The sequence below is a fragment of the Eumetopias jubatus genome, unplaced genomic scaffold (genome assembly GCF_037043125.1).
Source record: "Eumetopias jubatus isolate StellerSeaLion01/CBP00866 unplaced genomic scaffold, mEumJub1_p1.0 scaffold_4, whole genome shotgun sequence".
Lineage (NCBI taxonomy): Eukaryota > Metazoa > Chordata > Mammalia > Carnivora > Otariidae > Eumetopias > Eumetopias jubatus.
The window spans coordinates 126,531,748-126,603,836 of NW_028274810.1; positions in this window are offsets into that span (position 1 = coordinate 126,531,748).

Below are 72,089 nucleotides of genomic sequence, written 5' to 3' on the forward strand. Positions count from 1 at the left end.
ACAGACGTTCTGTGACCTTGCAACAGCCACTTAATCTCTTTGAGTCTGGTTTCTCATATTTTAGAAATGGGGCAAAAACAGTATGAATAGTGTTTTATAAACTCTACAAAGCTATAAAATTGTGTTATTACTATGCAGTACATTCATAAAGACTGATCATATTGTTAAATCACATTCTATCCATTCACCAAAGTAATTTTTTATTTAATGATCATTTCTTCTTATCCCAGCTCACACTTATGTGTAGCAAAAGAATGGGCAGGTGGTATCTACCCTATACTCACAAATATGGACATGATGTCAACTTATATCAGGTAGGAAGTCCAACTTGGTCAACTAAGCATGGGTAATAACTATTGGAAATGAACAGTTTGGCAGTGTAGGGTGTAGGTGTAGTATTGGTGATGGGAAGGAGTTAAGGTAGTAGAAGGAAAAGCAACTTGTCATTATTCTGAATCTCTGTACTAGGAGGCAAAGAAAAGAAAATATACCAGAGCTCCTAATAAGTTCATTTTTATTTTAAAGGGGAGCAGTTAACTCCCCTGTCCTTAACCTGTTTATGCTGCTATTATTAAATATCATAAAATAGGTGGTTTATAATCAACAAACATTCATTTCTCATAGTTCTGGAGGCTGGAAAGTTCCAGATGAAGGCAGGCAGGAAGAGGCAGTGAGAGCCTGCTTCCTGGTTCATAAATGGCCGTCTCCTCTCTGTGTCCTCACATGGTGGAAGGGGCCAAGGGAGCTCTCTGGGGTCTCTTCTATAAGGGCATTAATCCTCACATGACCCGATCACCTCCCAAAGGCCTTACTCCAAATACCAGCACATTGGAGGTTAGGTTTCAACAAATGAATTTGGGGGGGGATGCAAACATTCAGTCTATAGCATCCCCTCAAGCCACTTTGTATTCATTTACAGTACGACCAGTTTGAAGGGTGATTCAATCAGTTTGCCCCTCCAAGCCTACACCCCATTTTCTCCTCCCTATTCTGAGCCTTTATATAGATTACATCAATGGGTATCTTTGCCATCTGGCTCCAAATGGGAACACTGGCAGAAATTAGAGGAAGGGAAGTGAGATTAGGGTATTCCCTTCTGATTGAACCATTTTCTTGAATGGTTGTTGAGAGGTTGACTATATCCCTCAACTGAAACTCACAGCTCTGGTCAAGTTACCCCTCTCCACATGACTCATTCCAGCTTTCCATTACTACTGGCTTAAGGTGATAACAGCACTTTGATGTTACTATCCCAGGGACATTTTGCTATCAACTTGTGGTTTTCCTACATTTTGTTAAACCCTCTTCAAATAATCCATTTTGAGAACACCATTTGTTTCCCACCAGCCCCTAAAGCATTCAAGTACTCTGCATCAGTCCTAATATACTTGTTTAGATATATGTTCTGTTTATTTTTAAAAATAAAAATATTTTTAAAAAATCTGTAACAATCATTTTAATTTATTTATGATAACACTTTGTATTGATTATTATTTCATTGAAAGAGAGTATTTTTCTTGACTCTGTCTTTTTTATTTAGGATAAAAAATAAATTAGACTTACAAGAACTAGTTGCTCTACAGAACAGACTCTTGACCAACCTCTCTGGACATTGGTTTTAATGAAGGCTACCGAAAAGCTCAGAAACAGAGTCTCCTTCCTTGTGCTTTTCTGCAAGATAAGTGAAGCTGATTGCTGGATAGTTTCCAAAGTGCTGTTTTTAAAGGCCTGGCTTCTCTCTCCTCTTAGACCATTTCCAACGAACACATGTGAACAATCTGAGCCTTGCCAGTGTATTTCCTGGCAGACACAGCGTGTGTCAGTTTTATTGCTCATTCAGACTTGGGAATTGAATTGAATGCAACAAATGCTTATTGAACCACAATTTTGTGCAAAAGCACTTCGTCAGGTGCTGTTGAGAATATAGAACTAAATTATTATTATCAGAAATGAAAAACTCGGAATTTAGGAAACATTTTTAAATTGAAACAGTAACTATTGTTATACAACTATAATGTTCCAAATTTTCCTAGCTACTTATTCATCATTTTACTCCATTTAAATTTCAGAAAAATGTTGGAAGGGAGCAATGACTTGTGTTTTTATGAATGGAAAACACAAAGACTCAGAGATGCTAAGTATGTTACTCATAATCATACAGCTAATAAGTGGAGAAATTAGGATTTGGATGAACCAGGATTTAGATCCACTGATCCAGGCGTTCCTGGTGCCAAAGCACATGTTGATCACTGTAACCCTTAAAAATGGCACTAACCTTATTCTGTATTCAAAACAGCCAAAGGAAATCATCTTCCAAAATGTCAGCTGTCCATTTAATGCTAATGCTTCTCCCTTTGAGCAGCTCCCAGAACACAGACAAAATCAGACCATGAAATGTACATTGCCTCCTGCAAGGGGAGTCAGGATGAAGAGGTGCAGATGGGGGTGCAAGTCTCCTCCTTGGTTAGGTCAGCCCAATAGTCAAATGGTTTTTATAGACCGGCTCTCAGACACAGTGAAGTGAAGAGGCCTGGAGAAAATTCAGTATGCTTGCATCCAAATGGAACAGCATAGAAATATCCCTATCATTTTGTTTTGTTGGATGCATAGTTGTTTGTAAACAGAGATTTAGAATATTAGGGTCTCTTTTTAATTCACTAGGAGAGCTTATGAATTAAGGCCAAAGGCAGTGATTTCTTCAGTTAGACAATTCTTTTTTTAATATTAGTCATCTGCTTCATTAATCTTATTTCACATTGTTACAAAGAAATATTTCTTTGTCATCACACATTACTAGTGTGTCTTTTCCTGGTTACATACTATATTGGATGCAATTATATCCCAGAAATTTCCTGTTTAAGAAAAAGGAGCCTAAAATAGAAGAATTAAATAATTGACACTCTGATAAATCTACAGCTCTCTGCTCCAGAACAAAAGACTGCTCCTGAGAAAAACCAATTGCTAGTCCCTTCCTGCCACAGGAATCTGGTTGTGTCTGTATCATAATTCATGCTATAAGTGATCTAAATTCTTCATAGAGGAAAAAAAATCTCAAAGGACTCTCTCTTCTGCTCCACTTTTTTAAAACAGGAAACATATTTTGCTTCTTAGCCTAAATGACCACATCACTTGCATCTTGGAAAGCAAATGAAGTTTCTTCCCAAAACTAAATATTATTTCTTAAAGGAGCTCTCCATAATTAACGAGCAGAGCCAGATGTCTTTTCTATGGGCCATCCTTTTTCAAGATGAAATTTGGTTTGAATGGCAGTAGGTAGATGGTAGAGATGGCTGAATGTGCACATGATTCAGAAACAGAAGACAACAAATAATATATTATATGTTAAAAAAAAGAAGATAGTAGGAAGGGAAAAATGAAGGCGGGGGATTTGGAGGGGGAGACGAACCACGAGAGACTATAGACTCTGAGAAACAAACTGAGGGATCTAGAGGGGAGAGGTGGGGGGATGGGTTAGCCCGGTGATGAGTATTAAGGAGGGCACGTATTGAATGGAACACTGCGTGTTATACACAAACAATGAATCATGGAACACTACATCAAAAACTAATGATGTAATGTATGGTGATTAACATAATAAAATAAAAGAAAATAAAGAAAATAAAGAGTTCTCCCCCCCCAAAAAAAAGAAACAGAAGACAAATAAATCTTTCACTTCTGTACGCTCTTGTTTTTGTCCACTTCTTTTGGAGCCAGAAGTTGTCCCCGTGTTTTAAGAGTACCAAGCATGGACCAAACACAGTGGTTATATACGTACTGCAGAGCACAGAATCCTGTGATCCAGGAAAGCCTGCTGATTGTGGCTCCATCCAAGTCTTAAAAATAATGCACATTCCAATCCCCCTTCTTTGGTTCTGTTAGCACTCATCTTGCTGGACATGGTATGGAATGGAAGTTTGATGCAGGACATAAGCATCCATGTGGCTCTGGGTAAGTCATTGCCAAGTTTCAGGTGTTTCATTTGTAAATTGGATGAACTGGGATTAGATAAACCTTGTTTTTCTCAAGCTCTAATATTCCGTACACTATAAAGCAATAGCTTTCATAGAATTCTTCCTCACGTCAAAGTTGTGTCCTCAGAGGAAGTTTCTGAGCTGCCAATGTAAACTTCAGAATTTCTTAGTATGGAATACAATTGCTATCAATATGATGAAGTCTGGATCACTGTTGTTCCGGTCCCTGATCTCCTATCTTGTTCCATGTGAACAATGGCCAAAGTTCATACTTTGGAAGAGCTGAGCTATTGATGACCACCCATGGTGCATGTTGGCCATTGTGTCTAAAACAAAATAAGATATACCATTGTACTTGGAACACAAGAGTCTAATATGAGTTCACTTCACCAAAGGGCAGAGAACGTTGTTTGGAAAAGATTGTAACAGAGTTTGGCCTGGAATAAACAGTCTTCAATATTAGAACTGGCCTGGTGAGATATATTCTCCAGGCTTTTGGTCCTACAATTGTGACATGTCATCATTTGATCAAACAGTTAAGCCACAGTTTCATGTTTCCCAAATATCAGTCATTCATATGCCACCCACAGGGATCTTGTGAACCCACATTTTTATTTAAATAGATTCATCATTTTAATGTCATTAATTTATTTAAAACAACTTTTTCACTATCACAAAGAGAAAACCATAAGTAGAAGTAAACCATACAACAAAGAATTAATAAAACATTGCTGCTAAATTTTAAAAATTAAAATTAACCAAAAATTAATTTTAAAAATGAGCAGTAGAAAACTCTTAACATAGTCTTTAAGCCCTGTGTGGGCATGTTCTACCCATCTACCTCTTCAGTTTTCCCAACACACTCTCTTGCGTGTTCCACTCCAACCACAGTGAACATCTCCTAGGTTTTAATTATCCTGGCTCTTCTTCATCAGGGCTTTTGCTGGCTGTTTTCTCTACAAGTAAGGCTCTTCCAGATCCCCTTCCCACATTTCTGTTCAATCCTTTTCAGACCTCAGTTCAAGGTCACTTCCTCAAGAAACATCTCCCTGTCTCTATGACTGAGACAATTTTTCCTATGCCTGAAATCACCATGTACCATTCCCTGGTATGTTTTATTTTGTGACCATTTTTACATTTCCTTTGAATTTCTTTGTTTAGTGCACATCTGCCCCAATAAACCGGAAGGTCCATGAAGGCATGCCAAACCACAATAAGAGATGGGACCTGAGGGAAAATCGTATATTTTTCTGGAAAGAGAGAAACCATTTTCCTTTGCAAGAAAGAAACTATTTCTTCAGGTAAGGGGACATGAATGGGAGTGGTCCTGGATGGGGGGAGGGCAGAAATGCTAAATTTCAGGGTTCTTTGTGTTCTGAAATCTTTACAACTTAGCCATTCAGTTATGGAGATCTCATTTTTCTCAATTCTTATTTTTACATATAAATACCCTGGTAACTCTGTGGGCTTACATTAAAATAGATATGGATCTATTAAGTAAATGTTCGTTCATGAACCACCTCAGATCATCGTGTATACCACCAATGGTACTTACAACACACCTTGGAAAACCCTCTTAGAGTTACCATGGGGATAATCCCAAAGTCCAGCCTCTCTTGTGTCACTTTTCTGAAGAGAGTAATTTAAGGTTTTCTCCACGTCGGCAAAATCAAAATATTTGAGTATACTTTAGGGCTCCACTCTATCTTTGCAACTTATTTCCCAATACTATTCACCACTTCCCCTATGTTCCTGACAAGCTGAACATTCCCCAAACATTCCCTCCTCTGACCTCACGCTTATGCTCCTCTTTCTATTGGGAATGCTGTTACCCCCACAGCATTTCTTCTCATAATACCCCTAATTCTTTTTCAAAGCCTATCTTAAATATCTCTTCTTACTTAAAACTTGCCCTAATTCCCCTAAATAAGTTGAATCTCTCCATCCACTGAAAGGCACAGGACTAGGACTTTATCTAGTTTCTATCATATAATGTATCACTTCTTACCTTGCATTGTATTAGTTTATTCCCATATCATAATGTCATCAATAAACAATCAAATAATTAAACTGTATGCTCCTTGTGAAGCAGGGGTTTTGTCTTATTCATAGTTTAATTTCTCACAGTGCCTGGCACAATGTAGACACTCAATAAGATGTAAAATGGTATAAACGAACCTGACCTGTTCCATTTTAAAGAAATGCTTAAACTTTCTGGGTCTAATTTTAAAATCTCATCCTATCCATGTGTGGGGTACTTTGGTGTGGGCTCTCTTTTTTCTTTCTTGTATCTCAGGTTTTTTTGTTTTGTTTTGTTTTGTTTTAGGCAAAATACACTAAAATTCATAGAATTTTATTTTTTTATTTTTTTATTTTATTTTTTTATTATTATGTTATGTTAATCACCATACATTACATCATTAGTTTTTGATGTAGTGTTCCATGATTCATTGTTTGCGTATCTCAGTTTTTCATGGGGAGTGCTAAGTAGAGAGAATGGACCTCTCCCTGATCAATTTTCACAACCTGGCTGGGATAATAATGCCAAGATATGACTTGAGAGGAGAGTCCAACTGTGAAGGTACATCAAGCCAAGGGAAGATGAGGAGGTAGAGAATGCATCATAGGACTTTGGAGATCAAGGGCACCCATGTTCTTTGATAAGCCATGTTTACATTTAGGAAGGATCTTTCAAAGTGAGATGTACCGCCCTTAGGTAAGTTTCTCCCCCCCCCCCCGCCCCTCACCTTTTTTTTTTTTTTTTGCTTATATACTCTGACAAGTAGAATTAAATAGATGATAATGCTGGTAGGAAGCTGTTATTTGACAAATCACAGTTATTCATGTTTCAGTTTCATTCAGCTACCACAATGAATGTAATATCTGCAAACCTGGCCATCTTGATGGCTCTTTCTCTCATCCACAAACCATTTGTGGACTGCTGTCAAGTCAATCATTCTCCAACAGCAACCCTTCATACCCACCCTGATGAAGAGGCTTCAAGTGCTGCTTCTCTGTGCCTCACAATTTAAGACCAGTCTTTAGCTTGGCATTCAGTGTCCTCTACAGTCTGGATGCACTGACTTTTCATTTTCTCATACTCAAGTTTGGGAAAGCAAACTGACCGTCTCTAGACTAGGTTGCTTCTAAAATATTTTGATTGAGTTGATACTATTGAAAATGTTGTACAAGTTGTCGACACTTAAAAATCGTAAGGGAGTACATGAAAATCTAGATTTCTGCCCATCTTGAAAAATTCAGAATTTCTGGCAACACTAGGTCTTCACTCTTGAGTGACAATGTTCTCAGGTACCAACAAGCAGCTCCTGTCCCCTTTGGATAGCCACATCTTTTCCAGCTCTCTGCAGACTCCATCATTCCCTATGACTCTTGCACACACCAGCCCTATTCATTTTCATTCTCTGTCAAACCTCTGCACACAGCTGCATTTAAAGCCCTGGAGTCTAGTCATACCGGATAATTTGCTGTCAGTCTGTCTTGCCTCCACTCAATTGTTTGAATTGTCCCCTCTATTTAAGTGACCCTGCCTCATTCTGCCTCACATCAACAGCCAATGTCTTCATAAATACTTTTCTAATGCACCCTACCAGACATGCCCTATCCTTTTTCTCCAGCTTCATAATATCTTATAATTTATTTTATGGAATTATTTTTATCTATTTTGAATGATGATTCATTAGAAAATGGGTTTCTGACCCTTCTTGAGTTAGCATTGGACAGATGACGTTGTTCTTAAACAACTTGATTCAATTCTGCACTCAGCCACCCGCTAGCTCTGTACTACAAAGTTAGACCTTTCATGTTTTAAAATGCTGGTTTCTTTATCTGCAACTAAGACTCTTATTCATTTTGGAGGATTTTGTGAGGATTAGAGAAGACAGCACATGAAGAGAGCTTAGTATTGCTCCTGGTACCTAAAAAGCTCTCTCTAAATGTTAACTCTGCTAACTCTTATTATGAATATGACAGCATTCCTGGCAGTTATTTAAAGCAAAGAAACTTTGCAGCTGAATAATCAAGAGGACAATGACCCAGTCTTATTTGCAGCCTATGAAACAAGCAGTAACAAAAATCTTATTTCATCTCTTTTACTAGATAGTAAAAGATTAATATTTGACATTTACATAGCACCTGCAGAATATAAAACAGCTGGGGTTGGTGTTTCATAAAGAAGCCCTCAAAGGGTTCTACCTTCAGGACAGATCTCATTAAAATCAAAGCAACATGACATTATCACCCTCCTTAAAAAGAATGGCAGAATTATGCATTTTAACAGAGAAACTGACCATAATAGAGCATAAAAAATTATCTACTCCTTATACAAAATTCCTTCACCCTATTAGTCCTTGGAATACCACACGTAGGCCAGGTCAACTTCCCTTAAGAAATAATCATAAATTAAATTATGAAAAACATAAAGAACCCATTGTATGGGTCAAAATAAATAATGAAGTCCTTGCCATTTGGAAAAATGATTAGAGAAGAAGGAGGAAATGTATTTAATATTCCCAAGCATATGCTTAGTGCATGATCTCACATCATCCTAACAACCCTAACAAGTAGGCATTAGTACACTATCCGATTGATAAATACAAAAGCTAAAACTTGGAAAGGCTATAAAACTGGTTCACTGTTACATAGCCAGTGAGTAGTAGAGATGAGATGCCAACTCAATTCTCTTTGTTCCAAGAACTCTATTCTGATTCACTATATTCTAATACTGAGGACCCTCTGTGAAAGTGTTTAAATAAAAAAATTAAATCATTCAATAACCATTTATGATCTCCAGAACTTTTGCTAAATTTCACACAACTAGGATTAAAGAAAACCTTTGGATACTTAAGGAATACACATGGAATTTCTACTGAAAACTCAAGTTAATGATTATTACCTGCAATATAGGACATTTCTTCTAAACTTTACTGATGGCAAAGCATAGCAAACCACCCTTAAGGAGTTTTAAGGAGAATGTGAATACTCTTGAATATCCTTAATATTGTAGTCTTGAAATCCCATGTCAAATGTTCAGAAATCTTATTTGGATGAATCTTGGATCTGTTTCCCTGAAGCATTTCTCTTTTTAAGATGTTCTTAGTAGAATGAATGATCATTGTGTTGATTGGGCACAATCATACCTACTGTGACTGTAATTTAAATTTGAGACAAATCTAAGTATGATCCATTAACATGTAGATTGGAGGGGCAGAAAATAAAACCAATTCTCCCTTTTGGGGGAAAAGGAAGACTAACATGAGTATCTCCTGCAAGATGTTACTTACACATATTATATTATTTAATTATCAAAACAAATCCGTGAAGTCAGAATTATTACCCTCAGAAGCAGAAACTGAGTCAAGGGCAGGAGGAAAGGATTTGCACCAAAATACATGACTCATCCATAACAGAGCCAGTTTTTCAAATTCTGGTCTCTTAAACTACAAAGCTTATAATAATCTCTAAAGTCCAAGAAAATATGAATAGTTCCTTCTCCACATTTTGAAGAATGATTTTAATAGTAATAAAAACTTCCTTTTTTCTCTTTCTTATATTTTCCAATTTCTAAAGAAATAAAAGATCAAACATTGGTATTTTTTTAAAACCCACAGTTTCTATAATCAAGGGTAGTAACAGTATTCACAAGTAGTAAACTCCTGCTTAGTTTGGGGAAATGCTAATGGACCTTTCAGTTATGGAAATCTCATTTGTGCTGGAAAGCACAAGCTTACCCTCTCTACATATTGAAGCAAGTTGGTGTTTTACTTACATGGAGATGTTCTTCTAATGTTAATTGTTGTTTTTTTTTTTTACTTTGTTTTTTCTGCATTGAAAATGGAGAGGGGGTGGGGGGAGACAGAGAGGGAGGTAACTTAGGAGTCATTGATTTGATACTTGGGGAGAGAACAGAGTCTGAAGTTTGAAATGAGTAGACCCATAACCATGATGACAAGCAGTGACTACTTACAAGAGAATGGGACTTGGGGAGAAATAATGGTAGAGTACAGAGCTATACGTGATTTTACTATCTTATTAATTTCTTATGCTACCCTCAAATTCACAAGAAAGTCTAATACACATAGGAACTTCATATCAGACATGCTTTAGAAGCTCATTCACACATGGAACAGGGCAGCAAGCACTAATACCTAACACTTACTGGATGCTTTCATTTGTGATGATCACTGTCCTCATCTATTTATGTGTCACCTTCTTCTACAACAAGCATAGGAAAGAAGTGCTTTCATTATGTCTATTTTTTTCTGTGGAAGCTGAGGGCCAAAGAGATTACATCCCTTGGCCATGGTTACATAGTAAGTAAAAGTTGGAGCTGAGATTTGAATTTGAGTCTTCATTCTTAATCACTTTCAGTGATGATGATACAGCTATCCCCACACTTCCTCTTGTCAGAAGCCATCACATTGATAACGTACCATATTTTAAAAAAAAGTAGTGTGGGAGGAGTTTTCCACAATGCACATCGATGCCCGAGATTGAGTAACTAGTGGTAAGTAGCAACAACTGAGAGTGGAGAAGCTGTCTGTAGCTTGGATCTTACACAAAAACTCATGTCCTCAAATAGTATATAGGAAGCAGTGGGGTGTTATTCAGAATATAGGAGTGAATCAAGCAACCTATGCTGGGGTTACAGAAGGATGGTTAAAGTATTCTACCATTTCTCATTTATTTTCCAAGCCATCTTGGCTGACCTTGCCCAGAGAAACTCAGCCATCTCTCACTGGTTGTACCACATGGAATTGCTTTCTATATTCTGCCCATGGATGTCATCTCTGTATATTCCAGCGGAGACTAAATGAATCAGGGATATGGAAAGCAGAATCCTATTGCTAGAGATAAATCTGGATAAGTTAGATTATCTGAAACTTCGGCTTTAGCATTTGCCAACCTCTTATTCAACTCATGTCTTTCAACTCTTTCTACTAGACTTCTCCCATTCTTATCCTATCTGTATAGAGAGCACCTTGAATCCCACCCCTAGCCCAGGAGTTATGCACTTCAAGCATTTTAATTTGCTACAGAAAATAAGATATGTTCATCTTGCTGCTAATGCTATATTGTGATTAAACACACACACACACACACACACACATATATGAATGTGTGTGTTTCCTTCTTAAATTATATTCTAAAGTGAATGGTACCCTTTCTACTCACTAGCTATGGCAGTTTTCAGGTGTGGCTGCAAATCTCTGATATTCTTCCTATTGAGAAGTGAAGTCTATGTCCCCTCTCCTTGCATCTGGATGGGCTTGCGCTGCATCCACCAATGGAATATGGCAGAAACATTATGTGACTTCCAAAGCTAGGTCTTAAAAGGTCATCTGACTTCCTCCTTACTCACAGGAACACTTTCTTTGGAAGCCCTGAACTATCATGTAAGAGGTCTGACTATCATGAAACCACAATGATGAAGTCTTGCATATGCATTTCAGTCGATAGTTATTTCCCCTCTTCTACCAACACACCCCAAAATCATCACATGTCATGATGGGCAAGATGTTGAATTTCAAGTACCAGACACTCAATTCAAACAAATTTAAATTTAACAGAGGGGTTTATTAGCTCATATGCCTAGGAAGAATATTAGATTAGCACAGAGAATCAAAGAGCTACAGGGAATAGGGCATGGTGTCAAGAAACTCAGCTCATCAGGACTCTCTCTTTCTGACTTCATTTATATTTAATCTCTGATTGTCTCTGCTTGAGTTTATTTGACTGTTATTAAAAATGATAACCAGCAACCAACTTCTTAATCTCCAATCTAGCAGTATTAGCAAAGCATCACTATCAACAGAAGGAAAGTTTCTCCCAGGGGTCATTTAACAATCCTATGAAAGAATCCTGAGTTGCCTTACTTGGGTTACAGAGCTACCCCTTGAGATGATTATTGTTAGGAAGGGTATATGATTGGTCCAGCCTCAGGAAGGACATCCTTGTGCTGAGGCCTAGAGGAAATAATTGACAGCCCCACCTGGGCCACATGCAATATGCGAAAAGATTCCCAAAGGGGATACTTTGACTAGAATAAGAAAGACTGCATTGAGGCTGCTGCTTCACCAAGGACTAGGCAGTAGTCTCTGCCCACCGTACCCCACTGTATGAACTGGATGATAGTCATAGGCTCTTTCTTTGTCGTTCTTCCTTCTTAAATTATATTCTAAAGTGAATGGAAGGGTACTGCTATAGTCTGAATGTTTGTGCCCCTTAAAATTCATATGTTGAAACCTAACTGCCAATGCCATTGTATTTGGAGTGGGGCTTTAGGAGGTATGTAGGTCATCAGGACAAAGCCCTCTTGACTGGGATCATCCCCAAAGTGATCCCTTGACCCTTTCACCATGTGAGGACACAGTGAATGACAATCATCTATAAGGAAGCAGACTCTTAACTAGACACTAAATCTTCTGGCACCTTGATCTTGAACTTCATAGCCTCCAGAACTAGAAGATACGAATTTCTGTTTTTTATAAGCCACCTACTTTATGGTATTTTACTATAGCACCCTAAATGGACTAAGACAGGTATGCAAGTTTGAGTTGCATGGTCATTCACTTGGGGAAAAAAGCTGTTAATGATGGTGACCTGAGAAAATGAATACTGAATTTGGAAAGTTGGGAAATACTTCTTTGAGAAGGCAAGGAATTCTGCTTCTAAAAGTGGTTGGATCATCTGAAAGAAATGGATGTGCAGATTGGTAAGAAGCTGCTCAACGGAGTTCTTTCTTTCTATTGAATATTCAAATCAATGACCATTAAAGATGTAGTTACTAATTTCTTTCTGTAAAATAATGCATGAGGTATACAGAGAACTAAAGATAACAGATGATACCATGAAGACTGCACATTGCCCACAGAGTGACCCAGAACAACAGACCAAACTGACTGATCTATAAGGAAGTGACCTACAGACAGTTACATGAAGCAGCCTGACCCGAGAAGATCTTTGCCAGCAAGAGCATTGCAAAGGAGTTTCTACAGAAGACTCTACAGGTTTGGGCTTAGAGAAGTGTGGTGTGCTCCTGGCCTGAAAGTGGCATTCATAGTGAAAGTGAGATTCATAGTGAAAAGGTTGACTCATTTATACTGCCAAAGCTAACCTGGGAAGAATATGACCATGGGAACCTCAGTGTAGAATGTCGGTCCTAGGGGCAGGGCAGGGCTAAATGAAGTACTTCCTCAGAATGGCCTGGAATAAAAATATGCAGTGTGAGTTGGAGGAAGATAAAGCACAGGTAAAAGTCAGGGAAATTCCCAGGATAAAGTCCAAGGAGTAAAGTGAGGGTATAAACAAGAAGCAAGTGTTGAAAAGATCAGATACCTATAAGGAATCAGAGTAAATTGGAATAATTGGAAGGAGGCAAACCATTAGGATAGAGACAATGGGGAAAAGGTCCAGGGCCCCCTCTCTCCGCAATAGGGTGTGGGCTTTAAGGAATGGGGACAAGTAAACTGATCTGAAGATGCAAGACTTAATGTATACTTAGAGCATTTCAGACCATTGGATTCACCCATTCCTTCAATTCCTGATAATATGAGTTTTATTTTGTTTTCATGAAAAGTTGTTTTTGCACATTGTGGCCAGTAGAGTTGCAGAAGAGAGATTGTTCTGAGTATCCAAGAGGTGGCTCAGGATTGCAGAAACCTCTATAAGATAAATAGGGACCTTTTATGGTATGGGCATCTCAGAACTAAGGTTTACACCTGATTCCCCCCATGACTTGATTCATAGACTGGTTAACCCATTCTTACAGCAGGATTCTTCTCTCATAGATCTGTTTAATCTGTTATGTTAACAGCATCTAGTTAGTTCCAGCTGTTCCCTATACTTAGCCACTCATACCCTATAAGCCTGTCCCCATTATGCTTGAAACAGGTAGCAACTTTGGAAACACTGCCTTACAAAAACCAGAATTGGCTATTTAGGAACATTCTGGGTAGGCTGAACAACACATCCTTTTCCACGTGTCTAACACCATCTGGGAGCATTTCATTTTTCGTGAAAAATGCAGGTCACTTGATTATTCTATGGTTCATTGCTCTAGAAAATGTTTCCTAAATAAAAACAACTAACAAAAAACCTCAAAAAATACAGAACAGAACATTTCAATACAGTCCTTTATTAGCATGATTTCAGTGGCCAAGAATTTAGAGATCAACTCCCAAATAAATCAACATAGAAATGATGTATTTGGGCCAGGGGGTATTCCAATACTAATTGACAATATGGCAAAGATTAAAAAGAGTAAACTTCTTTAAAAAAAAAATCCTTGAAATGGATTTAATTCCCCAAAGCCACTACTACCATACCCAAATCTGATTATGTAAAACTCATGCTTAAAAATACTTTTAAGTAGGTAGTAGTCATCATTTGTCTCCTTCTTTACCTCTAAACTTTCAAAAATTGGTACCACAAGAACTTTTACTTGTGGATTTTGGTTTATTCTACTAAAGAGAGTAGAAACTACTCCTTAGTTTTTCACTGCATGAAAAGGATAAACATGGAGCTAAAAGGAATTTTAAAAATCGATAACCAAAGCTGCTAAAATATGGAATTAGTTACCTGAGAGAGAGGAGATGAGTAAAGAATCACATTCTAGAACAGAGCTTCGAAACTCAGACTGGGAGCTAGACATACATGTGTGAAATAGTAAGGTGAAAGCAATGTGGAGAAGTGGAGACTGTGAAACCTGGAGAGTCTATTCTCCATCTATTGAAATTCAAAACCACACCATTTCAAACACTATATGGAATAAAATCAAGGTTTACTGTACCTTGAATATCATTAGTATTTGACAAACATTGAGGACTTGCCATTTTCATTGTGCTGCAGTACATAATTATTATTAGGCACTGTGTGAAGTCCTCAAATACTTTCTATCCTTTACTCTTTATCTCTCTGAGGTAGGCATGATTATCCCCATTTCATAGAAGAGGAAACTGAGGTGTAGTACAGGGTGTAGGGTGATTCCTGGCACGTGGTAGGTGCTCAGCAAACGTTTGTTGAAAGTCTAAGCGAATGACATTTTCTTTTCCTTCTATATTTTATGTTGCGATATGGGGCTGAGACTGAAAACTTAATTTTCCTGTTTATCGAATTCCTATTTTTTTCTTTTTTCTTCTTTTTTTCTTTTTTCTTTTCATTTCTCTCTCTCCCTTCCTTCCTTCCTTCCTTTCTCCCACCCTCCCTCCCTCCCTCCCTTTCTTTCTTTTCTTGTTAGGTTTTGTCTGTAGGGGACACTAGAGGGGACTGAAAGGCAGGAAGAGGGGAGAGGGCTTCCTCCTTGAGCTTGCCATTCCATTCAGCATCACACCAGCAACAACCCTCCTCTCAACAGCAGAAGTTGGTTTTGGTCTTCAGCTTCCTTGACGCTCCCACAACCAGCCTCACTGCATCCCCTCAGAGCTACCAGCAGCAGCCAGACAGTGCCCCCTGCTGGGAGGTCTGAGCCCTAAGTCTGTGAGATCTCTCTGAGCTCTTTTTTTTAATTTAATTTAAATTCAATTAGCCAAGGTATAGTACATCATTAGTTTTTGATATAATGTTCGATGCTCTTGAGGGATCAACATCAACCAGGTGTCACCCCCTCCTCAGAACCCTGAGTCTTTAGCTTCTTAGGGACTCCTGGGAGCTCTTAAGTACAATACCAACCAGTTAGTTTCTTCTCCTCAGACGTGTAGATCTGGCTATGTGAGACCTCTCTTTTGAGTTTCTAGATCCTGAAAACCCTAACCCCTTCCTTTTACTCCCCTAGCCTAGGAATGGGAGCTGCTTTTTGTGTTACCTCAGAACTTCCTGTTTTGCTATTTCAGAATTCCAATCCCAGATTTACCATTTCCCAATATTCTTCCCATCAAAATACCTGGTGTGATTTTTGTTTCCTGAGTGAGGTATGACCGATACAGGATATCCACCCTATAAGACTGTTTTGGAGATTAATTTATACCCGGCTCATAGTAGATGCTCACTAACCATTATTTGATTCCTCACTTAGAGCAAACCACAACATTACTTCTCTCTCCCAAGTTATTATCTTTGATATATTTGGTAAGCATACCTTCTATGCCTTCATCCAAGATAATGCCAATAATGTTGAACAGAAATGGGCTAAGGATGAAACTGTTTCATGTCACTAGAACCCAACTTCAAAATTGGCTTCATTCTTTTAATCAACATTCTCTGGGTATGTCACTATTTCTCTACAATGGGCAGGTACTATTCTCTCATCATTAGATTTTAAAAGAATAAACCTATTTCCATTTTCAGAAAAAAAAAAGAAAAACATTTAGTGCTTTAGACAAGTTTGGTCTGTAACACAATGAACCAAAAAAGCACTGGCATGACAGAATTAATCTTAGCTCTTCTGGTAACTAATGTGTGATGGTGGGCAGGTCCCTGAACCTCTCTCCTTTCCAGGTCCCTTAATAGTAAAATAGGGAACTTGAATGAGGCAACCTTCAAGATTTCTTTATGCTTTCTTACTCTAAAATAGAAAATAGTGTTATTTCTACATATTTCAGATCACTAAGATATTTCTGACAATGAAATGGTTCTCAACTAACAATATTTCCAAGAGCAAGAAGCTGAAGTTGGGAAGTCAATGGTTCCTTACTTAAGCAGATGTGAAGCTAGTTATATCAAACCTGAGGGAAAAAATCCAAGTGAAATTAATTTCTCAAACATGTCAGTACTTCCATGGTCAATTCACTTTTGAGTCTAAGAGGAAGGGAAGCTGGTCAAGCCAAAATTATAATTATGAGGAAGCTACCATGCTTTCTTATCATGACAAAGTCCCTCTATAATAAAGGCAGGGCTGGTGGTATGATGTGATCAGAACACTATCCAATTATGTGGGAGTAGAATATGTGTTAAACTTGCCAACTAGAACATCAAGTTCAGCTGACAATTCTTTATGGCCCCCAAATTGCCACTGTGGCATCCAGCTGTCTCCTCACCAGGACTTCAAACAGTGTCGCTGACACCACAGGCAGCGGCTAGCTGTAGTTCCTCTTCTGTGGGTTTAGAAAGAAATAACCACAACCACTAAAGCCAAAGAATTTTTGCAGCTTCACTACTATCCAAATAAATATCCTCATTCCAAAGTAGTAAAGTGACAAGAGCCTAAAATATCTGCAGAAAGAAAAGCCCAGATTAGAAAAGACAGAAATTTCATTCCCATGATTACTTCCTAAACAAAACATTTTCCACAGCTCTTGGTCTTTTTTTCTTCCCCTCCTCCCTCCCTTCCTTCCTTCTTTCTTTTTTTTTCCTTCTTTGTTTCCTTCCTTCCTTTGTTCTTTCCTGCCTTCTTGCCTTTCCTTACTTAAAAAATTAGATATAGACTCTATATTTATCAGGTTATTACAGTATTAAGCACTACTTGAACAGAAATGAAAACTATAGTCCCTAAATTCACGTAGCTCTCAATCCAGAAGAGGAAAAATAAAATCACATATGATAGTAGAATTGAGTAATATTTACTATAATAAAGATAGATATTGGATTCCATAAGAGTACAAAGCAAGATAGGGTGGGTGGCTGGTGCCAGAAAAGGAGGGATGTTTGATATGGACCATGAAAAATAAGTCAGAGCAATGTGTCTGGAGAGAGAAGAAGAAAGGGACATCTAGATGGAATGGTAGAATGTGAATAGTTAGTCACATGAGGAGAAGCCCACCAGTTCTACAGTCTATGAAGCAGAGCGCCAGGGCTGTTCGGGTCTACATTGTACATAAAGAGAAACCTTTGAAGAGAGTTTGATGTGATTGATTTTCATTTTAGAAAAATTATTTTGGGGTCTTTGTGGAGAATAGATTAGAGCAGATGAAACTGGAAAAAGAGGGAAGGACATTCGACACCACTGCAGTGTTTCAGGGATGATTGAGGTGCATTTGGGACAAGATGGCAGCCATAGGAGTAAGCAGGAGAGGACAGACAGGCAATTGCAGAGAAATGGAGTTGAATGACTTCATACTCGAGGGTGTGAATGAAAGAGATAGAAAAGTCTAGGATGACTCCTAAAACTTTATTTTATTGCTATTTTATTTTTTATCTTTGCTGAGTCTCAATTATACATGCTCAAGAGCAGGAATTGAGTCCTATATTTTGTGGAAAGAAACTCAGACTATAGTTCTCTCTCCCATCCATAATTGTGGTACCTAAAATCCTTTCACTGTGGAGACTTATTTCTGCTATTTCAAAGGTGTATTATTCCATACAATTCCAAAGTATCATGCACAACACTCCAGGTAAGACTAATAGCTTAAGTCCATTATTCTTTTTTTTTAAGTCCATTATTCTTAATTATTCAGGGAAGTACTCCTAAGAAAAAGGAAATAACTATTTTTTCTCAGAAGATTGTTGGACATAATATTTGTCTCCTATGTTAATGTTCATATAGGAATAATATTTTAATGACAATATTTTTCACTAGCCCCTGAGAATAATGTATGCTCTACGAATATGTATCAAGATTATGACATGGCTTTCTGTAGCCTCTGTACTATCACGTATCCACAAGGATAAGGATTTCCCATTTAATGTGCACAGCCTCAAGTGCTTCTGGAGAGAAGCTCTCCATATTAAGCAGTGTGAGCTTAGTTAGATAAACTAGATATAAATTGATTGAAGGGAGGAATAGTGGTTATTAGTGGTCCAGCACCAGAAGATGGAGAAGAAACGGAGGGCGAGATTTAAAAAAAATTTTATTTACTGTAAACTTCTCCTTAAAGATCTTTCCATGTACTCTGAGAAACAAACTGAAGGTTCTAGAGGGGAGAGGTGTGGGGGGATGAGTTGGCCTGGTGATGGGTATTAAAGAGGGCACGTACTGCATGGAACACTGGGTGTTATACGCAAACAATAAATCATGGAACACTACATCAAAAACTAGTGATGCAATGTATGGTGATTAAAATAACATAATTTAAAAAAAGATCTTTCCATGTTTAGCACAATTATTAAAATGCAGGAAAGAAGTTAAGGCTAGAGATCCATATCTGGGAGTCATTAGACACTGCAGGAAGAGAGGAGAAAGAAATAGGGCAACAATGAAGTCCTGGGAAATTCCAACACTTAAGGGGAAAAAAATAAGAAGCTTTGAACAAAGACTTGAAGAATTTGGACAGTTAGTTGTGTGAGTATCTGATAGAAGTTTATTCCAGGCCTAAGAAACAGCCAGTGCAAAGTCCCTAAAAAGTGTGAGGAACAGCAAAAATGTCAGTGCAGCTGGAGCACAGGGGGCATGCAGGGGAGCAAAAAGAAACAGGGTCAAGATATGATGATGAGGGGTCAGGCAGATCTCAACGACCATTGTCTTGTCTCTGGCTTTTCTTCTGAGTGAACTGGGATGCCATCACAGGGTTTTAAGCAGAGGACTGAAACACTATAGCCTCTATGTTTGGAATAGGCTATAGGTTAGGCAAAAGCAGATACAGAGTTATCAGTGAAAATATTATTAGGGCAAGAGATAATGATGACTCAGACTAGGGAAGTAAGAGTAGAGGAAATAAGAATTGGTTGAATTGTGAATATATTTCAAAGGTAGAGCCAATAGGATCTCCTTGTAAATTATATGAGGTATAACAGAGAGAGGACAGCCAAGGATTACTGTAAGTTTTCGCCAAGAGGGACTTCAAGGGTGGAATGATCAGTATCTGAGATGGGAAAGGCCAAGGATGGAGCAGGTTTCAGAGAGAAGTACAGAATTCAGTTTTGGACATGTTAAGATTGGGACAAATCTTAGATATCCAAAAGGAAATTTCACAAAGGTGGCTGTTACACGAGTCTGGCATTTGTGAGACAGATTTCATCCAGAGCTAAAAACTCGGGGATCATTGGCCGACAGAGGGAACTTAGGCTATGCGACTAGCTGAGATCAACAAGACAAGAGTAGATCAGAGGAGGACTATTGACTAAGCCTTAGAACCAGAGGAAGACAGAGAAACAAGGAGGAAAACCAAGAAAACATGGAAGTTTATGGGCTGACTATACAAAGTATATGTAGAAGGAGAGAGGTCCAGAATGTCAGATGCTACCAACATGTCAGGATGTGGCCTGAAAATTGGCAACTGGATTCAACAGCATGGAAGTGATTAGTGAACCTGACAAGAGAAGTTTTAGTGGAAGAGTGGTGATGAGAAGCTGATTAGAAACAACTCTTTCAAGAAATGTTTATATAAATGGGTATAAAGAAACTGGGCAAATTTGTAAGGCAAGTATGGTAAAGGAGAAGTTCGTTTATATTTTAAGATTGGAGAAAAATAGCATGTTTAGATGCTGATGGGAATATGTGAGGGATGAATGGGAAGTGAAATAGAGATAGTGATATTAGAAGACCTGCATAAGGACCTTAAATCTGGAGGAGATAAAGAGTGCTAGGAGGGTTTGTACAGAGGGTCTCAGAGACAATGGTAGGTAGAACTATTTTTTAGGGTTAAGATAAACAGAGGGTAGGAGGAAAAAGAGCCAGTAGAATTAAAATGGTTTAATACACAGAAAAAAAATCATATGTGGAACTAGTCCCCAAGGAGATGAGTGGAGAGAGGATAAGAGTGTAGATGGAGACTTGATCCATACACACAGAAATAATTCTTCCTCTGATCTGGAAGGAAAGATGATACAGACGAGATGAAAGGTTAAATCAGGAGATAGAAGTGAGAATGTATGTACTTCTGTGGTGATGTAGAAGGTGCTGACATGTGAGGAATGAAGGGTGAGTGCTAAGTGCAAGAAAAGAGTGAACTCTGGACCATTTGCTGAAGGTGGGAAATGGACCATGGCTAAGGATAAGTGGAAGATGAGTTAACTGGCTGAGATTAATGTCCCGGTGAAGTTGAAGAATCATACATTCATAGTGCCACCAATTCATATAATATTGTCATTCTTTTCCTGCAGTTTTCTTTAGAACCTGATTGTAGGGGTGAGAAGGAAGATGGTGAGTTGATAGGTCGTAGTTTGTGAGGCAGGAGCTTTGAAAATAAAAGGGAGCAAGAGTTGGTACTCAAGGAGTGGCAATGATTAACCATGGTGTCTAGGTTCAGTAGTGAAGTAAATGAAGCCAGGGGATGACAGCTAGAGAAACAAAAGGAAATAAAAGGAGTAGATTGTTCCTGGAAGTAGAAGAGCAGGTCGCTGTGAAAGCTGGACGAGATTGGTGTACATTGATTCCAAATGACAAGTTAAGGGTATGAATACATAAAGTGAAATGTTGGTACAGCAAAGATGTCTTAGTAAAGCTGGATGGGTCATTTGCATTGATTCTTGAGTCACTGAGGTTATTGGTAGAATATGTGATAGAGGGGAATATTGTGACCCAGATATTTAAGGCTTGTTTTTGTCTTGTTCTGTTTGTCAGCTCCTAAGTTGGTCACTGATTCATTGTAGCATTCATGGGATTTGCTAAATTCTACTGAAGATCTGCTCAAAGTTTGCTGACCCTTGATATAAATGTTCCCTTGGTGTGCTGTAGTAATTTAATTACTTCCCTAAGCACCTATCATATTATAACATAAGAGTTAGGAACAAGAGAGACTGTTCCCATTAGTATTGCTCCATAACAAACTACCCCAAAGCTTTATTTCTTAAATTTTTTATTTAAATTCAATTTAGTTAACATATACCGCATTATTAGTTTCAGGGGTAGAATTTGATGGTTCATCAGTTGCATATAACACCCAGTGCTCATTACATCAAGTGCCCTCCTTAATGCCCATCACCCAATTACCCTATCCCCCCACAACTCCCCCTCCAGCAACTCTCAGTTTGTTTCCTATAGTTAAGAGTCTCTTATGGTTTGCATCCCTCTCTGTTTTCATCTTATTTTATTTTTCGTTCCTTTCCCTTATGTTCATCTGTATTGTTTCTTAAATCCCACATATGAGTGAAATCATATGGTATTTGTTTTTCTCTGACTGACTTATTTCGCTTAGCATAATACCGTCTAGTTCCATTCTTATCATTGCAAATGGCAAGATTTCATTTTTTTGATGGCTGAGTAATAATCCAGCGTATATATGTATGTATGTATGTGTGTGTGTATATATATATATATATATATATATATATATATATATATATATATATATATATGCCACATCTTTCTCCATTCATCTGTCAAGGGACATCTGGGCTCTTTCTATATTTTGGTTATTGTGGACATTGCTGCTATAAACATTGGGGTGCATATGCCCCTTTGAATCACTCTTTGTATCCTTTGGATAAATACCTAGTAGTACAATTGTTTGGTTGTAGGGTAGCTCTATTTTTAACTTTTTGAGGCACCTCCATACTGTTTTCTAGAGTACTACCCCAAAACTTTTTGACAAACTTATTAAGTTTAAGATTCTGAAGGTCAGGAACTCAAAGAGGGTTCCATGATGTCTGCGGCCTCAGCTGAAGAAACTCAGCAGCTGGGGATGACTGGACAGTTGGGGATGGAATTATCAGGAGGTGTCTTAACTCACATGCATGGTGGTCAGTGCTGACTGTCAGCTGGGATCTTAGCTGGGGCTATCAGTTGGAGCATCTACAGATGGTCTCTCTTGCTTGAGTTTCCTCACATCATGGGAGCCTCAGGATGGTAGATTTTTTACATATTGTTTGGGGCTTCAAAGGTGAATGTTCCAAGAGAACCATGTAGAAACTGCATGGCTTTTCTTGACTTAGCTTTGGGAGTTACAAAGTATCATTACTATTACATGTACTAATGACAAGTGAATCATTTAAGTCAACTTAAATTGAAAGAAAGGGGATACAGACTTCACCTCTCAACTGGAGAAGTATAAAAAATTTGCAAACATGTTTTAGAGCTTCTAAGTGGCATTCATGGGGATTGCTTAATCCTACTCCCAAGTCTAATGCTAAATGTTTGCTGAGTCCTATTAAAATCTTCCTTGGGAAACTGGGTAGCACAATTGGTTAAGTGTCCAACTCTTGGTTTCAGCTCAGGTTGCGATCTCATGGTTGTGACATGAAGCCCCACATGGGGCCCCATGCTCAGTGTGGAGTCAGGTTGAGATTCTCTCTCCCTCTGCACCTCCTGCTCATGCACTCTCTAAATAAATAAATAAATAAATAAATAAATAAATAAATAAATAAACCTATCTTTAAAAAAAAAATCTTCCTTGAGGGGCGCCTGGGTTGCTCACTTGGTTAGGCGTCTGACTCTTGATTTCAGCTCAGGTGTTCTGCTCAGGTAGGTCTTTGGCTCAGGTCATGATCTCAGGGTCCTGGGATCGAGCCCCATGTCAGGCTCTATGCTCAGCATGGAGTCTGCTTGAGATGCTCTCTCTCTCCCTCTCCCACTACCCCTCCCCCCTGCTCTCTCTCTCTCTAGCTAAATGAATAAATAAAATCTTTTAATTTTTTCCCTTGATTCTAACTATATGATGTTCTGGAAAAGGCAAAACAATGCAGATAGTAAAACAATCGGGAGTCGCCAGGGGTTGGGGAGGGAGGGATAAATAACTGGAACACAGGGGATTTTTAGGGCAGTGGAAATACACTGTATGATGCTACTATAGTGGATACATGTCATTATACGTTTGTTCAAACCTATATAATGTACAACATCATGAGTGAGCTCTAATGTAAACTGTGGACTTTGGGTGATTATAATGTGTTAATATAGGTTCATCAATCATAAAAGATGTACCACTGCAGTGGGAGACATTGATAATGAGGGAGGCTGTGCATATGAGGGGGTGGGGGTATATGGGAAATCTCTCTACCTTACTCTCAATATTGCTGTGAACCTAAAAGATCAGTAAAAAAATAAAGTCTTAAAAAAACTAAACCATGATGGAAATTGTACATAAGTTATATTTTAAAAAGACAAATTCTTCCTCTGGTGTCTTTAGTAAATTTGAGATTTCCCAATTTTCTAGCCAGTGCTTGAATGTTCTCACCCTCATAAAGTGTGTTTGGGTATGTATTAGTAATTCTCTTCATAACTGAAAAACCATCAATTATATGCTGCACGGATTCATAAAAACCACCAGTAAAACCACAGTTCTTTATAGGAAAAATTGCTCATCCAGAGTTTATTTCAACAAAAGCGGCAGTAAACGATACAGAATCATTTTTCCCATTCTTTTTCAATGCATGCGCCTTCTTGGCATGTTGCAAGTTTATGTTATTTCAGTTTTCCTAGTAATTCCTTATGTTTGTTTAAGAATTGCCTAATGTTTATCACTAAGTATAGGTTACTGTGTTGAGTAGATATGCTTTATTTTTATTCTGATGTAATTTAAAAATAGAACAAGTAAGTAGAAGATAATGGTTAGAAGCAAAGGCCCTTTAAACACTGGATAATATTTTGCAGTGGTATTTGCATTTTATGAGAGACTTGAATCAACCACTAACTCATTCATTTCATTAAAATATCCAGTTAGATATGAGGAATTCTTAATCTCAGGAAACAACCAGGGTTGCTGGAGTGGTGGGAGGGATGGGGTGGCTGGGTGATAGACAGTGGGGAGGGTATGTGCTATGGTGAGCGCTGTGAATTGTGTAAGACTGTTGAATCACAGACCTGTACCTCTGAAACAAATATTATATGTTAAAAAATAAAAAGATAGTAGGAAGGGAAAAATGGGGGGGGCTCAGAGGGGGAGACGAACCATGAGAGACTATGGACTCTGAGAAACAAACTGAGGGTTCTAGAGGGGAGGGGTGTGGGGGGATGGGTTAGCCTGCTGATGGGTATTAAGGAGGGCATGTATTGAATGGAGCACTGGGTGTTATACACAAACAATGAGTCATGGAACACTACAGCAAAAATTAATGATGTAATGAATGGTGACTAACATAACATAATAAAATAAAATTTTAAAAATATATGCAGTTAGAATGTAGAATGTCCACTATATTCTGAGGTTTGCAAGTGACCAGTGAGTTCAATGTAAACAATGGATTCCATAATGGAATCAAAGTTCTGGGTTACAGTGAGAGATGGGCTGTAATGTTAGCCACCTCACTTTGAGTAGTTACTCTGAGCCTTACTAGTTCCCTCTGTGAAATAGAGTTTATATCAGGCTCACCTTTCTAACAGAAAACAACTACAAAATATGGACAAAATACAAAAAAAAAAAAAAAACTGTAGACATCAGAAAAATACCAAGATGGTCAGTACTTGAGGAGTAAAGATCATAAAGCAAGGGGAAATACATTGACATGAGCCCCAATTCTCTACTGCTTTTTTTCCTGAGTTATTTGCTCATGTTTTGGCAGTGTAGGGCCTTAAGTCTAAGCAGAAAATGGCAGCTAAACATCCCCAATCTTCAGTGATTGATGCAAAGATTGTAAAGACAATGCATGTAAACACTTGACAGAGTCTGGAATGTGGTAAGTACTTGAAACGTGTGTAAGGGGACTAAAATAAACATGACAGAGGGTCTCCTCTTTTCCCATTGCCTTCTCTCGGCCTCTCCACCTACTTTCTTACATGTTTGCTCTTAAACACCCTCACCCCATGGACTTTGACTACGTGGTAAACCACAAAGTTTCCAAAAAGCGAGTTCTTGGAAAATACTGTTCTGGTGGATATTGTGATAGTATCAAAAATCGTAAGGACATATGACATGGAGCATCTTTCCTTATGCTATTTTACATCTCTGTATCTTTGGTGAGGTGTTATGGTTCAGTTTTAATCATGACTATTTGTTAAGGGGCTCTTAGCCACTGACAATATCTTTTTTAATATCTTTGGCAATAGTCTAGTTATGTATTGTTATAACCTAATATTAAGACAGTTATAGTTCATAGATATGAGTTTGATGATACTTATGACTCTGGAAGTGTTACTTAACCTAACATTTCAGCCTCCTCATCATTAAGATAAAGATAATTATAATACCTGTTTCAAAGGATTTCTTTTAAGATTAAATATGATGTACATAATGTCTGCACATAATAAACACTCGATAAGAATTATTATTATGACTATTGTATATGAGATACTGAGGCTTTGAGAAGTCAGTGATAACCCAATTACACACAGCTTTTATGTGTCAGAATTGTAAATCAAACACTCACTCTCTGATTCCAGGATTTGTGAGCTTAATTACTATGCTGTAATTACTACATTATAACAAATTCAGAGTTACAGGACAGAGCCAACAAGCATACCAAATTTTGTGTAGGGGGTTCAATGATGGCTCCAAAAGATATGTTCATTTCATAATTCCCAGAACCTGGGACTATTATCTTATTTGGGGAAGAGGTCTTTTGCCGACATAATTAAAGTAAGGATCCTGAGATGAGGCAATCATCCTAGGTTATCTGGTTGGTCCCCAAATCTAATGATATGTGTCATTATAAGAATGAGGCAGAGGGAGATTTCACACACACACACACACACACACACACAAACACACACACACACACACACGAGAAAGCCATGTGACAACAGAGACAAAAACTGGAGTGAAGGAACCACAAGTCAAGGAATGCTGACAGCCACCAGCATCTGGAATATGCAAGGAACAGAATTTTCCCTGAAGCACGTTCCCTGGGAATGTGGCCTTAGCAACATCTTGATTTCAGATTTCTGGAGTCCAGAACTGTGAGAAAATAAATTTCTGGTAATTTGTTATGACAGCCCTAGGAAAATAATACACTTGCTTCAAGACTGATGTAAGACTGATGATCAATTTAAATTTAAAAGTCCCTTATTATTTACCTCAAGTCCCACTTCCATAATCTTGCCTAACAAATCTACTTTATATCAGCCTCATTTTTCTTCAACTTGTCAGTGTAATTAGTAGCTTAATATACATTTTCCTTGATTTTTAGCTTATATGCATCTCAGAATTTGATATTCATTTTTATTTTCTCATTTCTTCATGGTTAATTTTGTCTCTCCAACTAGGATGCAGGTGCCCCTGAGCTGGAACTCTCTAGGAATCTGTTTATATTTCATTCACATCATATCAAGAAGTTGGGTCTCTTCAGCCCTCAATAAACACCTATTTATTGATTGATTGTGATTGATCAAATAAATGAGAGACTAAGAACTTCCATAAAAATAAGAACAATGGGCTATTTAGGAAGTAGTAGAGACTTCAAAGTCAAACACACCTGAGTTTCCATCTTGTTTCAGCTAGTTACTAACTTTGTGACCTGGTGGGAGTTACTTACACACTGAATTGCAAATTCCTTATCCATAAACAATGGTATATACTCACTCTCCAACCTGTTGAGGGCAATGAAACAATGTAATGCATAGATATTGGTTGTTTTGTTCTACCCAGAGTACATTCACACCTTCTTGAAGGAATGGCACCTAAATTGTCCCATTAGTTAAGGTATCCACATAATGATAGCCAAGGCATCATCTGCTCCTGGTCAATGGCTAGTCATGTGAGCCAGGACAGGCTATCAGACTTTCTTCTTGGACTCTGAATCTCAAAACCCAGTGATTGAAAATGAGGTTCAAGATGACTTCCTAATGCATGAGTCCTAACATAATCCATAATTTCTTATGATCTAGAAGACAGGAAATTTATAAGGGACAGGAGCTTCATTGGTTCCTATTCTTTCTGATACCTGGCTCTTTAGTTTTTTTCGTCAATCATATGATTAATTTCTTAGAACTGAATTTCCTGCAAGTTTTCTTTTTGCTTACATTTGCCAGTGGATTCAGTTTTTGTGCTTTTTCACCAAAGGTTCCTAAACAACACGTTTGTCCAGTGACTGGGACAATATATTGAGCCAATATGTTGCAGCAATTACTACCGGTGGTATTGAGCATACAGTCACATGCAAAATAGGCTGGCTGGTATAATTTGCAATTGGTATTTTCTTCCTCTATATCCCTCCTGGGGGTGATTTTGTGTTCCAAGGAACATTCGGCAATGTCTGGAGACATTTTTGGTTGTCACACCTGGGGAGCTGCTACTAGGCCTCTTGTGGGTAAAGACCAGGAATGCTGTTAAACCTCCTACCCTGTAGGCCCCACAACAAAGAATTATCTGGTTTAAAACGTCAATAGGGCCAAGATTGAGAAACCCTGCTTTAGAGGAAGCAGGACAGCACACTGTAATTTCCAATGAGTAAGTGGCATTATTTAGACTAATTAATCCTTGTGTTTAGAATCAGTTAATTTACTTCTGGAGGGGAAAAAAAAATGAATCAAGACAGTGATTGCCACCAAGTTATGAAGATTTTAAATTCTTTCTCAGCAATGTGCCTACCAACATCTGATCACAGCTCTTCAGCCATTCATTGTCCTGGGTCTTTGATGATTTCTTTGAAACATTACATTAATCGGCAGTGTCTTTCCTCTTTTCCATAGCTCTCACTATGTCCTCCATTTCTTTAAAGAAACCTCCTTGAATGTGCTCCCACACATCTCTAATGAGTCTCTGGCATAAATTGTCCTCCCTTTGGGAATGACCTAATCAACAAAATCAGTCTATATAAAACCCCCCAAAAGGGGGGGGGGTACATGTTTCAGGGAAAACCAATTAGAGTCTTTGCCAACCAAATATTCTTTTACATCCAAGTAATCTGTTCCCTATTTCCCTTTCTCTGTCACTGTATTGCCCATCAGCATTACATGGTTTTAATAATAATGATGATAATGAGATGAACTTCAAAACGGGTTACAAAATGGAGAAATAATTAGAGAAAAAAAAATAAACCCTTCCCTTTGGGAGGGAGCGATTTGGCTTGTATGATAAAGAAGCTTAAGTCATTCAGCCAGGATTGGTAAGAAAGGGACCTTTATTAAAGATGGGCTTCAGATACAAATTTCAGTTCTTGCCATGGAGTCAAGGTTTTATATTTTGGGTCCTCTTGCTTGAGGATTTTTTTTTTTAATAATTGCTGTGTTATCAGAAAGCTATAGTGATTAAAAAAAAGAAAGCTATATTGATCTATAATCTTACAAGTAAGAGATCTTTAAGGGCTGTCCCTAGTGGGTTTCACAAAATTCTGACAGTTTTAAATGATCCACTCACTAGAGAAACACTAAATGAAATGGCAGGATGAAAATAGCTTCAAGTTATTTCCCAGTGCCAGGAACATCTCCCATTGAATATTTTCATTGCCAGGATATTTACTGCCTTGATTCGCTTTAAAGTAGAACTATAAACTCTTTTTAATTCCCTCAAAAAAAAAATCCAGACTTGCAAAATGTTTGGTTATTTTCCCGAGCTAACTATATCCAAATGAACGTTTATTTCAACTGAAACGATCTTTCCCCTCACATTGCTCTGCTGCAAATGGAGGAATAGAAGAAAACAGTTCCACAGTTCCTGTCATTGTTAATGACAACGAGAAAAGAATATTTCCTGGAGATTAGAGCTCATTAGAGCTGCTTAATCAGGGATAATGTGGGGATTATCCATATAATTTTCTATCCCTGTGAGTCGGAAACAGCTAGATCATTTGTGGATAGCCTTTGCAGAAAGGTGTCCTGGGAAGAGGAAGGTGGAACTCACTCATTATCATCTTTAACTGCCACTCACTAGTTGTTTGATCTTGGCAAGTACTAAAGCTCTCTCAACCCGTTTCCTCATCTATAAAATGGGAACAATAATACAAATAATAATGCCCATCCTGTTTTCAGCCTATGGTTGTTGGCAAGTTCAAAACAAAATATAATGTTTGTGAAAACACTTTTAAAAGCTGTAGCAAGGTAAATTGCTATAAATACTAATAGCCCTGGGAGAAAAGAGAACATATCTACATGACTGGTTAATTCATCTCTTGTCACTGAATCATATTTCAATTATTGTAGTCCAATTATGCTCTGATGAACTATACCAATTGAATCATTGTTTTGTATGTGTGCAGACTGAACAACCAAATTACCACTGGCATGCTATAATTTTCAGTGGTTGCCTTCTGCTCTATCATGACTTCTGGATCCAAATATCCTAGGGTTAATCCTAAATCTGTCACCTACTAGATATAGAACATGACACAAATCAATTAAGGCCTCATGTCCTCAGATGTATATGGTATATAAAATGTGTAGAGTGTTGCAAGGAGGATCTAATGATACAAAGAATGTAAAGTGCTATCATAATAATGAACATTGAATTCGTGTTAGGGTTTTGCAGAGATATTGCCAGTATACTCAGAATTCTCGCCAATTATATTTTCTTCATCTTCCCAGTGCAGAGATGGTTCAAATACCACCATTCTATGAATGGACAATAATCAAATGATGAATAATATGGATCACAGTTTTGTGGCTGCTAAAAAAATATCAATCAATATCAACTTGCTTACCAAACTCTTTGTCCCAATTGATTGTTTTCCTTTTTAAATTCCTGTCTTACTGAAATTCTGATTCTACTACCAGAACCCACAGTTAATTGAGCTTGTAATAAAAGTGAGCAAGTACCAAAAAAATTTATTTCTTTAGCTAGGAAAGAAATGCCACAAATGCCCACCACAGTTGACCATATCCAAGCATTATTCCTTGATATCTTGCAGAATCAGACTAAATCTAATGGCTGAGGCTCAAAACACCCACTTTCTCTGTGGAAAGCTCTGTTTTGGTTGGGTGTGGATTTCTACCGCACGATATTTGGCTTTGTTTTACTAACCACATGGTATCTGTTGCCACGGTCTCTCTTGAGTCCTCCCACAGACATTTGAATGCTTCCCTTAATAAACCAACAGCATCAATGCAAGCACACCGGTAATTCCTCAGCCAGCACTGGATCTTAGTACTTTAAAGAGAGGAAATCGAATGGGTCTTCAAAATATAACTTTATCACCCATAGGGTTTTAACCAACACCATTTTGTCTACATAGGCCACAAAAGCAAGTAGACTGAGTAAAACTCTGTTTTCACACCTCTACATGATGGTGATCAAATTAATATCAAAGACAAAAGATAGTGCTTTGTTGTTTTTTGTTTTTTGGGTTTTTTTGGTCACAGGATAGTAAGATGACACTGGCATTTTGGGCTTGACTACAGTGGTTAACATTTGGGATTTTTAAATTTTTCAAATGATCACAGAATGATCATTCCCCATAATATAGAGACACCTGGTCATGTTTACTACACCTGACACTCAGATACTTGCCAGGTAAGGATCTAGATAAAGTGCAAACCAATATTTTTATCTTTATGTGCTCCTAGCAAAAACATTTTATGCTTTTAAGGGATTTTTTTTAGGAAAATTTAAAAGTAAGAGTATATCTGATTTAGTACCTTCTATCTTTTTTTATTCTTTCCCCAAGAGGGCATGGTGCATGGTTATATAATCACCATGATGTTTCTCCCACGGTTGCAAGATAAGCAACACACACACACACACACATACACACAACTCTTCCTCTCAAAACCCAGCACAAGCCTGCATTTACTCAAACTCAATATCTCTAACATTGAGATATAATTTACATAAAGTGAAATAAACAGATCTTAAAAATACAGTTTCATCAGTTTTGGTAAACGCAGACGCACGTGCATCCCAAACCTCTGGCGAGATAGGGAATATTTCCATCATCCCGGAAGTTCTCCTCATGCCCATTCCCACCCTTCCTCCCCATTCACGCACGAAAGCAGCCGCTGTTCTGGCTTCTGTCACGGTGGATTCGTTTTACCTCCTCCAGGATTTCATGTAAATGTAATCCCCCAGTAACAGCTCAGTAAGTAGGAACTCATGTTGTATCTTGTTTCTTTCACTCAGCCTAATGTTCTTGAAGCTCATGTTAGGTGTATCAGAAGTACTTTTTTATTGCTAAGTAGTTTTCCATTATACGAATAGTCTATAGTTTTTATTTTCCTGACGATGGACTGATGAGGTGTTATCAGTAAAGTTGCTATGAACAGTCTTGTACCAGACGTAGTGGACATATGCTTTTATTTCCCTTGGATCAATACTCAGAAATTGATTTGCTGCAGGGTGACCTGGGTGGCTCAGTTGGTTAAGTGTCTGACTCTTGGTCAGACTCAGCACAGTCTGCTTGTCCCTCTCCCTCCCCTTCTGCTCCCCTGCCCTGCCCTCACTGCTCCCATGCTCTGTCTCTCAAAGAAATAAGTAAAATCTTAAAAAAAAAAAAAGAAAAAAAGGATTGAGTCACTGCATCAGAGTAAATGTAGGTTTAACTGCTAAAGTTCTTTTATTAAGAAACTGCCAGTTTCCCAATATATGTATATAATATATTTAAATATATATTTAGTGACATGTCTCTTTAAGTTATATATACTTTAAATATATACTCATATTTGTTATTAAATATGTCACTGAATTTATATATATTTATAGTATCTATAGTATATAAGACAATATATATAAATACATATATAGTGCTATGTCTTTTCTATTCTTCAGGTCTTCTGCTAAGCTTAATATACATATATGTTTTACATATATTTTATATGTACAAAGTGATATATATTTATATCTATACAAAGTAATATGTATGTACATATATATATCACTGTAAGCGGTATATATAGGGGTGCAAGTTTAGAGAATCTTTATTTTAACAAGTACAGCTGGTGTGTGCTCCTACTTTGAGAAACAGTGCTCTCAAGATCACAAAGGGAAGCTCAAAGTATCAGAGACCCCCCTCCTTTCAGCAATCTATTCCTGCCCAACACCTCTTTTATTCCATCCTAATGCAAAATCCTCTCTGATCCATGTCAAGTACAGATTAGAGTCCACATGGGTGTATCCTGCAATCACTACTGGAGTAGGAGATATCAGAAAGAAAATTGATGCTATGAGTATCATTAGTTAAACACTTACTATTCCTTGGTACTGTGCTAAACACTTCTGATGTGTAGTTATTGCTATTTTATTTAAGACTTATAACAATCCAAGTGGCTATCATTTTCACATTTTAAAGATGAAGAAACCAAGTTCACAGAGATTAGTAGTGTTGAAATAAACTTCTAGGCTCAAGATGGAGCCACTCCTGCCCAGGATGCTTCTTTTTTGGCTCCTGGACCCAATTCCAATGTGTGTGGGGGGGAGTGTTTCCTCCCACACACAACACCAAGTAATTCTCATATACCAGCAGGGTATCCAAGAATTCAACTCAATTCTAACACTACCTACCCAGAGATAGCTTCAGATTTTTACAGGGTATAGGTTCAGCCCTACAAGACTGCCCCCTGCACCCCACTTCAGATAGCAGTGACAAGCCCCAGCCTGTTACCTATGCTTCTGACCAACCAGCTGCAGATGGGAAGTTCCAATGACTTCCTCCTTAGGTTCTTTCAATTTGCTACAGTGGGTCACAGAACTCAGGGGAACACTAACTTATGTTGACCAGTTTAGTAAAAGATACGATAAAGGAGACAATTAACAGGCAGATAAGAGATACATAGGGTGAGGTATGGGGAAAGGGCTAGGAGCTTCCACACCCTCTTCAGGTGTGCCGCTCTCCCCACATCTTCACGTGTTCACCAACCTGGAAGCTCTCGGAACCTGGTCTATTTGGGTTCTTCTGGTGGATTCATAACATAGTCATCATTGACTAAACCACTGCCCACTGGCTGATTCAATCTCCAGCCCCCCTCCCCTCCCCAGAGTTCAGCGTCATCTGAATGACTAAATACATATTTCTTACAAATCACAATATCATAGTGCCACATCAACAAAACAAAACTTAGATAAGTTTCTTGTCTGGGTAAATTCTCTGCTTGACCCGAAATGCAGTGGTATCAGGTCAGCCAACCCCCAAATTCCAAGCCAACTCTGGACCTTTTCACCCCAAACAAGGTTGACTCTGCGGCCTCAGCCAACCATATATTTTCTATTTTTCTCTTCCTTGTTCTATATTCTTTTTTTTAAGATTTTATTTATTTATTTGACAGAGAGAGAGAGAGAGAGAGAGAGCACAAGCAGGAGGAGTAGCAGAGGGAGAAGGAGAAGCAGGCTCCCACTGAGCAGGGAACCTAATTCGGGGCTCGATCCCAGGACTCTAGGAACATGACCTGAGCCAAAGGCAGACACTTAACCAACTGAGCCACCCAGGCGCCCCTCTTGTTCTTTATTCTTTATCCCATAAAATTTTTCTGACTTCTGCCCCATTTTGCCATTCTCTGAAGGAGACTGTCCACTTCATGAAGTACTAAGTTTATTTGTAATACATAAATTGTCTTCTTCAATACTTTTTTTAACAGAAGTGACTTACTTAGTTCAATTTTAAAATAAGGATTTGAGTCCAGATTAGTCTGATTACAAAGAACATGCTCTTGACCTTTGAGATAAATTGTTTCTCAGAAACCTAAAGGTTTACACATGAAATAACCGGGCCCAATTTTACTTTTGCCTAAGATTAAATTCACTTTCATAAGAAAAATGTATTCACGATAATTCCTCATGCATGAATCCACATTTATTCTCATTTAAACTGAACACAACTCTGAAAGATAGATTTACAAGCGACATTTCTTCTTGAATTTACAAACAAGGAGACTGAGACTTGGAAGGGCTGACATGTGGTTAACACGGAACTGAATTCGATTTTCCCAGCTTGAAGACCTACTGGATTTCAACTATACCATCAGCTATCCTAAGTTTGAATTTGTGCTTCACCACCCAGTGGCTACAACTAAACCTCTCAGGACTGCTCTCGGGATGAATACGTGACATACTGGAGAGAACCTAGTTCAGGATGTGACATGACAGTAGAGATGCTCTCAAATTATGAGTGAAATCCGAATCGAAGTGGCTGAAGGACAACAGGCCAGAGTGATAGTTAAACAAAATTCTCTCAAATGGAAAGTTCCAGTTTTCTATATTTCCTGATTAATGATTAACCAGAAAGCCTTTTTACAATTCATTTTGGAAACTTTTCTTTTTATGTGAAACTTATTCTTACTGGTTTTAATAATAAGTCCTCTACCTTTCTGCCTTAAGTAATCAGGTCCAGTGAATTTTTTCTTCTTTAAAGGTTGAAGCTTTAGCTTGGTGTTTCTGAGGATTAGTAATCCTGAATTCTGTTGCCCAAAATTATATATGAAGAAGACATAGGTAAACAGGACCCAAGGTCCATCTTTTTTTTTAAATAAATCTCTGAAATTTGTTTGTTTGCTCCGATTGACTTTCTGAATTCAGGTGCTACGAAACAAGGACAACAAAACATCCGAGCAATTAATGGTTCGGTTTGGCTGGTTTCATGTGATTAGTCAAGGCTTTACTGTACTTAACAGATAGAGGACAAAGGGTAACATTTCAAGAAATGGTTCACTGACATTACATGTGTTTTAACTTGGAGGATTCTGTTTTGAATTTTAACATGTTCAGATTCCCAGACTTAAATTAAGTTGTTTTGAAAGCTCAGAGTAAATGTTCGCAATGGCAAAACCCACCTAGAGACTATGCAGTTACTTTGACTTTGGAAAGCAAACTAATTGATTTGGGATCTAAAACCTCAAAAGTTTCGCTTGGATCTATTGTCTATCTGAGTTCTAGGAATCTTGTACTGCTGGGTCCAAAGGCCAGGAACGAATGGATACTGGTTCCTCTGTACCCAAACCATACATTGGCTGGATAAGAGGAAAATGTTCTGTGGGGATTTAGGGAAAAAAAAGAAGAGGGAGGGGCAGAAGGAGAGAGGGGAAAAGGAAAAAAGAAAAAAAATTTAAAGAAAAAAGAAAGCAAAGAAAATATTGTTTAAAAGTTTTCTATGTTTAACTTCTAGTAGTTGAGATAATGCTGATTTCTAATATTTTTCAAAGGGACTTCACAAACTAGAGCAGCTATTCTCAGACTGGAATCCCAAGACCAGCAACATCCTCTGGGAACTTGTTAGAGATGCAAGTTTTCACTTCACATCCCAGGTGTAGTGAATTAGAAACTCCAGGGGTAGGGCCCAAGACTGGTTTTATAAGCCCTCCAGAGGTGATTCTGGTGCACCCAAAGGTTTGAGAACCACTGGACTAGATAAAGTTCACATACATAAGCAGTGTTACATCCAAGGTGTTAACTAGGACTACTGCAAAATCCTGACTCTCATGCTGGAATAACATTTTCTAGCAGAAATTTCTCCATTTGCTGAGGCACAAGCAAAATGAAGTGCATGTAGTTAGGTAACTTAGAAGATGCCAAGTCTAAATGGGGTTAATGTCAGAAGTGCAGTGTTAGCAGTCCAACTCTAATCATAAGCCAGCAAAAGTAGCAATCAAATGAGCAATCACCAGCATAACAAAAACAAATACCTGACAAAAAGACAAGATCGGAAACTAAGGTTTCTGCAGGGTCATCACAGATGAATTCACCTGGGCACAGACTCGTGTCTGACAGACTTCCTATGGAGGCCTGATTCCCCAGTCCATGTGCTCTTCCTCAACCTGGTAGACAAGCCCCAACCCATCTTGACCAACATGGCCCTGCAACTCAAGGTTTGATTTTGTCAAAAATCTTTGTAGAAGGAGCAGTTCTGGCTGGGAAAGTCAGTGGCCCTCCTCAGAGGAGTTTATGAGCCCTGCACTGTGCTTCAGCCAGGATGCTTTCGACCTGCCTGGACTCTAAAGTCCCCCAAGGGCACTCAATTCACATATCTGTCAAAATGACCATGCAATCTGATTTTACCTAAGCTTCACCTAACTGGATGGTCTGTATGAGATCATATTGTCAACAATATCTTAAATTTCTTACACCAACCTTCATCACACGTACCCCTCACCACCTGAAAATTCTGTGTTATCCCTACCCACCTGTCATTGGGTATGTTGAGAAATTCACATGCATATTTGAAATGGACATATCTTCCTCTGTTCTGCCACTCCCCTACTCCGACTGAAATCTCTTGTCACTGTGCTGGATTATGTCTATGAAATTTTGTTTCCCAAAGTCCCCAGGCTTGCAAACCCCCTAGGTGTCTTTTGGGCAGATTTGCATTTAGGGAACATAAGTCTAAAGGTGACAAGTGAAGTTTTAGAAGCACTAGAGACAAACCAGTGGCGGGGTGCGGGGAGGGGAAGCGGGGGTGGGTGAGGAGAAGCAATCGAGGATGGCAACACCAGAAATAAAGCTTGGAGGGAATAGAACAAATTAAGTGAAGTGCATAGGAAACCTAGTAGGCATTATAAAGAACACAGAGTTTGAAGAACCAGGAGAAAGTTATGTCGTGCAAATGGAGAGCCGGAACAGTTTTAAGACAGTTGAAATGACTGTCAATAAAAGCACTGGAGGGGTGCCTGAGTGGCTCAGTTGGTTAAGCAGTCTGCCTTCGGCTCAGGTCATGATCTCAGAGTCCTGAGACTGAGCTCCATGTCGGATTCCCTGCTCTGCTGGGAGCCTGCTTCTCCCTCTCCCTCTGCCTGCCATGCTCCCTGCTTGTGCTCTCTCCCTCTTGCTCTCTGTCAAGTCAATAAATAAAATCTTTTAAAAAATAAAAATAAAAGCAATGGACTGCAGAAAATCCAAGTGGTATTACTTTTGGGAAATAGGAAGACTATCAGATTTAATGATAGCAGATAGGTGATTAATCTTGCAAAAGCAATTCTTGAGGAACGGTGGGATGGAGTAGGTAGCAGAAATCAGTGTTTAGTGTGATGAAAGAGTAGTGGGAGAGAGAACAGTGAGTGCAGTCTACTGTTTCAAGAAGGATGGCGGTGAGGGGAGGGAAGAAAGGGAAAGGCAGGGGAGACTTGAATGTAAGAGATATTTGGAAATGTTTCTAGGTAGAGAAGGAAAAACTTTCGAGGAGGGAAGTTGAGGAAGCAAGACAGAGAGGAACATCTCTGCTGCTGGCACTCCAGAGAGGAGAAAGGATGGGCATGGACGTGAGCAATAGTCCAGAGGTGTTGTGAGGAAAGCTTAGTTTGTGCCTGAAAGCCACAATTAATTTTCTCAGCATTATAAACATTCTGGACAGTCTTGGCACCAATGCACACTGGAAGCTGGGGAGTTGGCGGAAATTATTTTTTAAGACATCAGACCAAAGAAATTAATTGCCTGGCTTAATAAAGCCACAAGGATCTGACAAATATCAAAACGATTAAGAAAAACGGGAGAGAGATAGAGAAGATGGTTGGGGCAGGGGTGAGAGGAAAGACAAGAAGAGAGAAAAAGACGAACAGAGAGAGAGATGCAGGGAAGAGAGGGAGGGGGCAGGGCTGGGGGAAGAGGCAGAAGAGAAGTAGAGAGGAGCTGAAGAGAGAGAGAGAAACAGATGCCATCTCGGAACATTGAAATGCCTCATTTTGTACTTAAATTCCTAGAAAGGGGAACCTCAACAAAGACTTAAACTCTTAAACATTCTTGTTGACTAGCTGGCTTTCAACCAATGATAAATTCTAGGCCAGAGGTTTGGTGAAAGTTAATGCAAACCAGGAGAAAGATTTCAATCACAGAAATAAATATATTCCCAGGCTGGAAAGTTGTGGAGTATTTCACAGGGGAAATCAGGAAAAATTTTGCTCATAGCTGCAGTGCATGTTATTTATAAAGGTCAGAGGGGAAAAAACCCGGTAAGATATAATTTTCCTGTCTTCTGACTACAAATAAACCCAAGCACAAGTGACTTCGTCATTCTGAGGAGATATGAGACAGTTGCTACATGCAAAGATTTGTGTTTCCTTTTGCGTGTGTTCTAGCCTAAAGCCGCCCCCAAAGGAGGTCCTAACCCCGTTGACAACTGCCTTGGATTTCACACTTCATCCAAGGTGAAAATTGTTCTTGCCATGATTGCTCCGTACCCTGGTGGGCAACTGCTTTAATTCTCCTCCCTTCTTCCAGACCCTTAATTAGAGCTTCCCTGGATTGTGATCTCTGACCTTGGAGAATCCTGGATTAGGACTCTCCCATCTCCCTGATATTTGGGCTTTTATTCAGTGACTTGTAAAAGTGCTGGGAGCAGTTACAAATCCTGTTTGTATTTGCAAGATGGCTCAGTTCCATGGTTTTAAATACAGGGTTACTAAAATAAGTACCTTCCTAACCAGCAACATATTCTGAACGTATTATTGTGGTAAGGATTGGAGTCAGCATGGTATAGTCAAAGAATCAAACTAGACGGTTGTGGAGTCAGATATATTTAGGTTTGAACCTACTTTCTAGCTATATGGCCTCAGGCACTTTACTGACGTTCTCTGGGCCTTAGTTTCTGGTGTCTGTAAAATGTTACCAATAATAGTATCTATCTCAGAGAGTTATTGTGAGGATATAAACCAAATAAAGGGTTTGAGTGTTATAGAGCCTTGAAGAGTGCCTCCCCCAAATTCATGTCCACCTGGAAACTCAGAATGTGACCTTATTCGGAAACAGTCTTTGCAGATACAACTGAGTTAAGATGAGACCATACTGGATGAGGGTGGGCCCTAAATCCAATGACTTGTGTCCCTGTGAGAAGAGGAGAGGATGCACAGAGGAAAGGAGAAGAAGGGCATGTGAAGACAGAGATGGAAATTGGAATTATGCTCCTCTAGGTCAAGCAATGCCTGGGGCACCAGGAGCTGGAAAAGGCAAAGAAGGATTCTTCCCTGGAGCCTTCAGAGGGAACATGGCCCTGCTGTGTTGACTTTGATTTCAGACTACTGATTTCAGCCTCCAGAACTGTGAGAGATGCTGTTTTAAGCCTCCAAGTTTGTGGTAATTTGTTACAACAGCCTTTGGGAACCAGTACAAGTTTGTAGTAAGGGCTCAACACAAACTGCTCAGCATCAGGAGGCTCTTACTCTACCTTCTGGTAATTAACCTTGTGGTCCTTGGATTGGAAACTCAGTTTAGTTCTATTTTACCAGCATTGATCCCTCCAGCTCACAAATTCAGCCATTTATTCACGTTTCTTATTCTCTAGAACTGGGCTAAGGGACATCCTGCGTATTCTCCTGTAAGCTCTGCCATTGATTCTGTGTGTTCTCACTTACCTGGCCCAGCCAATCCAACTCATTCATCTATTCGATACAGATTAACTAAACACTATAGACCAGTTAGTCTATAAAGAACTTGGTATAAAGTAGTGAATGAATAAAAAGTCCCTCTTTTCAATAAAATACACTTTCTGCTGAGGGGAGAAAAATGATAAACAAGTAGACAGATGAATGTATAAATGTCAGATGGTGTTGAGTGTTATGAAAAAAAAGGCAGGATGTGGGTATGTAGAGCTGGGGACGGGATACACATCAGTGGGAAAGAGACAGTCCCTCTGACAAGATGGTATTTTAATGTTGACCTAAATTAAGCAAGAGAGGAATAAAGTCACTCTGACACCTGGCGTTAAGATGAAAGAAGAAATAGGGACTTACAGCCTCATAAGCCATGACTTGAGCTTGGGCTTTTGCACTGAATGATATAAGAAACCATTGGAGGACCAGGATAGAGGAGAAAGTGATATGCCTTATATTTTTAAAGGGATTTAAAGCTACTATTTAAAAAATAGGTTTTAAGGGGGTAACTTGGAAGCAAGACCAGTTAGGATATGACTGCAGTAAGCCCAGGCTAAATGTAATATCACATTTCTTTCCGACTCTTTCTCCAGAGCAATTATAAAAGGCAGGTGGAAGTGAAAGCATTCATAAATTCCTGGAGTCTATTTATATCTTGCAGATAAAGCCAACTGGATTTTTTTTCTTAAGGAACTGATGTGATTTCTAAGAGAAAGAGACACCAAGGAACACTCCAAATATATTACTGAGCAAAAAAAAAAAAAAAAACAAAAACAAAAACAAAGGGGAGGATGTTTGAGGGTGAAGGAAGGAGGTCAGTTCAATGTGCAGCATCTAGCAAGCTGTGAACGTAGAACTGGTGAATTCTCTCCCCTTTCCTGCAGCCATGCCCTAGCTCTCAGCTGCTGGAATCCAAAAGGTGTCAAGCAATGTTTAGGGAACACACCTAGTTTATAAAAACTGTGCAGTCTAACTGTGCTTTCCTAAAGCACATTGTCTTAAAATATATTTTAATGCGTTAAAATTATATGATCATGTAGCCATTTAGAGCACCTCATACATGAGGTTCCTCCCAAACAAAAGCACAACAGGCATGGGAACACCTGTGTTTTCATTGCTGTTTGCTTCCCTCCTGTGTGCAGGAGGTATGTCAAGTAACACTGACCGGCCATTTTAAATGAAAGTGGATCTCCCCAAGCCTGCCAACCAGACCCAGCTCAATAAAGACAGTACTTGTGGAAGTGACAGGGCCAAGGTGTTCAAGATGAATCAGAGAATTTTGGATTGCCACTGAAGTTTTTATCTGCTACTTTGAAACAATGAGGTGAAGAAGGTCACTCTTGTCCAGAGTTGCCAACTCCTTCTTCCCGACAAAGCAGTTCAATATGAAGGGCGTAGCAATGATAAAGTAAACTATTCCCAACTCTTTTGTGGGCAACCTGGGGAGGGAGTGAAGAGGGAGAGAGGAGAGAGAGCATGATTTTTCACACAAAGTCTGTTTTTCGTGGATGATTCTCCTTCAACCATGAGAAATTCCTTGGGGAAGCAGGGCTACCAGTACAAGGTCCTAGGTAGTAACCTTTTATGACTCCCTTTGCAAAAAAAAAAAAAAAAAAAAAATGGATAGAGAACTAGGAGACTACTTAGAAACATATGTTCTTCAGGGAGTCTTGCAAGTCTTGCTCTAAACTCTGAGCCAACACAGCTGGGAGGGAGCAGAGGTCAAGACTTCACAGAAAGCCAGATGCTGCAGTGAGCATATATTGTTTTACAGACAGATGTGTATATGGATATGTGTGGTGTATAAATATATACATCGACATGTGTGTGTATACACTGGCAAACCCCCCTCCCCACTTCTCATCCTTTTAGGTAAACTGAAGGAGGAAGGGAGGATTTCCTGTAAAAACAATGTGTAACCCTGCTCATCTGGTTAATGTGTTTGGCTGGATTCAACACAACCAAATGAAAAGGAGGAGTAGGAAAAAAAATTTTTGGTGATAAGACAACTTCACAGAGGGTATGCGGTCTAACTCAATTCAACTCCTAAGTGCTATGTTTTGAATTGTTAGTACTATGTGGGATGCAGAAATAATTAGCAGACTAGTCATCCATTTATAAGCAGTGTGACCTTGGGACAGACACTTAACTTCTCTAGGGAGATAACTTTGGGAGCATCCCCCTCTTCTATCCTCTGCTATACTGGATCCTTAACAGAGACACCCACAGTATGATATGGGGCAAAGAGAAATGGGCTGGGATTCTAGTCCCAACTCTGCCACTGGTTTGCTGTTCCTGAGGCCACTTCATCTCATCCTGCTTCTCCTTTCCCAAAACTATCCCCAGAAAAAGATGGTTTCTTCATTGTAAAATAAGATGATTGGATTAGGAAAAGGGTCACAAACTAACTGCCTAGGAAAGAACCAAGTGGGCTCCAAGTATTCCAACAGGCAGTGAGGTCCCTACATATGAGAGACTACTCATACAGCTACTCTCCACCATTGTCCCACTGTTGTCTTGGGACACGGTGGTCTGGTCTAATTTTTCAAGGAAGCTTGGCTATCTACTCTTATATGAGACTGAACAAGTCTTTAAAAACTGTGTAAGACAGACCAAACACATCTGGAAGCCCAATCCTTGCCCACACGCTGCCAGTTTGTAACCTCAGGATTGGATGGGTCACAGCATCTCTTTTAGTTCAACAATGGGTGAGTGTATGGCACAACTGTCCCAAGAGTCCTCACTGTATCTCCTGGCAATTTCTGCCAGTCCTTGGTCCCTGAATGGGGGCCTTCCAAGGGTTATTCACTCCATGGTCTAAAGCTCTTCTGAAACTAGGATACCTAATTTCAAATCCAGAGGAATCTCTAAGCTGCCGCATGGTATTCACAGCTCTAAGCAAGGCAGTAATACTACCTAGAATTTATAAGAGGACATTTCCTGACCTGGCCCATGAATCTTATCTCAAAGTCTCTGACTCTATGCCCACTTAAAAGAATCGAATACTTTAGTTCTGGAGACTACATGTGCCTCTGCAGCAGAGCCCAGGAGCCTAGAAATGACTCAGCAGCACTCAGATCCCAGAAGATCTAAACTTTTTGTGCATCAGTACTGAAAAACGAAGAAATCGAATCTATCATTATAGAGCATTCACCATACACCTAACCTGATGCAGGGAGCTTTTGCATAACCCAGTGCAGGGAAACCACATCTGACATAAGTAAAAATAAGCAGAATCTTGCCACACAAAAGAACGATCGGGTAGGGATATACCGAGAAATATGAAAGAGGTAGATATCTCCAAAAGACGGTCCTTGAATTTTTTTTCTTTTTTTCACTTAGTCCCTACCTATTATATGCCACGCAAACTTGCCTTTACACACTTAAAGTCTAGAGAGAAAAACAGATATTGAAAAATGAATTATAAAAAGAAAAACAAAGTTAAGCAATAGAATACTGGATTGCAGAGGAAAAGTTAGTTTCATGGGACCATGTAATCTAGCTTGAGTATGGGGGATTAGTTTAGAACACTCTTTCCCCTTCTTTTTGTTGGTTCCTCTATTCCTAAACAAAGAAACTGGCCACCCAGAGAGGAGAAATCAAGGCAGTTTCCAGTTACTGAGAGGTGGAGAGACACACAATGGATTAAGAAAGAGAGAAAGTGTCATGAGCTAAGAATAGAGAGACAAGCATGGTCAAGAGGAAGTGTGGTGTTCTAGGGCCTGTCAAGACTTTATTTGAAAGTCAGTAGGAAGCCATGAAAGACTTTAAGCAGTTTGTACTTTGTGACTTATTCCTTTTTACTCTGAGGAGACGTTCTCCATCATCTCAGTGAGAGAAAGTAGTGGTTTGGTCAAGGATGATGACAATAAAAATGGAAAGAAGTGAGTGAATTTGAGAAATATTTAGATTTGCACTTTTTTATATCAGCAGAGACCAATGCAAACCATAGCATATGTTTTACAAAGTGGGCAGCTTGGTTTCTTGTACTATCCTATTACACATTCTTCCACATTTCCAGTAGACAATTCCCCCCTATGGAATATTAAACACCTTAGTAGATGGTATGGTTATGGATGTTAACATCTGATGGCCTGTTCAGACTATTCTGTATTTAAGGACATTTTCTTCCCCTCTCCCTTTTTTTTTTTTTTTTTAACCTCCCCAGCTACCAATTAGCTAGAACCCCTGAGGTAAAAAACTGAAGTGAGGGAGAGGTGCTTTTCCTTTTTTGTTATACTTGGTTCAACATCAACAGCTTGGGTCCAATATCTTACAAAGTTTTATAATGGTTTCTTTATTTTAATTTACTTACAACACTGCCAGTAGGGCCCAAAGTGAATATTGGTGAAAGTCAGGAGACAAACTAAAGAGACAGACTTTTTTTTTTCCATAATCATAATCACCCCTCTACTTCAATGCCCACCTCTCTGTTTCAGAGTCATGCTTAGCTTACTCATTCCCTAGGATGAGTTGTTCCTATGAGAGCTCTCAGTTATTCATGAATATAAGATTTTTGATAACACTTCCTCCTTCCTAGTTACCTCTGACCTTACCAGGGTTCATGAGGTAGCCTCAAGTGGAGTGGCTACTACTTAGGTGTGTGACAATTAGAAGCCTTATCTATTTTTAACACATATGCGTGAAGAAAGACATTACATTTATATAATCAAGCTGAGTGTTGCATTTTATATTCAGTTTTACATTGTAGGAGAAAAATTGTGAAAAACTTTGAAATGAATCAAAAAGATTACTGTCTGACTCAGCTTTCAGATTATCTTAATCTTTTATTGTCCATAAATTATGGAAAACTGATAATAAATGCAAAGGATTGTTTGTTGTCCATAGAAATGGGAATCATGTCCAGTGCTGTGCAACTGAGTATTGTCCTATGGATATTGAACAATTTTACCAGTTTTGCATCTATTTCTAATTTTTTTGCAGCACTCTGAATATTTATATATTTGTTTGTTCTTTGGATTCATCTTTGGACCAGTGGTAATGTTTTAATTAATTAAAATCTGTGACGCATTTTTATTTTATGTATGTACACGAGTCATTGTTTTACCATTGAAAATTATCCTTCAACAGTGACTGTCCCTCTGTACTTCTTGTTACCACTGCACAATGCTGACTTTGATTTGAACTCCAAATATTTTATAGTATTGGGCTAAAACCTAACAAAACGAAAGATGGCAAGTGGCAGTATCATATATGGCAAAGAGTTCAGGGTAACTCTGTTCCAATATATTGTTGAGTTTAATTTGTTGTGAATCTATTTGCTACCCTTTGCCCCCAAATGTGTAGAATGGGTGTTGGGAAAACTTCTTTTTTAAAGGGCAGGCAGTAAATATATTTGGTTTTGTGTCCATGTGATCTTTCTTACAACTACTCAACTCTGCCATTACAGTACAAAAGAAGGCATAGACAATATGTAAAGAAATGAGCAGACCCTGGCCCAATAAAACTTCATTTACAAAAACAGATAGTGAGCTGGGCTCTGGCTACACCTACTCCAGGATACCTATTTCTTGAATTTCATGCTTGAAGAACAAGTTATTACTGCCTTTGCAGTTGGGAAGTCTTAAATATACTTTGGAGGAAGAGAGAGAGTGAAACATTCCTAGTTTTACAAACTCCTCTAAAGAGTGTGATGACATAGGAAATTAAAGTAGATGACTATGAGATCTCCTTCCCCTTCCCCTTCCCCTCCTCCTCCTCCTTCTTCTTCAGCATGGCACTCATTCCTATCACACAATGACACTCTTTTCTTTCAACCTAAAATGCCGTGTTTCATTATGACCATGAATTAATGAGATAAGAGGTAATAAGTGTTCTCTCCTCCTTTATTATAAACATAGACCTGCACCCAGCAATCTGTGTCACCCAAGCTAGAAATTGAATATTCATTAGAGGAAGGAGGAGCAAAGTAAAAGGGGGAAGAAGAAACATATCACACAATTATAAATTTCTGAATAAAGGCACCTCCGATTTTATGCCTCAGAAATAATACAGTGAGTATTTTGTTATGTATTTCTGCAGTCCTTTTTGTTGGGGTACATGTTTCTTTAACATGGTTGTGATGATACTTTATATATTATTTTATATATTTTTTTCTCCTAACAAGTATTTCCCATATTATAAGCTTTCCATCATATACTTTTATTTTGTATATAATAATAAAACAAAACACAGGATATTCTATTATAAAGATAATACACTCAAAACTACCCATTGTATAATTTTAAATGATACAATGTCCCTATTAGGTGGGTATACAGTTATTTATTTACTCTTCTCCTGTTCCTGAATATTAAAGTTTTTATCAATTTTTAATTATCACAATATTGAAATGTTCATTTTCATATTGCCTTTAATAGTTAAGAGTGGAGTCTCAGCTATAGAATTACTAAAACCAAGGGTATAAATATCTTAAGATCATATGAGCCAGCAAAGATTAATACATGGTGCACAATTCTGCAATAGGGAAATCTAACATTTTTTAAATACATTATAAATAATTATGGACCTAGGGAGAAAAGTACGGAAAAATATAAAGTGAAAAGTGTTCTTTCTTCCTGACCACTAGTCATAACCCAACAATAATGAGTCTTAACAATTTGTTGGACAGCTTTACAGGAATTTTAATGTTCACAGGAATATATATACAACATCCTTTTAAAAAAAACCAATAAGATGTGGTATACACACAGTTTTTACACACTGATTAAATCATTAAGACATTAAGTACTCTCCTATTGAAAGAAATTCAGGTGAATGCCAGCTTTTTGCTATTACAACAATGCTGCAATAAAAGCCTTTGTTTACATTCTTTTGAAGATTCAACACAATACAGCTGGACCATAAATTCCTAGAAGTTTCTTGCTTGGTCCAACTTAAGAGCAATTGCCAAGTCACCCTCTAGACGGGTTGCACCAATCTACATCCTAGGGGAGATATCTTAAATCATTTCAACAAAACAGTGTTTATTGAGTCTCCAATCTGTGCAAGTTATTTTTTGCTAGGTACAGAAGAATGAAATACGATGTGATCCCTGGGATACAAGAGCAGGCAACAGGCTAGCTATGGCCTGCAGGCCAAGTCCAGCCTGCCTCCTTTGTTCGTAAATGTTGTTGTATACAGAAATGAGACCCATGTAGAACTTCTGACCTTCATAACGTAAGATAATAAATTTCTATGTTTTGAGCCACTAAGTTTGTGCCAATAAGCTACACCAGCTATAGGAAACTAATGGAGAGAATCAGGAGAAATAATGAAACAGTTACAGCTACTCCCTGTTATAGCTGCGTTGCATGTGTGTTAAGGGACCATAATGGCCTATGCAATTACCTGGGAGGGAAAATTCTCCCAGCAAGGGATATCATATATTGTACTTTAGCATTCAGCAAATTTGCTTTATCTTCCAAGGGAACCTCTCCACAGTTCTTGCAAAATGGGTTGAGCTGCTTGCTTTGAAATTCAAACTGCTTCTAGGGAAGGGGGCCTCTTCTGACACAGTCAACCTCATTCTGTTGAAGGTTTAAAACAGTTTTCCAAGCCAAAGGTACAACCAAGGAGAAATGGGGAATGCCCACTATAAAATTGCTTTTGGAATGCCATCAACCCTCTTTATGAGATTGGGTGATTTCTCATTATTCATAAAGCAGAATGCTAAAACTATCTGAAATGGGAACTATGGACAAGCAAACTTCTGGGTCTGGCTTTTGTGAAGGAATATTTCATTGACTTACAAACTGTCTGGTTTTCTTCTGGAGAGACAAAGTGGAAAGGCAATGGTTAACACCAGAATGCCTGAAATAGCTGTAATTTGGTTGAAAACAGAAGATAATCCCCAGCTCTCCCTCTGGCAGTCTCAGCTTCAAGTTGTTGCCAACAGAATAAATGAAAGAGGGGCGCCTGGGTGGTTCAGTTGGTTGAGTGTTTGACTCTTGATTTTGGCTTAGGTCATGATCTCAGGGTCATGAGATCAAGCCCCACATCAGGCTCTATGCTGGGAGTGCAGCCTGCTTAAGATTCTCTCTCTCTCCCTCTCCCTCTGCCCCTTCATCTCTGACTCCCCACGCACATTCTGTCTAAAAAAAAAAAGAATAAATGAAAGATATTTCTTACATTGTATTATTGGGAAAATATTGGAAAAATAGTACACTGAGTACTCTTCGGATTTGAGTCCAAACTCTCTCTGAGAGACCTCCTTGATCCAGCCATGGGTACACCTTTTATACATATACATGCACATACATCTTTCATATATTTGTAGGGTCCAACCAATTCACTTAGTGGTCGTATTTTGACTTAGAGTATCTGTTTTGGCTAATAAAATAAAAGAATATTAACTTTTTCTTCTTGCATTCCTGCTATAAAAATGCTTGTTCTCCCTGAAGTGTACCTTTGGACAAGTCAGAAGGTGTGGGGAATAAAAGCACAAAGAATAACACTTTCAGAGCTTTTCTTGCTATCCACATAGTTTTAGCACAGATCCTTCCTAGCATATCCGGCTATCAACACCACCAGCATTACCACCCTTAAAGGTTTCACTCTCACTCCTCTCTTAAAAATATCTACCCCAGTCCTAACACCTTCCTCAACAGCCCTATAACCCACAACCTTCCCTCCATAATATGGTCATCCCTACCCGTTGTCTAGGGTTGAGGCATCCCAGATAAGAGTGGGTTCCCTAAGGCAATGTCTCAGGATTCCAGTGGCCCAATCCTCAAACTACTGAATTTGCATAATGTATGTTTACATCTGCACTGCACCTGAGATAACTAGGCAGCTCCTTTATGTTCATTCACACATCCTATTGTAAAGGGTCTTAAATGTGCTCTGTAATTCACTTGTATCATATGGCTCTAGAGGTTCCATGTATTTCTCACCATGTCAAAAATAGAGGATTTTTACTATTCTTTATTCATCTGCCATTTGCACAGCCCAATGTAGCAGATGATAGGAAAATCAGCATCTCTTTCTACTTGAGTCCAATAACTCATTAAAACCTATCCCAGGTCTGAAACATTTAACTGCGTGATGTATTTTAGTTGTGAGCCTTGCACATGGTAGATGTGCAGTAAATGTTCTCTTTGATTATTTCATCCTATTTTATAAACTCTTTAAAGTGAGAAAAGGAGCTTCAGCATCTTCTCCATATGACTCTTTTAGTGGTAAGAAATCCTCACCCCATGTAGTAGCATAACACAAATACAATGGAGGTTCATTTATTAATCATGTAACAATAGGTAAGTGTTTTTGATGGGCAGGTAGTATTCCACAAGATTCAAAGGCCTGCATTATTCCATCCTGAGACTAAGTCGTCAGATCGGGTCTCAGAGTCTTCTGCATTCAGTAGGCAGGTGAAGAAGAGCAGGTGGAAAAAGAATATCCACATTTCAATTGACCTAGCCTGAGCCATGGCCCATTTCTTCTATTCCCTTCCATTGGCAAGAACTTGACATCACCTAGATGCAAGGAAGACTGGAGAATCCAGTTCCTGGATGTATAGCCACTTCCTAGCAACAATAGTAAATATTAAAGTCAAGGGCTGGATCATTGGTGATCAAGTTAGTCTCTGCCGTAGAATTCAACTTATATTTGATATAAGCATATTTGTGTATAGCACATAAGCCCACATCTCACATAGGATCTTGCATATCTTTTTCCACCACATATCACTATGGCAAAAAAGCAATGTGTTTTATTTTACAGGCTACATATAAAACCTTGAAGCTCATCCAAATCTATAATCATCTGATAAGCCCTTTTCCTCAATTCAGGATACAAAATATGTTCACATCTGTTGTAGATTTAATTACTGGCCTTGATTCTTCATGCCTTTGCCATATAGCTTTTTGTTCCTAGGAAGAATATATTTTCCTGCTTCTTCCCTTTGAGCTCAGCCATGTAACTTCTTTGGCTAATAGGATGTTAGAAAATAGGACATAAGCAAGGGCTTAAAATGTACATGTGCATTTAAATATTCCCTCTGACACCACCATTTAAAGAACATGCCACAGCTCTCCTGAGGGTCCAAGAAGGCTGAGAGACACGTAGAGCAGAGCTGCCACAGCTGACACAGAGTTCTGCAGTGAGAAGTTAGAGTAGCCTGGCTGAGCTCAGCCCAAATCAGCTGTACTCTAGTGAGCTCTTAAATCTGGGAGGATGCTTATTGCTAAATGCTACTGAAATACCATGATTATTTGTTACACAACATTATTGTGGCAAAGGCTAACTGATACAATGTATTTCAGTCTTAAAATTTTGGCTCAAGAGCCAATATTCCTATGTTATGACAAAATTCTAGGTAGCTCAGTCGGTTAAGCATCTGCCTTTAGCTCAGGTCATGATCCCAGCATCCTGGGATCAAGCCCTGCAAGTTCCCTGCTCAGCCGGGGGAGCCTGCTTCTCCCACTCCCACTACCCCTGCTTGTGCTCTCTCTCTCTCTCTCTCTCAAATAAATAAATAAAATCTTTAAAAAAGATCACTTTTTCCCCCTTTCTGGAGGCATCCTCCACGCTGAATTTTCCAAGAACTGCTGGACTTGGGTTTAAATGGTGATTGTTTAGGTGTTCTTCCAATTGCAGGTAATGAGAGAAGTGGAGAGTGAGAAACAGTCCACTATTGCTATTGTTGCTTGCTGTCATTAGATGTTGCTATTGAAGACTGTCCAGCCTGATCCTATAAATCTTTGTGATATCATTGTTGGTGTAGATTCCTGAACTAACCATAAGATTCTTGAGGTTTGGGTTTTAAGAGTATTAACCTTAATTCATACCTACCTTCTTAGCCATTGTCCTCTCCAATCATACCCTCCAGGTCAATGTGGCTACAATTTCAGCATGTTGTGTTATAACTGACATGCTTCCAAAAGCTTTCAACCCACATTTGAGACGAGTGAAGATTCCCTATGCTCTTTTTGGGCATTTTCCACCAGCCAAGTCCGTTCCAAATCACCAGAGAGTTTCTAATAATGGGAAAGATCAAAGGAAAGGAGATGACAATGTTCATCTCCTCAAAGTCTTTGTCATCTCTGCACATTTCATCCTGCCTTCTCCAAATTCCAGCTCTGATAAGCAAACGGTATTCTGAGAATTGTATTTTTCAGACTACTCAAGTTTTATTATACCCTTTCTGTGATGCATTTATATATCTGCTCCTATTCCAGTGATTGTTCCATACTAATAAATCAGCTCCATGTTAATGTGTTACCTCCATGAACAAAGGGCAGTGTGATTTATAAAATTATATCCCGTCTTCCATCACATTATATCTAGTATTCTGTTTCAAATATTAGTTAAAGGAAAACCATTTAGGGGGAAGAGCTGTAACACAGGGGACTTAGAGTTTACAGATTGTAAGGGCTTAAGGTATCATACAGCTCACCAACTATCAGGCAAAGTCAGTCCTCAGCCAAGGAGCTGGCAGAAAGATTTATCTGAGCCAGCAAATGTCTTTAGGTAGGATATGTCTTCTTAGTTTTAAATCCCTGTCATGCGCAGTTGCCTTATAGCAGACAGCTTCTCAATTTAGTAGTATCTCCTTTACTTTATCCATACATATCGAAAGACATTTGAATTCAGAATCTCTGTTATGGATCATTTCACAGATGGGGAAAGTGAAGTCCAACTGGATGATGTGGTTTATATGATGACTGGTGGAGTCAAAGGTGGAATCTCAGCCTCTGGACTCTGAGCCTTGGACCATATACTGAGATTTAGAACTCATACACATTGAAAAATGAATTGACAAGAGGTGAGCTCAGAAGCCATTATTCTCATCCCAAAACAAAAATCAGTGCGTCCAGGTGTCAGGCAGGCCAGAGTGCAAGGATGATGGAATAGTCACGGCCAGAATAAGGGAGAACAGGCCAATGGAAAGAGAAACAAGATTCTCTACTTCCTCTTCCAGGACTGAACAGCTGCTGAGGGATGGTAAATGTTTCCTTTTGGAGTTAACTCTGAACGAACTAAAGGTGCCAAGAATATAGATGAAAGGAAAAACATGTCGACATCAGACTGACTCTCTTTGCCCAAGTAAAACAGATGGCTGGAAAAAAGTCAAAGAAGCTGAGTTGAAAACTAAATGGGTGGTCCCAGGGGAGGCTGAGATGTTGTCTTATTGACTAGTCCAAGCTTTGGAAAATAATCCACAATTACACCAAATTAATTCAGCTTGCCCTTCCTCTAGGCTACTATCAGACTGGCTGAATGAGGACCTAGGGAAAGAGATTTTCAGTGGAGCCTGTAACTTGAAAGAAAGTAAGAAGAATAAGAATGTGCTAAGGGAAATGAGAACAAGAAACCTAGAATAACTTGTATCAGTGATTCCTGTTTGATAAGAGAAAAAGGGAAAAATTCCTATCATTAGCCATGTACCAAGTGGGAAAGGGAGAAAGAAGAATTAGAATTTACCTAGATCTTACAAGGTACATGTTAATACCATGCATTTCTGGATCTCAGTGGGAGGTACGTTGGGAGAGAGGAATAATCTGAGAATGGAGAGGAATATGGGTTAATTGGGCTTTCCCCTCCTATAGGAAAGGAGTGCTGATGGCCAGTTATATAAGTCTTTATTTTTTTTTTAAGATTTTATTTATTTAGTTGAGAGGGTGAGAGAGCATGAGAGCAGGGGGTGGGGGAAGGAGGCAGAGGGAGAGGGAGAAGCAGATTCCCCAGTGAGCAAGGAGTCTGACCCAGGGCTCGATTCCAGGACCCTGAGATCATGACCTGAGCCAAAGGCAGACGCTTAACTGACTGACCCACCCAGGTGCCCCAATATATAAGCTTATGATCAAGGGTCAATGAGGTATGGTCAGTGATCCAAGAGTTCAGAGCTTGTAGATAAGGCAAGACTATAGAGACCTCCAAGGAGCAATAATTCTCGAGACTGGGATGTAGGGAGGGGGCAAGATTGAAGAAGAGCTACAGTTTGTAGTTGGGAAGAGAAAGAGGGTGAGGAGAATGGGGTCTAGCTTTGAGGAGATGATGCTGGAGAGGGATGTTTCAGTAGTTGAGATATCAGGAATCCAGATTAGTCAGCTGGGTAAAGATCAGGGCTCCAACTCCAAGTGAGAACTGAATTCAACAGAAGGTATTGGAACAGAAATCTAGATGCTTATCCTGACCCTAAACCATAGAGTTTAGAGCATAATTTCAAGCTTGTGGCTTCTTGTGAAAATTGGCCTAGGGATACATTTCATTTGGAATCTAAGATTTTAAAAATATATGAGTTCTTTGCCAACATTTCCGAATCAAGAGTTTTTCATACAAAAAATAGGAACTGCTGGTTTCTCTTTAAAAATTAGAAAGTCAAGCAACAGCAATCATGTGATTTGTGAGACCCCAATAAATCACATTCCCATTTTTCTCATTTCAGTTTATGAGTAAACTGAAAAAAGGAGAGAAAAAAAGATTAAGGCAGGTGAAGATCAAAATATCTCATTTACTGTTGACAAAGTCTAAGATAAAAGACATGCCTTAGGCGAGCAGGAACAACAGCCTTCCTGGTACCGAACTACAGAAAAAGTCAGGCTTTATATACAATGGAATATTATGCAGCCATCAAAGGGAATGAAATCTTGCCATTTGCAACGACGTGGATGGAACTGGAGGGTATTATGCTGAGTGAAATAAGTCAGAGAAAGACATGTATCATATGATCTCACTGATATGAGGAATTCTTAATCTCAGGAAACAAACTGAGGGTTGCTGGAGTAGTGGGGGGTGGGAGGGATGGGGTGGCTGGGTGATAGACATTGGGGAGGGTATGTGCTATGGTGAGCGCTGTGAATTGTGCAAGACTGTTGAATCACAGACCTGTGCCTCTGAAACAAATAATACATTATATGTTTTTTTTAAAGATTTTTTTTTATTTATTCATTTGAGACACAGAGATAGAGAGAGAGAGAGCATGAGCAGGGGCAGAGGCAGAAGGAGAGGGAGAAGCAGGCTCCCTGCTGAGCCAGGAGCCTGATATGGGGCTCAATCCCAGGACCCTGGAATCATGACCTGAGCCGCAGGCAGACGCTTAACCAGCTGAGCCACCCAGGTGCCCCTAATACATTATATGTTTAAAAAAAAGAAGACAATAGGAAGGGAGAAATGAAGGGGGGAAATTGGAGGGAGAGAGGAACCATGAGAGACTATGGATTCTGAGAAACAAACTAAGGGTTCTAGAGGGTAGGGGGGTGGGGGGATGGGTTAGCCTGGTGATGGGCATTAAAAAGGACACATACTGAATGGAGCCCTGGGTGTTATACGCAAACAATGAATCATGGAACACTACATCAAAAACTAACGATGCAATGCATGGTGATTAACATAACATAATAAAAAATGCTAAACATAAAAAAAAAAGTCAGGCTTATTCACCTGGTCACAGGAAGCACGGGACTCCTGCTGGTCTTCTCACGTGAGGGCCTGATTCCATAACATTTCCCACATGGAGGAGCAGACTAAGGTGTCACCTTCTCACACAGGCAATGCCACAGGAAAAAAAGCAAGAAAGAGGCTGGGCTATGAAATCCAGGTACCCCTCCAGATAGAACTAACTTGATCACTCCCTATCTCTGGGTAGGAGTGGATGAGAGCATGGAGAGAGACCAGGAGGTTGCCCCACCTAAAGAAAGGGGAAAAGATGCTCCCCACCCACCCCTTGGCCTACATTCTTCATGTGGCAACAATAGTTCCTGAATCTGTGGTCACGGAGTATAGGTTCTCCACCACAGTTCTGACTACTTCTTATTCATCACAGAGACAGCTGCTTCATTCGCTTTCCTCACCTACCCTGCCTCGCTAGTATTAGACCATAATTATTGTCACATGTTGTCAATGGGGACAACACACCACACAATTGGTTAGTAAAGCAAATTGTTCCAGCTCCAACCTGTTGTTAGTGAGACCTGAGAACCAGAGAAGAGAGTTGAGAGGTTTGTGATCTTCGGCATAAGCAAATGAAATGGAGTGAACTGAGCAAGTTTGTGCGATGTAGCTATGTTTTAAATGCAAAATCTACCCACATATGAATGATTAGCTATTGCTGGAAATGGGGGCTGCAACTATAGTGGAGAAACATAAAAGGTTAAGCAGAAAGCAGAATGCAGATGAGAGGAGAAACAAAACAGAAGACTCAAAGACACATAACCCTCTTTATTTGCCTCCTCATGGCCTTTACCTTACTACATTCTTTTTTTTTTAAGATTTTATTTAATTAGTTGAGAGAGAGAGAGAAAGCATGTGCGCACGTGCAAGCAAAAAGAGGAGCAGAGGGAGACTCCGCGCTGAGCGCAGAACCCAATGCAGGGCTCGATCTCACAACCCTGAGATCATGACCTGAGCCAAAATCAAGAGTCGGACACTTCACCAACTGAGCCACCCAGGCACCCCACCTTACTGCATTCTAACGGCCCCCATGTCTGTCTCATCTATGAGTCTATTCTTTAGGGCCTGCATACAAAGGGCACTCAATAAATTTTTATTAAATATATGAACAAAGAATCAAGAAAGTTGTCTCAAGTAAGAGGCTGTTTAGGATAAGTGATAGGGAAACATTTTATCAATTAGAGGCTATTGTTATATAAAAAGCATAGAGATAGAAGTCAGAGAAAAGCATCTTAAACAAGCTGTAAGTCCTTTGCAAAACTTTCCCTGATCTTTCCACCATCTGAACCCAAAGCAAAACTGATCAAACTGTCATCTGTGACACCACTGTTGCTTACACCATATAAATATTTATCATACTACATAATTTACTGCACAGGATAAACTATATGATTATTTGCATATTAAAAATAGACCCACTCACTTCTCTTAAAAATTTACATTCAAGAGGAGGAAGACAGACAATACATAAATAAACAGATGAACATATAAAATGTAGCACATTATTATAAATGTTTTGAAGCAGACTAAAGGCAGATTTGAATAGAGAATATCCTATGACCACTCTGTATGCCCCACTGAGAACAGATACCAGAGAGATAGAGAGAGAGATGCTGATAGACCAGTTTAGGGAAATATCATAAAAGATAGTGGTAGCTTAGGCCATGTTGACAGTTAGTGGACAAAGTGAGAAGTGGTTGGATTTTTTAAAAGTATATTTTGATGGGAAGGACAATGAGATTTGAATATGGATTATAAGAAATAAAGAATTGTCAAGAATCCTTAGATATTTAGTTAGTCTAGGAAGATGGTTGAAAGGAGTGACCAATTACTAAGCAGAAGAATGTGGCTGGAACAGGTTTGGGTGAGAGGAAACACAATTAATAGTTAACCGTTTTCTTGTCTGCTTCCTGTGGAGTTCTCCATGACAGTTCTGCCTTCTTTCTCTTCACATCTGTAACACCTACCACAATGCTTGACACAAAGGTGCTCATCCATTTTCTTTATGTCTAAGGAATGAATGAATTACTTGGAAACATACAATAATATTTTTATTTCTTGAATTTCACAATATTGTAAGCTCCACTGGAGGCATAGATTTTATTTTGTCATCACTGAATCGCCAGCATCTAAAACAAAGCCAACACAAAATGTTATTGAATAAACAGATTCTTGTTCCGTTCTTCCTACTGATATTTCTGGTCTCTGTATCTGGTTTTGGTTAGACTGAAGGAAATAAAAAAGGAAATTAATATGTGTTTGTTGGCATGTATTTTATCACTTAATTGATGAAAAGTTGCTTTGGAAAACAAATTTTATATTTCTTATTACCAAGTGATAGTCATTAATACTGGCAAATCTAACGGTTTCAAATATCAAAATCTCTCCCTGAACTTTTGGCCATTACATGTCCTTTTCCCATTTTACTAGAATTTCATTTAGAAAGTCACCAGAATGTCAGGGAATGCTTCCAAGCACTCAACGTGTTCTTATGGTTTAAAAGAACAGATATCTGGCTCTGTATTTAAATCTTATTAAGATGCTAAACAAATTATTGAACTGATTCTAATTTTCTATAGTTTAAAAATCACTTTTAAACATCCATCTTTGTCCTGGACAGTTGCCAAAGCTAGCGAATGCATCTCAGCTGGGGAATAAGCTGCCACTTCTTCCTTCAGATCCTCTTTTAACACTGGAGATTGGCTCACACATGGCGAGGGGCTAAAAGTCAGACCTGTGCTTGAATCTTCCTTTTGTTGTAGGGCAGATTTTTCTAAATTGCCTCTTTCAGAACACCACAATTGGTGAAAATAAGTTTTGGAAATTGTAGTCTGCTCCCTCAGAGAGATTGATAATGCATTCAAATGCCTTAAAAGAAATGCAGAGTTTTAACGTTTTTAACTCCGGTGCTTCTCAAGCTCACATGGCTACAGAATGCTTGGATAACAGAGCATCATTAGTTGGTTGTAAGAAATGTGGGTTCCATAGTTCAGTTTTGCAGATGCTCTTCCAGAGATTGAAGCTGAGATAGATTGAAGACCCTCCTTTCTTGTTAGCTCAAGTTTTCTGGGCTCTTTCCTTTAAGTAACTCTGCTGGAGAAAATGAGGACTCTAGGTTAGGAACTGGTCTCCACCGCCCACAGAATGGGACAGTCGGAAAAAAGCCTTGGTTTGAAAGATGTTTCCAGAGTTTGTCTCAGCTCTGCCATTTATGCAATTTTTTTTTAGTTCTTTTGTATTATCTGAGCCTCAACTTTCATATTTTAAAAATGAGGAGTGGTAAGTTATACCCTACTTATCATGCATGACTGCCATGAGAATTAAGTGTGTGTTACAGAAATTTATAAAGTGCCACAGATTATACAAATGAAAAGCATAATTGTAAAATTTCCAGGAGTTTTTTCATTACCAACACTGTTCAAGAGACACATAGTGGAAGCCAAATGTGTAATTTAAATTTTCAAATAGCTACATTTCAAAAGTAGAAAGATAGGGGTGAAATTAAGTCTAACAATATATTTTATTTAATCTAACCTACTTAAAACATCAATATAAATAAGCAATATAATCAATTTAAAAATAATGAGATATTTTACATTCTGACTTTTTGTGTCAAGTCTTTGAAATCCAGTGTGTGTTTTATAAGTTACAGCATATGTCAATTCAGACTGGCCACATTTCAACTGCTCAGTAATACATTTTGCTATGTGGCTATTAGCACAAATCGATAGCAAATTTTTGTCTGCAGAGTCAGTGATTTTGTTCTAGTAGATTCCAGAGTAATAGTTTTTACTTACTATAATCCATTCTGGAGGCTTTATAGGAGAATCCATTTTCTTGCCCTTCACACCTTCTAGAAGGTGCCTGTATTCCTTGGTCTGTGTTTCTTTTCCATCTTCAAAGCCAGCAATAATCAGTTGGGTTTTTCTCACATGTCATTCCAACACTGACTCTCCTACTTCCCTCTTCTACATTTAAAGACCCTTGTAATATTATTGAGTCCATTTGAATAATCCAGGATAATGTCCCTATTTTAAGGTCAGTTGATTAGCAACCTTAAGTCCATCTGCTATCTTAATTCCCCTTTGCCATGTCAGGTTCCTTCATAGGCTCTGGGGATTCAAACACGGGCATCTTTGGGAGGCCATTGTTCTGTCCACCACACTACCCTTGTCAAATTATGTGCAAATTGTTTTTCTCTGACTCTGGTTGAAATCTGAGGTGGGTCACATAGATGTTTCCAGTTCCTTAGTAATTTAAAAAAAAAGAGCCCCCACGAATATTTTCAACATTCCTAACTGATTCTCAATTTTAACTTCTTTTATCTCACTATTTAGTCCTGACCCAGGCCCGGAAATCTGGAGTGGGTACTACCTCTTCCCCATATCAATACCTGTTGTTTCCCACCTAGCCAAGCTCGTGGAGGAGGGGCACCATTCTATGGGCTTGAACCTCTGACACTGGTGCTCTTTAATGCCAGATCCAATTACTGGCTCTTCGATTCATTGGGTGCTTGTGTAGGCTCCATGAAAATCCTTCACCAGGAACTCCACCTGCAGTCCCCATGATACAGTCAGTGCTTCCCCTCAGCTACTAAAACTCCCCTCACAGCCCTGGAGTTCCTGCATTCCTCCCCTCCATTAGGGGCACAGGAATCCTCCGGGTAGTCAAATTGGGCAGTTGACCCTGGACTAGCTCCCTCCCATGGTGGGGATGTAGTTTGCACCTCATGCTGCTCTTAGAGCAATCCAGTCATAGCTTATAACATTTAGACTTTCCATACCTCACTCATAATATTTAAGTTTGCTAAATTCCAAGTTGTGTGAATCGCTCCAAGTTATCTCCTCAAAATTCTTTTCACTGGCGTAAAGCAAGACAGAAATACACTCCCCTTTTGGGGGCTATGGAAAAAGAAGAAATATAACATAGAAGCAGCGCTTTTCAAAATAGTCCCTTTTGCTTGCTTCTTCACATGCAGCTTAGAGTTGGATATGGGGTAAGACTGAGAGGAACTTGTTTTGGCATCTTATTACATTTTGAACATGCAGTCAAGCACTCAAGTTTATGGGATGGCTCTCAGGACCTCTTGAATTGCTCTTAGCCTTTGGTGTCTCAGTGGAAAGTGAGACATATTTATATCTATATTTTATAGTAAATTCTTTATATTTATGCAAGTATAACAGGGCATTTAAACAAACTGCTGGAACATAGATAACCCATCCCAAGAATGTTTTTTTGAGTTAACTGAAATACATAAACCTTTTGTTTTACAACCACAGAAAGAGGAAGAATTTGAAAATGTGGTCATGGAACATTGGAAGACGAATAGGAGAGAAAAGGATAATAAAGAAGAATATGTAATAGTTCATGTCCCATTCCTAACCTCTTATACTACCATTCCTTCTTCCCTAGTGCTTAGAAGGGTGTTAGCCAACAAATGGAGGAGATATTTTGTTGGAGACCCTGACCCAAAACAATGTTCATCTGGGGCCAACTTGACAAATCTTGGTACAGATTAGAAAAAGAGATACTTTTCTTACCTCTACTTAGAACCTACAACCACTTTGGCATTCCAAGACCTGGTAGCCTCATGAAGGGGAGATAGCACCCCAGATCTAGGCATTGCTATTCCCACATGGGAATCCAAAGCACTGTCAATGGGACAAGCAGTCCACATCAAATCTGAATTAAAAAAAGACTAAGTAGATCCTGCTTGCTGACTATATGCTAAGGAATAAGTAAGTCCTACATGGTAAGGTAGGAAGCTTAGTGGTACAGACTAAGTTAAGAACCTATGAGTTATTGATGTCAATGTGACTCCGTTTGTGTCCCCAAACTGGAAAGGGTATGGGGCATTTGTGGTACATAGGATTTTACAGTTGACAACGGATTTGCTATATTATTTCAAGTAACTAAAGGACAGGCAGATTGTTAAGCAAGTTGGATAAAAGACAAATTATGAAACTATCAGCATAAAATTGTACCAAGGCTTTAACCCTACATTGAACTGACCATGCAAGGTTTGATTCTTTTGCCCTCTTGGGAGCTCCTCCTGAGGATCATATTTACATGACCCCAAATTTCAGATAGAAAAAAAATCATTGGGTGATTCAGGTATTTTAAAAATAAGAATCACTTATAGTACAGAGAAACATTTCTAGACACAGGACTGAATTTTTCAGTTTTTGTCCAGATACACAATACAACACAGCAGAGATCTGTTCTGAATCATTGTGGCAAGGGATCACTAGACCCAGATCCACATACATCACCCACTCTTATTTTAACCCTCCCTTTGATAATGTTTGGATCATCTACCTACCATCCAGGAACTGAAGAGCTTGCAAGGGAACTTAGGATGCAAAGGGAGTTTCATCTATGTGGTGTTTGAGGAATAGGGAGAAAGAACATGAAAAAAAAAAGAAGAAAAAGAAAGGGAGACATTGGCACATGTTCAGCATTAAATAAACGTTTTGAATAGACTACCTTTTTTTTAATGCTCGTTAAATATTCCTAAAACTGTAATTCTTCACCTCTTGTTTCTTTCTAAATGCATACTTCTCTGGATTTCTATGCTGTTCCCTGTCCACTTCCTACTCTACCTGGTTTCTCAGGGCTGTGGATTGTCACCTCTTATTAAACGGAGTCACGCTTCAAATTTCCATGCTCTATCCTTTTCTCTTCCCTCCTAAGCAGTATTTCTAGGCAGCATTTCACACCAATGATTAAACCCTTGAATGATCCATAAAGACAAACTCAGCAGGACCCATCACGTGCTCACATCAGCCATCTTGGGCCCATCATCTCACCATTTTCACAAATTAGCAACCTCCAAACAGCTTCATCTATTTCCTTTCCTATAACCTCCACAACCAGTTAGCCAACATATCAGGTTGATTTTACCCCTGCGTGCGTTGTGTAGTTGTTTCCTCTTTTCCATGGCTGGTATCTGCTTCATGGTACCCTACCCTCCACAAGAACTTCCTAAATAGCACCCAGCTTCTCATCATTTGTTAATCATCTAATACTGATATGACCTGTTGAGTTAAGCCTGTGATGGCTTTCCATCTTCTCTAACAAAAAAGCATAAGTACTTTACATAGTCTTCAAGATCCTTCACATTAGAAACCTAAATTTCTTTATTAGTACTTCTTGTTAGTACTTTTGTGTGTACTCTTTACTAATCCTGCACTAACGTGCAGTTCCCACCTCAGCTTTATTCCCTTACTTACCCACCATCCCCAAACAAAAAATGTGCATAATACCTTAAATCCTTCTGAGCTCATGTTGTTTTCTTTATGTGGGAGAACTTCTTAGCACACAGACAATGAATAATAATGAGCAACCACTACATTTATTTTATTGAGCACTTCCTAATGGCAGGTACTGCTAACAACTTGCCATTTATTAAGTCATTTAATCCTCACTCAACCCTCAGAAGTAAGTGTATGATATCCGTTGTGTAGATGAGAAAACTGAGGCGCAGAGTGGTTAAGTAATTTATCTAAATCACAGGGCTGACAAATTCTCTTATTTATTTATTTATTTAAGATTGTTTAAATTTATTTGACACACATAGAGAGAGAGAACGCAGAAGCAAGGTGAACAGCAGGCAGAGGGAGAAGCAGGCTCCCCACTGAGGAGGGAGCCCGATGTGGGGCTTAATCCCAGGATGCCAGGACCACAAACTGAGCTGAAGGCAGACACAACCGATTGAGCCACCCAGGCACCCCTCTTTTTTATTTATTTAAACTTTAGTTAGTTAACATGCAGTGCAATATTGGTTTCTGGAGTAGAATTCAGTGATTCATCACTTACATATAACACTCAGTGCTCATCACAAGTGCCCTGCTTAATGCCCATCAACCCTCTAGCCCGTCCTCCCCCCCCCTTCCTTCAACAACCCTCAGTTTGTTCTCTATCATTAAGAGTCCCTTATGGCTTATTTCCCTCTCTTCTTTTTTTTCCCCCTTCCCATATGTTCATCTTTCTTTCTTAAATTCCATATATGAATAAGATCATATGGTATTTGTCTTTCTCTGACTTATTTCACTTAGTATAATATACTCTAGCTCCATCCACATCATTGCAAATGGTAGATTTCATTTTTTGATGACTGAGTAATATTCCATTAATATATATACACATACCATATATATTAACATAATATATATTAATATTCCATTAATATATACACATACCATATGTTAATATTAATATATTAACATTCCATATATATATACACACCACATATTCTTTATCCATTCATTAGTCAATAGACATTTGGGATCTCTCCATAGTTTGGCTATTGTGGATAATGCTGGTATAAACATCGTGGGGCATGTAGCCCTTCAAGTCTGTATCTCTGTATCCTTTGGATAAATACCTAGTAGTGCAATTGCTGGGTCATAAGGTAGTTCTATTTTTAGCCTTTTGAGGAAACTCCATACTGTTTTCCAGAGTGGCTGTACCAGCTTGCATTCCTACCAACAGTGTAAGAGGGTTCCCCTTTCTCCACGTCCTCACCAACACCTGTTGTTTCTTATGTTGTTAATTTTAAGGGCTGACAAATTCTTATTGAAATTTTAAACAAACGTTTCACTTCATTTCATTTGCTTCTTAAAGCAATGTTATGAGGTAAGTATTATTTCATAAATTTCACAGGAAATTGGAGTTTATAAAGGTCTGCCTCCAAAACCTTTGCTATTTACATAATAAAATGCTTCCTCTCATCTAAGGGAAAAACACAAGCTTTATTGTTAAACTGAAATTTGGGACTCTCCCATTTAATGTAGTATTATTTTCTCCATGATGCTTTTAGTGGGCTGGCCAAATGATGATGCTAAGCAGGCTTGGGTTACACATTTTGTGATGTGCCAGCTGCAGCACAATGAGCCAAGGCCAATAGGTTTGTAAGAACAACTAAATTATGAATCTGTCTGTGATATCCAACTAGCGTAGTCTTGATAGCTTCATTGGCTGAGATACATGTCATATAATATCCAGTTTATGGACTACCCAGACAGTTGTTTGGGAAATCAATACCTGGGACGTTGTTTAGAGCAACTGATTTCAGATTTTATGTTTTCCTATTTTGAGTATTCTCTTCTGAGTAAAACAGTATGTTTGGTTATGAACAAGGACCTTTTGGCCATCATGCTGATGAGGGGTTATTTTCTCCCCAGTCATGCGGCAGATTGCTCTTGCCTCTTCTGCTGCACAGCAGAGGAAATCAAACACTGAAACACTGCACAACCACACTTCTTTTCTCCCAACTGGTTGCTTTTCCCGAATAAATAAAGATGACATTTTGCAGCTCAGAGTCAAAGATCGAAACAAAAAATGAAATCACTGCTTAGATGTTGCTTTATGTAACACTGAAAAGCTACAAATTCACCAACAATGTCCTGCCTTTTGGTCAGTGGCCAAAAATGAAATAATATATTTAGCAAAAAAAAAAAAAAAGAAGAAGCAGCAGCCAATTATGAAAGTTGTCTGGGAGATTGTAGATCACTTGAAAGTTTTAGAAAGTGCCTCTTTCCAGCATTATTATTTGAGAACGATGTTAGTGAGGGCCAATGGGCTGTGTGCACTTCAGTAACACCCGTAGTATAATTGCTGGCAGATATATCATATGATTTCTAGTCAGAATTTCAAAGTACAGACATTTAATTCAATCCTGTGGATAATGATGAACTTGTGCAGCAACCACACCTCTAGATACTGGTTTGTATGATGAAAGGTGAAAGGTCCCATCAAACCACAACACAGACTGCAACCACCTCTACACCTAGCCTTTGTGTCTAAGAAGCCCTCTTCCTGGTGAATGGTAACTCTGTTTCTCCTGTCATTCTTCACATACATTCATCACGTTCTTATCCAGTCTCCTCTTGTTGAGTCTTGTTCCCTCTCCCTGCTCTGGAATTAGAACTTCATTATACTTCTCAATAGACTTTTTTTTTTCTTTTAAAAAAAGTAGCTTGGATTAGAGATCCCAATGTTTACCACTGAACAAATATCTTTAATTTTTGTACAATTTTTCCAGCTTTGTCACAGAATCACAACAAATATAAAGGAACTATTTTAAGGAGGAACATCTATCTCAATTTTACTATCCAAACATCTCAGTATTTTTTTCTTTTCTTTTCCAAGTCCTCCCACCACTGTAGTCCATATAATAACTAATTGTGTTTTCATATAATCAGTTCACACACATAAATCTATTCCCTACTTTTTAACTAAATACTTTTATATAAAATGATAGGTAATATAAAAATCATATTAAGCATTTCCACATACAGTTATAGGGTGTATATAATTTTCATTTTTAATGGTTGTGTGATATTCACGAGATTAACATACCCTTTTTTATTGAATTACTTTTTTAATATTGGATAATTGCATTGTTTTCAATTTTTGTTACTACAAAAACCATCATTGTTCATGTCTCTTTTCAATACTTGATGAGAGGACAGAATTGGCGATATAAATTGCCAAATTTGCATCAATGTGTGCATTTCAAGTAATGTATGAGTATGTGACCTAAATTTTTAAAAATCAATAAGTTAAGTCATATTTTCAATGTAATTCTTAAATTGCATATACTCTTTTTGCTCATAAATATTTTTTTAATTTAACCATTAACGACCTGTTTTTTTTCTAATCAATTTATATGAATATTTTGTGTAATGGAGAACCAAACCTTTATAATTTTATAAAAATTTTACATGGTATCATTTTTCATTCTTCAGAAGTTTAAAAATTTTATGACTGGATCAATTGATTTTTGTTTTTCTTTTACTTCATAACTTAAAATATTGACCTACCAGGTATCTAATAACTACTCAAATTTACTTTACATGATTTCAATTTTCTTTATAGTTAACTCTTTAATCCATTTGGAGCTTTCTCAGGGTACGTTCTGTGGTCATATTCCACAAATATACAGAATTGCATGTGGAATTTTATTTTCTTGAACAAAAATAAGCAGAACCAGTCCCTAGAGATCTACATTTAGTAGGTCTTGGATTTAAAAAAATACAGATATATATGTGTGTGTTATATATACAGTAAATGAATTAATGGATTATTTATAGTTATAATATATTGAATATAATTATATAAATATAATTACGGGTGCCTGGGTGGCTCAGTCGTTAAGCGTCTGCCTTTGGCTCAGGTCATGATCCCAGGGTCCTGGAATCGAGCCCCACATCAGAGCCTACTTTTCCCTCTCCCACTCCCCCTGCTTGTGTTCCCTCTCTCGCTGTCTCTCTGTCAAATAAATAATCTTAAAAAATAAAAATAAATTAATATTATTATTATTTATTATAATATGTCACCCAGTTTAGAAGAGTTGCAAGGAAGGAGCAGTAAATAAGTGACAAACAGAGTATAAAATAAGGTTTGACCTATTTTTTTCCCCTCAAACTGGTGGTTTATAATTTCTTACTTATTCAAAATATTACATAACTCTTCTGTCCCCCCTTGTTTGGGCTACTGCTTTTACAGATGTGAATATTTCCTATGTAAAACAGAGTCATAATTTTCTCTATTTCTATCTGGAGTATGTCCACTTAGCACTCTTCATCTCTACTCTATACATAGTCCCTCAAGTTCCTTGGATGCATAGACCTTGAATTTCAGCAAGCAATGTCTTCAAACATAGAACAAGGATGAAATTGCAGAAAGCAACTGCAGAAAGCAGCTAACCTGAGAAAGCTGGTCTTGAAACACAGTGCTGGCTTGTTTCTTTATCTGTTGACCTGTCCCCAACACTAGCACAGTGCCTGCCCACAGCTGTCGTCTCCTAAATCCATAGGCCTGGCTCTCTTGGACAGAATTTAACCTAGAGCATGGTGTCCAGAGAGGTCTCTCTTGAAGAACCAAGAGCCCTGGCCACCTTCCCTACAATGGCAGAGAATGAGATTCCTAAAGTTACATGTCTCCCAGCCAGAGAGCCTCTTTCCCAGTCTATGTTTCGTGTGGCCGTGTGACTGAGTGTTCATCAGTGGAAAGTGAACACTAGTGATAAGGGCAACTTGTGCATCACTTCCTGAAAAGGAAATCGCTGTCCTCTTATTTCCTCTACTTTCTATTTCATGTGGGCTAGTCCACTCTGATGAGATGGTGAGCCAGTTCCAACCACACAGATAAGGACAATATCATAGAGAATATGTGTGAATGAGGAAATCTGGGCCCCTGGGTGATCTCATGGAGCAGAGATGCATACCTGACCCAGATACCTGCTGACATCCAAACAATAATACGTTGGGGTCTTTTCGTTAGAATAGCTTATATAGGTGCAAATTAATATACCTATGCTTTCTACCCTCACCTGCCCTTAACCCTCCTCCACCTTTCTGGAATCTAGCTACATTTTATTTTAGATACACACACATGCGCTCACACATAAACACATGGAAAAATATAAACCAACACATACAAGTGAGTGATGTTACTCTCAGTGATTCTCATTATGTCCCAGTTCATCTTTCTGATGATGCTATTCTCAGTAGTTCCAAGAGGATTTACAAATTTATCAGGGCTGATGACCCAAAGAATTATAAGATCTCCAGCTAGTCTTCTAGAATGACCACCTTCAATGATTTTCAAGGTACTTTTCTGTACATTATCTCTCTACTGGGTAGCAATAGCCTACCCCCAAAATTTACTTCCCATACCACTAGTTTTCCTACTGAAATCTTTCTTGCACGTCTCGGTGAAATTATTTTCTTAAAAAAACCTGTGTCAAAACTTTCCACAGCACCCACTTTACCTGTAACTTAAATTCATACCTATATAATGATCTCCCACGTGTCTTTAAGAGACAGAATATATGCCATTAAAAAGGAGAAATAATAATAACTAACAGGTAAATATATATTCTGTTTAATGCTAAAAAGTGCTGAAAAATGCTGAAAAGAAACAGCTCAAGGGGAACAGGAAGTTCTAGAGGGCAAAATTTGTTGTTGAGTTAGCTGGTTAGTAGTTAGTTGGTTAGTTTGTTTGTTTTTATGTTGGGAAGACCTTACCACAAAGATATCATTTGTGCAGAGATTAGAAGAAAGTAAGGAGGAAACAATGTAGACATTTGGTTTAAAAGTATTTCAAGCAGATTATAAAAAACAACAACAGCAAGTGCAAAAACCATGAAATAGAAGCAAACTTAGCATGGCTGAGGAATACCAAGGAGACCAGTATGGCTGAAGCAAAGTAATTAAAAGAAAAAATAGCAGATGAATTTAGAGCAGTGGCCAGAGTTCAGATCATGGGGGCCTTTGGTTAAGAGTTTGGAATTTCACTCTGAATAAAATGGGAAACCACCAAATATCATACCATATATCAGGCATGAACATGTAATATCACACCATTCTTAGAGAGTTGACAATCCAATAGGGAGACAGTCATGTAGTCAAAATATCATCGTCTATGATGAAGTACTATGCTATGGCTCTTTCTAGGGAGCAATTCTGAAGGCCACCTACCTCATCAAAGGGAGTGATACCTGAATAGAGGAAGAAGCAGAGATGTGGAATCAATCTCATCTTCCTTTACTCCTCACAGTTCTAATTGTTAATGAACCCTGATGATTCCAATTCTTGGGTCAATCTTGGAAGGATATCCAAAGCTTATTTCATAGAGACTTAGGAAGTCTTAAAATGTATTGCTGCTACAGCGCTGGCAACCTAGTTCTTCATGTGTTCTCCAAGTTTCACCATTCCAATTCCCTGACATTCTGCTATCTTGAAAAAACATATTTACTTGGACTGCAGTTTCTCTGATTAGCATTTCACTTCCCTATTTACTTTTGTCTCTCCCTTTATCCATCAGCAATCTTTCACTAGGACTGTCCATCAGTCAATGTTCAATCAAGGAAATAGAAACTGCTACAGGTATTTCAGGCAGAGAAGAATTTAATACAGGAATTTATTTGCAAAATATTAGGAGGGCTAAGAAATAAAAGAGGAAAGTTAATGTTACCCAGGTGTCTGTGACTACACGGAGCCTCTGCTTTCACTCTAAATTGCAGAAGATGGCATTCCCAACAACACTCACACTCCTGATGCTAATCAGACCATGAGTCTACACACATCAATGTTGGTACCAGTAGTAGAAATGGCATCTACTTTTCTAAGGTCTTCTAATCCCAAGTGAGGGCTTACCACTAACTTAACAGAAATATAGTGTCCAGTAAAGTGACTTTTCTAAGGTCTTCTAATCCCACATGAGTGCTTACCACCAACTTAACAGAAATATAGTGTCCAGTAAAGTGACCATCACCATTTACCAAGAACTTTTCAGGTTTTAACAGGGAAAATCCCACATCCCTAGAAACCTTTGGTCCCAGGCAAACTGGGCCTATTAATAATACCCAATTGGCAAGGGAATCTGGGAAATGTAGTTTTCAGGCTTCCAGTCCCAGCAGTACAAAGGAAAGTGAAGTTGCTCCGGGGCTGAGTACAAGCAGACAGTTGTCAAACATAGTTCCTTTAAAGAAAATACAGGGGCACCTGGGTGGCTGAGTCAGTTAAGCATCCAACTCTTGGTTTCAGCTCAGGCTGTGATCTCAGGGTTGTGAGATCAAGCCCCATGTCGGAGTCGGCTTCAGACTTTCTCTCTCTCTCTCTCTCTCTGCCCCTCCCCCTCCCCATTCTCTCACTCTCAAATAATCTTTCAAAACATAATAAAAAATAAAGAAAATACAGATGACTCAAAGCCAGTATGGCACCAATACTTAAATGTGAGCATAACCCATTACTTGGACTTCCTGTTGCTATGATACTATTGGACATGCTGATAGGAAAGATTTATTGAGTCATACTGAGCTGCTATGGTGATGTAATTCTGACCATGAAGAGGTCAGAATCTAAGTGTAAGATTTTTATGAAATTAAGTGAGATTATTATTCTATAAGGTCCATAGCATACTGCCTACACAGAGTAACTATCCAATAAAAGGAATTATTACTACTGCTACGACTACTACCAGCAACAATGGTAACTGAGATCAGTTGTCTTAATCTTCTCTTAAGCAAAAGCAGGCTGTAAAAAATAATGAAACTGAGGCCAAGTGGAAAAATAAAAATAAAAAACACCTTCACTAGTTGACTTTTCCATTTTCAAAGAGTATGGAATATAGAGTGTGGCTGCTTCCTACCAGAATGTAGTTCTAGACATTTCTAGCCCCTCTTGGAGGAGAAAGTAAGCCCTTATTCCTGGTGTAATTGAGGCTGTGGGCTTGGCTTATTATAAGAGCCATGAGCTGCCTCTTATTCCTTTAAGCAAAAAAAAAAAAAAAAGCAAAGGACACTCTTACTGTCAAAACACTCAATAAAACAAAGGGTAAGTATCATTTTAAACATTAAAGAATTTTATACCAGTCCTTGGTACCAATAGGAATTCACTGCATGCCCACTGGGAACATAAGCCTTGCTTGGGCTATGGTATAATTTGGCTTACGTGTTTGTTTGTTTTTTTATTAACATATAATGTATTATTTGTTTCAGGTCTGTGATTCATCAATCTTACACAATTCACAGTGCTCACCATACACATACCCTCCCCAGTGTCCATCACCCAGCCACCCCACTTGTATGGCTTTTAAACTGTCACATAAAATGTATTTAGCTTCCACTCTTTCATTTTGTGTTATCAAGTGAACATAGGACAATTAAACTGACCGGTGATGACACACGCTTTAAGCAGGATGGCGGAGTCTAGAAATGGCTGCCACTCACTGGAGAGCAGACAATTCTATGCTTCTTTGGTCCTGCACAACAAACTGTGCAGAAAAGGGCTTCCAGAACCCAACACCACTGACTCTTAGGATGGAACCCAGGGTTTGTCCCCTAACCAGAGCTTTCATCATGTGTTCTTGGTTTATAGTTCTGTATCTTGGCTGCCAGACAGGATACTCACAGCTTTCTAACCTGAACAGACAGAGATTGCATGTTTATCCATTCTGGGTCTCTGACATCTGATGTCCAACTGTGATTATGCCAGAAGAATGGACTCTAGAGGCATTGCTTGGTGACTTCTTTCAGGGAGCAATCCACAGGGAGGGACACAATTCCCTCACAGAGCACAGGGGAGGGAGGCTCTGGAGCTGAGGCTGCAAGGGAGCTCAATGGGGAAATTTTTGCTGGCTGTGCACATATGATTTGGGGCTATAGAAAGAACTAAAGTGTTGCTGATGGACTGTTTCCTTCTCAGAGAAGACAATAACAGGGTTGTATATCTTCTTTTTTTAAGACACGTTACAATGACTTTCCCTGCTCTTCTGTGGAATGCATACCTACATGAGCCCCCTCAGCTCCTTTACATTAGTGCTCTGTTTAACTTTTCTCATTCATTCATTTCAAATGAAATTCATCCATCCATTCATTCCCTCATTGGTATTAAATGCCTGGACTGTGTCAGGCACTATGCTAGGGACTTGGAACATAAGAAGCAATGGAAAATATTTCTTCAAGAGGTTCTCTGTTCTCTCCCCAGTGGTGGTAAACAACAGCAAGAAAATAATTAAAATGCATTCTGAAAACCATGTATAGAGGTTCAATATATAAAAAGTCTTTACAGGGAAAACTGCCGTTCATCCTGACACCCAGCCCAAGGGCAAACATATGCTGGTCCTTAAACCATCAGAGACTAATAAATTTTCTTTTTGATAAAACAGTGAAGTAGAGGGTGTGAAAAGGCAGAAAAGGCACAGATGAAATGAGGTTGTCAACAAAACGAAGAGTTACTTCGCAGGGGCCATTTTGTTTCTATCAATAAAGCAAAAGACTCAGCTCTTTAGTATACTGTTGGCACAAATCGAACTTGTGATCAACAAATCATGACCACATCCACCACAAGTTTTAGATAATTCTGTATAAACTGTCAAAATTGTTTGCCTCCCTCTTGCATCCTCTCAACTAAAACACACACACACACAGACACACACAAATGGTGAACTTTATCATTTCTTCCTGTCGAATTTCATCCTATTGGTTGGATCCAATCTCCAAATCTGGTGAAATCATTATGAATTTTGCTTCTGTCATCTATCATTGTAACTATTCCACCCAGCTTTATGTCATCTGGAAATTTCACAAGCATCCCCACTTTCTCTTTGCCTCCATCCAGTCCATCTATCACATGGCAACCAGGGTGATCTTTCTAAAATAAAGATCTGATCTTCTTATTCTTCATCCACACACCATTTAAATACTGCTTTCCACCATGACAAATAGCATAGCATTGGAACTTAAGGACACAATTTATTTACTGTTTGCCCCTTGTTTCGTTCTTCTTCAATTCCTGACAGGCACCTTCCCTTAACCCAAACATACTGAACTATTCAGAAGTTCTCAGAACTTAATGTATACCTACTGCCTATCTGCCTAGCTCTGCTCTCCCTTCTAGGATCCATTTTGTTTTTCTCAGTCCTCTCTGATAATTACTATTCGTCCTTCAAGCCCCAGCCACATTATAGCTACTCTGGAAAGCTTTCTCACACCCACAGCCCCCACCCCAGGCTGGTGTTCTAATCTCTGTGCCTTCATGATAATTGGCAACCTGTTTTGGCCTACTTTGCTGAAGCTCAGCTAAACCCACAGAAAAGGTGCTCTCTAGGGCTCCTTGCAGCAATTCTTTCCCAGATTCTCTGAATCAAAGATGAAAAGCTTTGAATGAAGTGTGGGAATTATATTGATGTCAACATGGAAGGTAGTTTCTGGCATCTCTGTTCAACATTTTTTAAAAAATTAATATTAGATAATATTAGATAATGACACAGGGTCAACTCATCTAAAATGTTTGCATATTCACATGTGTACTGGATTCTAGAAATTCAAACAGAGTGAGTCATGGGACCTAATATTAAGGAGTTCACAG